General features: G+C 41.7%; 3 protein-coding genes across 8 annotated transcripts; 2 read left to right on the forward strand and 1 right to left on the reverse strand.

Annotated features, from left to right (window-relative positions):
- The first annotated feature begins 5531 nt into the window (after positions 1-5531).
- Positions 5532-12049, forward strand: nr2e1 (nuclear receptor subfamily 2, group E, member 1). Of its 2 annotated transcripts, none has more exons than XM_070925917.1 (9): positions 5532-5592; positions 8392-8537; positions 9197-9284; positions 9679-9914; positions 10386-10532; positions 10908-11004; positions 11141-11290; positions 11506-11611; positions 11887-12049. In XM_070925917.1, the coding sequence occupies exons 1-9, from the start codon at positions 5532-5534 to the stop codon at positions 12047-12049; spliced, it is 1194 nt and encodes a 397-aa protein (XP_070782018.1). The 2 variants fall into 2 exon arrangements, with proteins under 2 accessions (XP_070782018.1, XP_070782019.1); XM_070925918.1 differs by having other exon boundaries at positions 5535-5559.
- A 1976-nt stretch (positions 12050-14025) lies between these two features.
- snx3 (sorting nexin 3) lies at positions 14026-26553 on the reverse strand. Of its 5 annotated transcripts, none has more exons than XM_070925667.1 (4): positions 26451-26553; positions 18685-18780; positions 18188-18312; positions 14026-14927 (listed from the first exon to the last, which is right to left on the reverse strand). In XM_070925667.1, exons 1-4 carry the CDS (start codon positions 26544-26546, stop codon positions 14822-14824), a joined length of 423 nt encoding a protein of 140 aa, XP_070781768.1. In that variant the 5' UTR covers positions 26547-26553; the 3' UTR covers positions 14026-14821. The 5 variants fall into 5 exon arrangements, with proteins under 5 accessions (XP_070781768.1, XP_070781766.1, XP_070781767.1 ...); XM_070925665.1 differs by having other exon boundaries at positions 26397-26553; XM_070925666.1 differs by having other exon boundaries at positions 18685-18753; positions 26385-26553.
- Positions 26554-26679: 126 nt separating this feature from the next.
- On the forward strand, positions 26680-52521 carry afg1lb (AFG1 like ATPase b). The gene is made up of 14 exons (XM_070926338.1): positions 26680-26683; positions 26839-26910; positions 27770-28092; positions 31379-31433; positions 31562-31663; positions 31911-32038; positions 35861-35960; positions 38834-38892; positions 48961-49043; positions 49781-49851; positions 50249-50349; positions 51258-51398; positions 52048-52155; positions 52375-52521. The coding sequence occupies exons 1-14, from the start codon at positions 26680-26682 to the stop codon at positions 52519-52521; spliced, it is 1494 nt and encodes a 497-aa protein (XP_070782439.1).
- The last annotated feature ends 4732 nt before the right edge of the window (positions 52522-57253 follow it).

Below are 57253 nucleotides of genomic sequence, written 5' to 3' on the forward strand. Positions count from 1 at the left end.
GAGTTTGTGAGAAGTGGGAATCAGAAGCGGGACAATGGGACTCCCCACGGTGAGAGGCTGAGAGGAGCCATCTCAAATCAGTCAGCCAGAGGACTGACTAATCCGTCCATTGTCCCTCCCCAGCCACCGGCCGCACATCAACACATTCGCCCCCCATTGTCCCCCACCCTCATGCAGCGGGATTTGCTCTCCCCAACAGCCAGTTTTGTCCACGGCAGTTCGAGCGGAAGTTTCTCACTGACAATTTGCCCCAAATAGATTTGTCAGAGCGTCCAAATGCACCGCACCGACTTGTGGGTTTCTGGGTTTGGGTTCTGAGTCTGTGTTTTTCTGGGGGGACTCCTCCATGTTGAGGCCTTGGCGTGTGTGGAAATGTGTGCACGAGTCTGCATGTGTGCATGCAGAGGTGGAGGAGATGGTGTGGTAGTCCTGAGGGATGCGGGTCTCACTTTAGGAAATCATGTGTGGTGGGTTCACTGTACTGCTCAGAAAACCGGACACTTGTGTTTCTTGATGAGTAAAGTATGGACACACCCACTGGGGCCACTAGCAGAGGTGGAAGAAGTATTCAGATCCTTTATGTAAGTAAAAGTACTAATGTTGCACAGTAAAACTGTACTTACAGCCCCGCATTCAAAATCTTACTTGAGTAAAAGTATGTACAATCATCAGGAAAATGTACTTAAAGTATCAAAAGTAAAATGCAGCAAAATGTCCCCTGTGAGTTTTATATAAATATACTATTATACATTATATCATCAGATTGTTATTACCCGTGTATTAATGTGGTTAATTCACCTGGTTGAGGTGGAGCTGACTTTATTTTCATTATGGATTAATCTACTGATCAGAAAATAGTGAGATGTGTCAATCACAACTACCCAGAGCCCAAAGTGACAACTTCACAATGCTTATTTTGTCCAATCAATAGTCCAAACCTCAAAATTGTTTAAAAAAAAATTAGAATTAAGATAATAAAGGGGAAAAAACAGAAAATCCTCAAATTTGAGAAGCAGGAAGCATGAAATGTTTTAACATTAACTTTTGCATGAAAAATACCCGTTGGGTAGTTTAATTTATAACAAAGCACTATATTTTATAAGCACTTCATATGTGTTGTATGCACAAATCTGTTGAACTTGAAAAGTAACTAAAATACTGCACTAACTCAAGTACTTAGTTACATTCCACCACTGGCCAGCAGTACTAGACTAATATATGTGGGCCATTCATCAAGAGGAGCATGTAATTGCACATGTATGTTATCAGCTGGTCAGTCCGCTTATTATGACCCATAAACAACTCCCTTGGTAGAATACAGATACAGTGTTTGACTCACTGCAGTATAACTAGCACAGGCTGTCTTTGTGTTTGTTACCATGTTGGGTGAAATAAAGAGCAACTTTATTCACTAAAGCCTAAAGATAGAAATAAAAAAACAACAACAACAACAACAACATATGTCCCCTTGTCCTTATCTAACAGGAGGAAGTTGCACAGGACAAAACAGACTCAGTGGCATCATTTTTTTTTATTCATGTCTACTTTAATTCACATATTAATCCAACAAAGGCTGGGGTACCTATAATAATAATATAGAAAATAAAAAAAAATGAGAACACATTAAAAAGTCAGTTCAGTCTGTTGATCAAGTGTCCAGATTTCAATTTCCATTTGAAAGCCTGAAGATTAGTTTTTGTCAAATATTATCATAATTGTCTTGATCTAGCTGTCAAATAAAGGCTCCAGATGTTGAGGGTTTGTCTTAAAGTTTTGACTATTTGATGTTTCGATACAAAGTTAAATGCTTTCCCAGGCCTCGTGGGAGAACAGTCACAATACTGGATCCTGATTGGCTGAATTCACCGGTTTGTCTGATTGTCAGGATCAGAGCAATTACTGGATTAGGGGACTCTGTCTAGATCTGACTGCAGAATAAAGATGGACTCCTTAAAATACAATGACGCCACATTGACATGACTCACTAAAACATGATCAAATGTGAACTTAATCCTTAAAAAAATATCTTTGATTACTTATAAATAAAGAAGTTAGGCCCCTTTAAGTTTAGAACAAGCACGCTGACAGGTGACCTGCATCTCTTTAGTGGCTCCTGTTGTAGAACTGTCCGTGGTGCTGAAATCTGGCTGCATAATTTTCACTTCTTTGGAAGGTTTCATCATATTTAAGACTATGGCGCATTAATACGATGCAGGAGAGTTGCTCTAGCTTTGTTGAGCAAACCTTTCAATCACATTTTTTTCTGACTGTATCTGCCATCAAAACAAAACTGCGGACGGAATGATTCTTCTCTGTTAAGATGATCATCACCCGAGTTGAACAGCAGCAGTGTCTTGCGGGCTAGAAGATGACTGTGATCCTCCCCGGTCAGTTTTAAAGATGCACGGCTGCCTGGGTCTTATTTGGTCGGCTTGAATTCTCCTCATTATTTGCTCTCCGGAGCTTTGTGACTTCTCCCTAAAGCCAATTGGTTCACGCCTGGTCGGTTAGGGGCCTGCACAGTGATAGCAGTGCATAAAAAGATGGTTAACTGGCCTCCAGTCGGTGATTGTTATGTTTTACCATCTTTAAATACTGTATTGAACGAGGGCTGTTGTTATTATAATTCTCACATCATTAAAATGTCATTAAAATGGAAGAAATCAACAGGTGTGTAAACCGAGTATACCTATGACAACATCCTATTTACACCTGACTTGTGTTTTCTCGCCGTTCAAACCCCTCTAAAGCCTCTCTGCATTGTTTAGCAGTGACTTCTGTTGGACTCTCACTCGTTCCTCGTTGTTCAAGTCTATCCTATAGTATGTCAAGTATCCGCATACTGATGCTGAGCCCCCCCCCCAAAAAAAAAACAGATACACAATCCACTGGCCCCCTTTGTTAACGTCATTTCATTGACTGTTGGAGGAGAAGAGAGTCACTAATACAAAAAAAGTGAAAGAAGGCAACCCCGGCAACCATGATGTTGGTTATATTTGTGTAAAGGCTATCAGTGAATGACGAGGATTAGGACGAGTTAAGGAGATTATGTCACACATTCACCATTCACCCGCCCCGGCAGCCACCCACACACACACACACACACACACACACACACACACTTAGAAATAACTGAAAATGTTATTGATCTGTGAGAAATGGCAGCGTGATTTTCAGTGTATTAATTCTAGAAACATGAATTCTGCTTTTGGGGGGGTCTCCTGTTTTAATTTGGCAAATGAATCCAATACGACAAGTGGTCGTTATAAGACAAAGAATATGTAATCCTTTAGGAGAAGTCGAGAAAATAGTCCCCATCATTAAAGTGTATTGCAGCCTTTATTATGTGGACCATTTATAAGTGGTAAATTAAACACAATATGTGGCTATGCGCTTCCCATTGAGAAGCTGAGGCTTTCTATGTGTCCTTGCAGGAAAATCAAAGGAATATTGTAGTGATTTCTCCTCGGGCTTGTTAGTCTCCAGCCTGGGCTGTTCAGCTAAAGGGCAGGTTGAAAGACACAACAATGGCTGATTGCAATTAACTACGCCTCTCCGCCTCGCCCCTGTCCGCTTAAATCGACACTTTGTGAGTCCATATGGCCTTCAGTGTACCGTGGGAATGAACACAATTAAAAACAGAATATGGATTTCTGGAGTTACCCGGCGAAAGCACAGCAAGCTGTCAAGGTCAGGGTGTCAGTGAGCGGGCCCCGCAGCCCCGACCCAGACCCTCCGGACAAGCCGGGCACGGTTTGCACCCCGGTGTCCAAAAACCGATCACTGACTGCAGGGGGCGACGGGAGGTGTGCGACACCAGAGTGGATGTTGATAACCCTTAAACCAGTTTAGCCTCTAGTTAAAGAGAGTTAGTGAATCAATCAGTCAATGAATGAATCTGAAGGCATTGAGGCACAAGAGAGTAAATTAAAGAGCGTATCGAAGTATTACTATCATTGCAGTTTAATTATTTATTGAGTGGAATGTAAATGTACAATTATCTTTATTACAGTGAATGCGGGAGAGAAGTCAAATAAAGAGTGTGACAGTAGTGGAAGAAGTGTAACAACTAAGATTGAAATATTTTATTTTAGATACTTTAATTGGTTTATTTATGTATTTTATTGATCGAGTGCGCGTTTTTATAAGATATTAATGATTAGAATGCAGAAGAGTCATCACTTTCAATTTCCTGTATTGTTTTTATTAACTACACTGATTAAAATTAAAAGTCCACAACTTTTTTTTCCTCCTTTTTATTATGTCACATTCCAGGAGGCTTGTTTTTAGTGCCAATACTCTGTTCACTGCTGCCCAGCTGAGGGGCTCTAACTTCAGATTGACCACATTAATCAATCGATGGCAAATCCTTTGAATGGACACCGGTGAATAACAGCAAAAAAGCACCTGCAGCAAGTCGAAAAACACTGTGATCAATGAAGCTCCAGGCGACTTTAACAAAGGAAAGAGAACGTCATTACGTGCAAGATGTGAGATATTATAACAAATATCCGGTACATCAATAATGCAAAAAAATCAGTCACTGATCCGTGACTTCAGTGACTCACCTTAAAGCCTAAGGACTGCATGTGTAAACAGTCATGGTCATGTGTAAGTTTTCTTCAAGTTTTCTTGTGTTGCATTTTATTTTATTTTGAACATGTGATGTTATATTTTGAAGTGTGTGTCTTCGACAAGGGTTATTGTGGGTTTATTATACGTCTTTTTTAGTTGGTGCACGCAGCCTAAATAAATGAATCTAGACCTAAAACATATTGAAATGTTGCAGAAAACATGCTTTTGTTGTTGCGTTGCCTCTTGATCCATGAGCAAGGCACTTCACATCACTTGCACACACATTCACATTCACACGATCGGCCACACAAACACACACACACTCACACTCACACACACTCACACGCGCGCGCTCCCTCACACGCCAGTGACGTCAGGCTGGAGTTTGGAGTAGAAAGCCAAGTGGATGAAGGAAGTGGAGATCTCCACCCTCCAGCCTCCCCCTGACACTTCTCACAAATATCACCGAGGCTTATTTGAGGAACTCGCACCACAAAGTCACGTCGTGCCCTGGTTTTAACACGCGTTCCCCTGTCAGAATATCCGAACATTGATTTTTCTTTTTTCACCGTCGGATGCGCTTCAGGCAGCGTTTTCCCCAACTCCAACTTTATGCACCGGCTGGAGGGCTGCTGTCGCCGTTAACCGGTCGCTGTCCCGGGGCTGCAGTCCGGTTCTCCGCCCGCACAGGGACCCTGCACATCGGAGGCGGTTGTCTGATACAATGTGCAATCGCCTGTCTTAATTTGGGGGTCCTCGATCGGAGAACTGCTCTCTGTCAAGTTGGGCAACTCGGGACACTGACTCGCCGATCTCATCGCTGCTGGTAAAGATTTCCAGGAAAGTGCTGCGGTTTCCCGAATTGTATTGTATTGGTTTGTTTTTTTTTGTCAGCAAGAATAAGAAGAGAAAGAGGACATTTTTCACTCTGAACTTTACTGTTAAGTCGAGTATCCATGATGAGCAAACCCGCCGGCTCAACAAGTGGCTGTCTGGATATTCTGAATGTCAAATCAAGTAAGTGGCGCTTTTCTCTCCTCTGATGCCTCAGCAGAATGTCGAGCAGCCCGGTGTGTTAGAATAAGAAGTCTGTGACGGGCCTTTCTCTGGCGTGTAAAACAAAAAAACCCCCAAAAAAACAACACGAGAAAGCTGCTGCACCTTGACTGCACGGGTACTTGTGATATGTCTCATGTCGTCGGAGCTTCACAACAGTAATGAAGTCACTTCGGTCCTCGTGGTCTGACAGAAATGTGAGTGGTGATCCGTGGGGAATAGCTGTCGTCCGTGTCTTTTTCATGAGTAGCTACACACACACACACACACACACACACACACACACACACACACACACACAGTTGGCTGCGGAAACTTGTGCCCATGACTGACCCGCAGCCTGACTGGAAAGCCGTCTCTTAAGAAAGATCTATTTTTTGGAAGGCTGAGAGGTAAATGAAGAATAATCGGTGTCCATGCTCCGAATATTCCTCTTCGTCCCACTTGATGCCACTTGTTGCCTGTAATTTCATTTCAAGCGATGTCTTTAAAAGAGTGATAACGCGATAAACAGCGAGATATTTAAATCCCTGATAATGTGATTTTAAAGCTTGATTGTTCTCTGGCTGTACTGCTACTTTGCTCTTCCAGACAAATTAATAAACAGCGCCTGTCTGACTTTATGTGACTGAGTGCGCGCGTTTCTGTACAACTGTAAAAACCTTTCATTTGTGTAATTAATCATGAATGAATTCAGGGGTTCTAAATTAAATTGCGGAGTATTTTCCTCGTGGTACAATACATTTTTCTTGAGCTTTAATGTTTTAAATTAAATTGGAATTGCTGTCTTTTTTTCCTTAAACCTTTGCAATTATGTTAGGCCTCATAATGAATTCAAATTAAATCACACTTAGATTTTAATATCGGCCTAAAGTGGACTACAATTCTGTTTTAAAAGATGGAGGCATTTCTGTTAAATTCACATGTGCCTGTGTGTTTCTTTCAGTATTGTTGGACATTTCCAAACATGCGTTATTCGTGTCCAACTGTTGCTTCTGTTCTCTTTTCTCCTCAGGTGCTCACGTTGTTATAGATGAGCAATATGTTTTAAATTAGAATAAAAACAAGACACACTCCATCTACTGTCATTCAAGTTCATACCCACGGTGTGGGTGGTCAGCGGGGACATTTCCTGAACTCAGCAAAACTTAATTTCCAGTTCTTTTAGCAGGTTTTCGCCTTGATGGTGATTACGTTAATAGAATATGCCATATATCTTCAAGCAATTACTGCGCACAATGGAGACGAATTGGACCCCCACAGCGGGAAGTTAAATACATTTCCCCCCTTCACAACAAAATTTGTTCGCAATTTTATTTAATTGACTCTCAGCAATCTACAGTTTTTATATTTGTTTGAGCTCATCTTGCGCATTTTTCGTTCATCTTTAATTTAAGAACGCTTAAAACTTTTACTTCGGGAGGGCGCAAATGAACTTGACTTGCTGAACTTTGGTTTATTAAATATCTGTTCATCACTAAGCGTCTCCAGTGAGTAGTTAGTAATGTAGTAACATTTTAATTAGTAAAAAAAAACATCTAGATTTCTACCTGGCCTACAGACAACTACGAATGGGGATATAACTTATCAAACAGCAGGTTGAATTTTTAAAATGACTCCCGCGATGAGGAGATGACTTTCAACAGGCCAACGCTTTCTTATGCGGAAACTCTCCCCAGACATAAATGCTACATATAAAAGTTGCTCCTCTCCATCTTATAGCAATTACACGGCTGTGGCCAACAGTTAAATAGCCTCCATGGCCTTCTGATTCTTAATAATCTGGCAATTGAAGCCCTATAACTCTCTCCTGGAGTCATTGTTTTCGCTGCTGAGTGGTTATTCCCATGCTACCCTTTTTGACGGGTCACTGGTGAATCAATGAGCAGGTGGCAAAACGTCAGTGTAATTACATAGACGGCTTTTCCCTCCAGAATAATAAAAAAAAGACTCCCTCATATGCATACAAATATACTTCTATAGATTTGAATACAAAATCTTCACACAAAAAAAAAATCATTTTTTTTCATCTACACCGGGGTCGATTTACATACACTTCATTTGAGTTGGTGAAACGAGTTGGTGCGCATTATTCTCATGGTGCAGTGTCACTCCCTAATCCTGGGGCCTATAGACCTGCGGGATAAAGCAGCTGTCGAGTCCCATTATGAGGGGGAGTTGGCAGCTTGTCGAGATCCAGGCAGTCAGACGAGGTTCAATGGGGGAAAATCATTAAGTTAACACTTTCCCCTAATGTCTCCATTGTGCGCCCTCAGGCTATTGTCTTAGAGAGCTCAGATATGACGCTTCCCACCGGACTTTATTCTTGAAATGTGCGCAGTGAATTCCCATGGTCGGACAAGGTGCGGGTCGGTGTCCAGCGTGTGTGTGTGTGTGTGTGTGTGTGTGTTGTGGGGTTGTCGGACAAAAACAAGTAATTTGTAGGACGATTAGTCCATAGACTCAACAGAGTACATTTTTGGCATTTACTGTATGTCCAAGATGCCAATTCAAGCAGCTAACCTGAAACTCACTTCATCGAAGTACAGAGCTGCAAAACTCCTTAAAAAAAAAAAAAAGCAGTAAAGCAGCGATTTCAAGTTTTGTCTCAACATTCATCTTTTAACTCATGCAGATCTTCAACATTCATGATACGCAATAGTCACAATTTGCCATGACATTTCATTCTTTTAACATTGAGCCGAATGATGCTCGATATTTCAGTGGATGTTATCTAATTGAAATCTGGGCCTTCCTCAGGTCGGATTCTGGACATCCCATGCAAAGTGTGCGGCGACCGCAGCTCAGGGAAACACTATGGTGTCTACGCCTGTGACGGCTGCTCGGGATTCTTCAAGAGGAGCATCCGCAGAAACAGGACCTACGTCTGTAAATCTGGCTCTCAGGTGAGGCCCCCTCCTTATTTCTTATATATTCTCATTTAAGTCCTATAGGCTCGTGTTACCCTCCTTTTTCTACACAGGCCTGAATTGGCTGTGGCAAAGGGGCAACTTCTAGTACATTTTTGCATAGTTTTTGTGGAGAATCAAGCAAATTGGGGAAATGTAATGGGGGTCCGTCACGTTCACGAAATAATATATTATTAGTAAGCTATACTGCATTTGTCCAATAGATCTGTAACAGGATTTAAGTGACAGGACGTCCCTGGTCCTCATCCCAAAACCATTCGTTTACGCACTGAATGCGCATTTTACGCGCAGATTCTGTTTGCTTCTCCCTCCTGGCGCCGTGTTGATGAGCCTAATTGTGTCATGCCTCTACCATTAAGTATTGGGCTAAACACGGCGCTGCTATAATATACCACGTGTAATCCAATCTAATGTGATGAGTCGAAGGCGAGGATTTAGGCAGCAGAGGGCGGGATAGAGTACTTATCCTCCGGGACGAGGCCGCGCCGGAGCCGCCGGGGAGCAGGTCGATGACTACACGATAATAGCCCGATCTTTCACCTGGAGACTGGCCTCCCGGGAGGATAATAGCAGGACCATAGCCGAGAGAAATCCAGCTGAAGGCTCTCTCTCTCTCTCTCTCTCTCTGTGTGCAGGGTGGATGTCCCGTCGACAAAACTCACAGAAACCAGTGCCGAGCGTGCCGCTTGAAAAAGTGTCTGGAAGTGAACATGAATAAAGACGGTAACCGGGCTTAATTGAATTATCACTTTGGCCATATGCACGCCATGTATTGGCGTTTGGGTCCCAGGTGGGCAACTCGGATGGAAAAGTGCATTAAGGCTCAAAATAAGTCCCAGCTTGATAATTACTTACTCTTATTTTAAAGGGCATAATATTTATACTTATTAATAGATTATAGCTCATTATAGCCAATTATTTCTTCTTTCGCACAAACTAAATTTGCACTTTGAGTCCTTAATTTTAGGAACAGTTCCGTTCAATAAAACAAACTGGTGGGCTACCTGCAGTCACTGGAGGGGGGGGGGGGGGGGCAATAAACAAATGAGACAAATACGCCGTTCACTCCTGCAGAGATCATTCCTTTACTTTGTGTCCCCGCTGTCCCGTTTCACAGCTGTTCAGCACGAGAGGGGCCCCCGGACGTCCACCATCCGCAAACAGGTCGCCCTATATTTCCGGGGCCACAAAGAGGTGAACGGGTCGTCGACCCATTTCCCGGGATCCTCTCTGCCCGGCCCTCCCTTCTTCACCACGGTCACGCAACTGGAGCCGCACAACCTGGACATGAGCACAGTAGCCACCACGCCGGAAAGACAAGCCATCGTGGGTCTGGCACAGCCCACCCCGAAGGTATATTTTGGGATGTCTTTTAATTCTTTTTTTTTTTTTTTAATGATTTCTTTACCTCTCAGGATTGAATAGTTTTAAGTTCTATTTGGCTTGTAAGCAGTTTTCCAGTACACTTTCTTTAGAGTTTTTAACAGGCATTTTAAGTCATTTTAAAATCTAGAATTATCAGAAAATACAATTCCTTTAATAGTTTATGACATTCCGTGGATATTTGTATTATGGCCTTCCCAAATGTTATTATAGGATTACAGTTTTTTCAGGGTCAGAAGTTGAAATTCTTGTCCTGATTTAGCAGCTTATAATCTGCCTATTAGATTTCTCACTGTAAATCCACCACAAGCAACACTAATAATTATAAAACCAGGTGCTGGGGCTTGGAATTTGACCTTTGTTGTTCACCATTCTCTGCACTGTGTTTCATTGTAACATAAACTGATTCGTGATGGCGATGATCTCTTTCACTTCCTCCAGTATCCCCATGAAGTCAGCGGCACCCCCATGTACCTCTACGAGGTGGCGACGGAGTCTGTGTGTGAGTCAGCGGCGCGCCTCCTTTTCATGAGCATCAAGTGGGCCAAAAGTGTTCCCGCGTTCTCCACCCTCCCCTTATCTGACCAGGTACTTGGATGGATGGGCTGAGGGAGAAGTTTAGAGGAGAGTTTTCAACAAGGAGTCCAAATATGATCCTGATGGGGCCTTTTCAACCTGAAGAGCAGTCAAGGAAAACTGTCAGGAGACGATTTGGCCTATAACTGACATTAGATATTTTACTATTCAGTTTAAAAGATGATGTTAGAAGCTGGGACTTTCACGAGCTTACCAAATGAACTCCCCAGAGCGCATTATGGAAAAAAAAATCTATCATGTTTTATGCAGGAGTTACTATTGCACTGGTACTTAATAAGATTCAAAAAGGGTTAAAATAGAATAAATCATTGCTGCATTGTGATATAGTTTGTTTAGGTTTAACACTGAAACAATTCCTCTTTGCAGCTGATTCTGTTGGAGGATGCTTGGAGGGAATTGTTTGTTCTGGGCATCGCGCAGTGGGCCATTCCTGTGGACTCCACTACTCTTCTTGCTGTTTCTGGTATGTACAAGGCACGACAGCTTATCTGAACACGGGCCACTGACAGGCCTCATGTAAATGTGTTAGCACAGTCAGTGACTGCACACTGCTGTAGTGTTATCCTGCATAATGACAATTTCTCCATATTTCTTCACAGGAATGAACACCGACAACACAGAGTCTCAGCGGATGAATAAGGTCATGTCTGAGATACAAGCACTTCAAGAGGTGGTCACCAGATTCAGACAGATGCGTCTTGATGCGACAGAGTTTGCCTGTTTGAAATGCATCGTGACATTCAAAGCTGGTGAGTGCTGTTTTCTCAATGAGTGTTTTACAGTATTCTCATTTAACTGAACAAGGGCTCAAAGTCTTTTACTGGAAACCATTATTTGAAGCTTCTCTGCTGCCTAAACCCAATTCTGGACAGGGGGAATAAAAGCAAAATGTTATTTTAGTATGTCATTATTTATGTATTACACCACCCTCATCAATAGTTAAAATCCTGCCTCCGTCTTACAGTTCCTACGCACGGCAGCACTGAGTTAAGAAGTTTCCGCAACGCCAGCGCCATCGCCGCACTACAAGACGAGGCGCAGCTCACTCTCAACAGTTACATACACACCAGGTAAGATTCGGCTAAATCAGTCAGTCAGTCTATCTTAAGCTCACGCATGTTTCACGCCCGTGTTGCATCGTCTCCAGCCACATTCATTATTAAGTTAATGAGGCAATAAGCCACTGTAGTCTCCTGTAATTGTGCACAGGTGCGACGGTTGAACCTCATTGTTCATTAGCAGCTCTTTGTCACAGGTGTGCGTTAATTGGATAGGCTGTGTCAGACAGTCTGCACACAGAGCTGGAGAGAGGGGCTGTTTTTGACCCCCCAGTGATGTGTTTCAGGTACCCGACTCAGCCCTGTCGCTTCGGGAAGCTGCTCCTGCTCCTGCCGGCGCTCCGCTCCGTCAACCCGTCCACCATAGAGGAGGTGTTCTTCAAGAAGACCATCGGCAACGTGCCCATCACCAGGCTCCTCTCCGACATGTACAAGTCTAGCGATATATGAATTCTCGCCATCTGTCCAGGCGCATGGAAAAGACTCGAGCTGAAGGTCCAGAGACCCACCCAGCAGTCGACAGAATGTCAAACCATAGCAGGTGTAACCATGGGTTGAATTTTTGCTGAGCACAAAATCTCTTTAGGCTGTCTTAAAATAGCCTACTTAGGCCTAGGCTCCATTGAAACAAAGACTGCAACACAGCTGGAGTTCACCAAGTAGCCTGTTAACAGTCGCTCTAGTTAAGGATTAGCATGTAACTTTCATTATAGAATTACCTGTATGATACTGAAATACTGCAATCTCTGGTGTGGGCACAGACAGCCTGCCGTGTTTAAATGTCGCCGAAAGACTCTGTAGAGCACCTGCCAAGTATGTCTGACAAAGAAATGTTATATATTTAGAAGTTTTTTCGAGTGTCTGTGAGACCAATGAGCTTGACGACCAATTCAGTCTTTTATTGCTGTGTTCAACCCCAATGGAGGAAACCAAAAAAAAAAAAGATGACACATGCGCAAGGGGGGATGTGCATCGCTGTCCCTCGATCCGGTGCTGAAACCAAACGCACGGGGCGACGAAGAAGAGGTGCCAACTCTATGAAGAATTTGGGGGGTGGGGAAAGACTTTTAAAAGGATATGCTTGCATTGCCTCCTGACTGTAAAACTACATTCATCTGAAGATAGTGTTTGTATTTAAGTGGTTACTGTCCTGTTTGTGTCAGTGTGTCCTGTTTGAGGCGCAGCATTAAAAATGTTTAGGTCGACTTTGTGAAGTTAGACACTAACACTGGATAAAATAATATTCAGCACTTGGAAATGTTTTTGTGGGCTGTGATGTTTTTATTCTGCTGTAAATATTTGGAGTTATGACTATTTAGAGTTGTAACCAAGAGAATAAACAGACACTGAATTAAATGGTTTTCAAATAACCTAGATATAAAACTAGCAGCTGCAGTTTTGAAACTTGTTTATACTACACATCATTGCAAACAATGGTGATGCTCTTCTCAGATCTAATTTTATCTTTGTAAAATACAATTTAAAAAGATTTCAGAGTAACACTTTATAATAAGGGTACAAAACACACGCTTAAGTAATTAATAACTACAGTAAGACTCGTCATTTATGATATGATGATATATCATGAATTCCTGTCATAGGATTGGATCGTTTTATGGGTTATCACTTAATGTTTGCTCAATTAAGATTAGTAGACACATTTATTTATATGCCATCGCATTAGCTGGAATCCAGTTACATTTAAAACATTTAAAAGCTTTAGGGTGCCACACAAGTTTTAAAAGCCATTATAATGGACAGACATGTTTAAGCTAACAGGAGCGTATTTAGATGTTTATCATTACTTCACACATGCGATCATTTCACGTGTCAAGTAAACTCATTTTGTGATTTACAAATGATTAGCTAATGCTAAATATGTATGTATGAGTAAAAAGAAGCACTGTTCTGCTTTCAGAGAGGATGATCAGAGGCATAGATCCGTAACGCCATTTTTTATGTAACTGGATTCAAAGTCATTTAGTGGCATATAAATTAATGCATGTGCCAACTGTGAATTAACAATCATGTATTAATGGTCTATTAAGTGTTAACAAATCACATGAACTTGTGACTTGATCATCACGATATATCCTGCATTAAATGATCAATCATAAATTAGTTATGCATTACTTTTGCGTTTTACGCCCTTATTATAAAGTGCTACTGACTTCCCTTTAGAGGTTCCTTATTCTATTCTAAATAAAGACTCAGGACTGTTTTTAATTGTAATAAACTCTCTGATTAGCCATCGGCCTAAACTTTTTTTGTAATTAAGATGACAGATTATGTATTTATTGAATAATAAATATAACAATAAATGTAGGATATCTGTAATGGTTGTGGCAGCTTGCAGTAGTTGACTATTCAATGTGGAGTGTTAGACAGGTCAAGAGTCCAAATCAACAAATGTAATTATGCGTGGAGACATTTCACCTATTTTATTGGAAAATTTTCAAAATAAACAAAAATGGCACAGCAGTATACAAATCTCAAAATGCATATAGCCAGTAGAAATACTGCAGTTCCCTCTGTGTAAATTACTTCTTTCTTGCTAGAAAATCATTGTGATAACTGGGCAGGTGCTGGTTGACACACACACACGTGCTTCCTTTTGAAGACAGGATCAACTAAGTGTGATTTGTAAGTCAAGGCCCATCAAATATACGTGCGTGTGTGTGTGTGTGCGTGTGTGTGTGTGGGTGCGTGTGTGTGTATGTATAGTTGCTAGTTATGGTGAGCAACATGCCAGTATTGGATATATATATATATATATATATATATATATATATATATATGATGGGAAACGCTGTGGTGCTTTACAAGAGCTTTGCATACATAGAACGCTCATTCAATGTTACTATATAAATGAATATATTCAAGACATAATAGCTAAATGATAAATACATAATATATCCATGTTAGTGGCATTTCCAGACATGAAGAGAAATTACTATAAATTACTTTCAACCACAGTTATGTGTCGAACATTCTTGACTCCAATTAGAAGGTGAAAACAAACACCGATCAGGGTCACTAATTAAACTAAAAGAGGCAGTGAACAATATTACTTTTGGGGGGGGCGCGGAGGAGGGGAGGTTGTCATTGAATGTTTATTGTCTGAGAGAAACCTGGAGTAGTGAAGAGAGCTTTGGGTTGTCGGGGCCAAGCCAGACTGAGCAGGGCCGAGCCAGACCAGGCCAAGCAGAGCCACCTTTTCTTTCAGGCTTGTCTGATTTTGGAGGGGGTGTAGCTCTTGTCCACAGACTCGTCCTGTAGAAACATGTGCAGGCATCGTTCGTTCTGAGCTAGAGGGTGACCTGCCACTCTGAAACACAGAAGAGCAGAACACAAGGCTGGATGACGTGGAGAGAATAGAGGCATGAACGTACCTTCGTTGACACAAGGACACACGTGGACGGACAGAATGGGCAGAGATTGACGGGAGTGTTGGACTAACTTTAAGGTGAGAAGTCAGGGAAAAATTTTGCATGAATGACCAAATCAGAAAAATCAAATTTAGGGCCTTTGTAAAGTGCTGGAAGTAAGGCAAGAGTTCAATTAGCATTTCCAGTGTTTAAAGCAACATCATATAACTATTCTACCTTAATGGCTTCAAAATCATTTAGATGGTACACTGATTTTCACTGCTGAACGCCTGTTCCTGCACTATGAAACTAGGTTGAGCGGGGGAGAAGTGAGAAGTGAGAGTGACCGAGCAAGAGGCCGGACAAGAGTAAATGTCAGGCTGGTTTTTAGTCGTGGGGAGAGCTTCGCAAAAAAGTTGGACTGGTAAGAAATATTAGCTGGCTTGCTATGTCTTGTGTTGTTGCACTTGCTTGATGCTTTGCTGTGTTAGCAAAGTTGTCAACGCGCTAGTTTTTGATCATAAGCCAAGTCAGCCCACCAAATCCAAATCCTTCAGCTTATCAACAAATGCACATGTACAGCAGTCCATGAGGATGAATTGCACTACGAAAACTGTGGGGGCGCCAAGTCGCAAATACCAATTCTTGCATAATGTTGTGAATCTGTTTGAGTTGCCACCTCTGGAAGTGTGTTTAAACACTGGGGATTTGAAAAAAACTCAATAAATGAACATACTTAAGTGTTTTATATTAACAAGGATAGGATACAATACTTGTGTCAATTAACCTGCGACTCCACCCGCCAGTTAATGTTTTTCCAAAGATTTAAGAGTTGTTTGTATTTCCTGAGGTGTTCCTGCTACACCAACATCTACAATTAAGTTTTATTTTTTTCCCCATTTCCTTTGTGCAAAGCATTGTGGGAGAATAGTGTACACTCAAAAATTACAGGGTTTGCGGCATCCTGTTAGGTTAGTGGTCTAAAGTGCCGACCATGACCTGCAACGCCCCCTGTTGGCGTCCAGCTGGGGACCTTTATCGCATGTCATCTGTCTCCTCTCACTTCCTGTCATCTCTCCACTGTCTCTATAATAAAAGGCACGAACTGTTAAATGAAAAATATCTTTTTTTTTTCAGTATGCATACTGATTTGTTTTGAGTATACTTTATTTTGTCACTTTTACAGTGTGACGACACAACAAACTCAAAACCTGCTTGGAGTTAGGGTATAGTATGGGTTTTTAACAATTATCAGTAATCAATATGCCATTAATAAATCTAGTCAATGGTGATAAAGATAAAACTCTGCCTGCATGATGGTCTGTGTCGTGCGTCACTAATGAAGATTATTACTGACATCTTGAAAACTTTGACCACATATACTGACCAGCAGCACAGGGACAATTGTAGATGTCACATACGGCGATCAGCCACATAATTACTGTGCATTTAATATAACTTTTACACACATTGGTTTATGGATGTGGATGCGTGGTTGTGGTCACACCCTCTTATTCTTTTATAGTAGCACTAATAATGATTTCTCTCCTCTCCAAGCCGTAAAAAAGGAAGAAGTGACAATTAAAATTTGTGGAGGGGAAAAGACTCATCAACCCAGACTAAAAGATACAGAAGAGCCTTCTGCAAGAGCTTCAACAACCGATTAGTAAAAGATTTTTGACAACTACTGTGTGAAATCACAGTTAGTGGGAGAAGGTGGGGAAGTTTAAAAGGATATGAGTTATAGTATATGAGGTTTTTCTCTGGGCTTTGGTGAATGTGTTTTCCCCCCAACATCCATCTTTATGTCCTGGTATGATTTACTTAAATGAATCTGTACTTTACATCCCCTTCATCACAGCTGTAGGTTATCACTACATCTAGAAAAGACTGTGTGTTTGGGGCTGTGTTTATCTTCTGTTAAAGCCACATTGACATCAGGCTTCCCTGAATGTCCCTTCACATGACGCAAAAGGAGCTTAACGAGAATGAGCCAGCGCACCTGAGACCCTAAAACATCTCATTTTTCAAACGATAAATTTCTCTGACCAGGTCAACATGATGACATTGGTACGTTTGCATGCATCTTAAACTCTAATGGGAAATATTTTGGACAAATTAAGTCACCGGGGGAGGCATTCAGAGGTCAAATACCAGGGCAATCACTGGAGAGATCAAGCTTACTCTCCCAACAAACCCTGTTTAATAGCTTTTTGGAAATGTTGACATTGAGGACAAGGTTCAGCAGAAGCATGTTAAAATCTCAAGGCCTCGCGTGCTTTTTGAAGTGGGGATGTAAGTCCTTCTTTTTTAGCTGAAGCATGAATGATGTTTGACTAGCCTAATCAAAAAGTGATGGTTACCTCCTTCTCCTCCTTCTCCTCCTTCTCACTTGTTTCACAGCGACAATCATGTTTACCATTCCAAAAGATTTCTTCTTCACAATACTCTCAATCACAGATGAAACAATGCTGCCAGCCACATCGGCCAGTATTAAGTCTGAACAATGATATGATCAACAGCAGTGTTTCATTCATGGGAAGCTAGGGGGGGGGGTCTTAATTACCAACACATTCTCAGCTTCTTTTAAAAAAAAAAAACTTATTTATGGATTTTAATTTTCTCGACTGTCTTTGCGCACTTAATATTCCAACAGGAAACATTGATGCATTTGCACATGAAACAAAGATAATGGCCAAGTCTGCAATCAAAGCAAATAATTACAATCACACTGTAACTTTTATTGTTCCACAGCTGAAAATGGGGACATGCTGGATCAAAAATAAGCAGAGGTGCACACACCATCCCACAGAACCACGCGCTGTAATTTGAGCTGCAATTATCATAAATTACACATCAACAATAAAACAAATGTGGGAAAAATTATGTTGTGGGGGTGCGCACTTGAGTCCTCTTTGGTTGTTCTTGTCCTTTGCGAGGTAATTATAAAAGAGAATTAAGGAGGATAGTGAGAAAAAAAAGACCCGCCTGTCGCTGCGGGTTCAGTTTGTTAACAATATGAAGAGAAGTGAAAAAGTTGAATCTACTTATTGCACAAAGTGTTTCATTGTTCTTAAGAGTTAAAATAATACCTCGCTAAGGCAGAAGCTGCAAAACGACTGCGACTACAAAGAGAAAATTGTAGAGAATAAATTGTTTTAACCTCATGGCAAAGTAACGGAAGAACGGAGAAAGACGGAGAAGGTGTGCAAAGGCTTACTTGTTGAGAAACTGCTCCAGACCCTGCCTCCGCTCCTCAATGAAAGAGTCATCGAATATCCCATCATCCCCTCGAAACGGAAGCTGCCGGATAAAAGCTTTTCCTGGGAGAGGTGGGACGACCACCTGAGAAAAAAAGAAAAACCACAGAAAAATCATACAGCAGCAGTTAAACAGGCATAAATAACTTATTGATGAGGTTTGTAGTAAAAAATTTTTTAAAAAGACAACTCATAAAAGTATGACCCTGTAGTGATTGTATACTGTACAATCTGGTCAGAACAGGCTGAAAACCAGATAGTTTATGGTCCTCCTCTCAATAGAAGGATAAGGAACACACTTACGTGAACTCCTCCTTAACAAATGTAAGAAAGGTTCAAAAAGATCTTTTAACAACTTTCTCTCCCATATAAAAAATATTGCATATGTGGTCAATGGTGTATGCTGATTAGATACGCCAAGTACCCAGGAGCCTCCCAGTTCACCTCAATGGCTCACCTTGCTCTCCCTCTCCAGCTCCGCTCTGAGCCACTCAAAGTCGCTGTACCGCCTCCGTACAGAAGACTCCTTCAGCTTGAAGATGGGTAGGTTGGTCTGTGGACACACACACACACACACACACACAGGAGGTTGTCTTGATTTACTGAGGAACTTTCCTTAAACCTTTGCAGATGTTACACAAATAATAATTTTTCAAGAAATGACTGAGATTGTTTTCTGTGAATCCACGTTTAGCCAGTGCTTTAAATCCCAGTCAGTAACATGAAGTGTGTGTGTGTTCAGGAAATTGTGATGGGTACTATTTCTGGACATTTTTTAGACCAAACGATTAATCAACTGATTGAGAAAACAATCTACAGGTTCATCGATCAGGGGTTGCACTTCCTGTGGGAATGGTATAAATAGCAACAAATGCTCACTGGAAAGTGGTAGGAAGAGATTAGGCCAACTTCAGAAAAGACAGAGTGAAAGGTTTTATTGCATTGGTTTGGGGCTTAGCCTTGTATCTTGTATCTACTCTGACTTTATTAAAAGGAAAATGAGGAGAAAGAACAAAAAAACAAAGACCCCTTCAAATTGAACCGAAATGAATAGAAAAATTGAAACTGGCCTCCACGCAAAAAAGTTCACTTATGTTTTGCTCACCAAGGACTGTCGCACTCTGAATGTTTTGCCATTTTTTTTGTGTGTTCGTGTACGCCAATAAACAGATGTGTGCGTAAGCTGCTGTTGACGAGTGAATTAAAAAGGGGAGATGTTTCGACATTGACGGAGAACATTGAGCAAACAGCACATTATAGCACAATGCCAAACCTCTTCACTAGTCCTGACAGCACATGGCCATCCCATCACAATGTACAAACAAGGGGAATGTGAATGAGCATTTCATTGGTAGGCCACATTCACAGAAGGTCAGAATTCATGGAAGAAGGAATCACAAGAGCAAAGCAATTGAGCAAGTAGGTGCAGCATGAATACAGTGTGAGCAGCAGACTGATCGATGAGCAGACGACTGTGACTGTGTGCAGTAGAGGGGATGGAGAGTTAACTAGAAGGCTGAGTAAATGGCTGAACAAAAGCAAAAGGAGCGAGTGTACGTGGTCATAAAGGAAGAGCAGAAAAACTGGAGAGGTTGGGAGCTTCATCTGGTCTGTGCAGGACTAATTGAGGAGGAGGGAGAGCAGGAGTGGTCTTTTCGCTCTCATGGTCTCTGCCTTTCAGTCTTTTTCCTCTTTATTTCCCCTGCTCTGTGATAACAAGTCAGATTTTCTGCCCTTGAGCCTCCTCTTATGGTGTTTCAATGGGAAAAATGAAGGCATTCGCTTTCTTTCCTCTTTTGCGCTGTCCTCTCCTCCATCTTAAAAATTATGTATCCTGCCCACATTTAGTAGGAGAGGGAAAACTAATTTGATAAAATCTTTCTGATGACAATGAGAACTGCCTGTCGACCAACATGACCGCTGTTTCATATTTGACTATAAAACAAATGTTACCTGGGGAAATCAGAAAAAAAAAAAAATCCTGGTTTATGTCACAAGATACACTCAGCTCAGTTTATTCTAGCTGTAACTGATGCCGTCTAATGCTACAGCCGTGCAATGAATTCATGAAGGTTATAATGTTCAGTTTCTGTGGCCAAACAGCCATATCTTCAACTGCGCAGATAAAGAAAGAGGCAGAGAAAAGTTCAATACACCCATCCATCCTGTGCCTTTCATAACACCTGTGTTGAAAAGTTAGTTTCTTATTTTTCTTTTCTTGTGCTCGTCACTTAACAGCTCATAATTATTTTATGTGCATGACACATTTCAAAAATCTGTAGGTTTTCAAACTCTGAGTTAATTAGGTCCTAACTTCAGTGTTCAGCTGTAACATGAAAGCTGTTTGGCTCTCATCCCACGACACAAGTTTTGTTTCTTCACCACCACTAGCCTCGCAGGCCCTTTTTCCAAACAAACAAACCATTTTATATCCAGTTCTTTTTGTGACTTTTGTGGTGCATGCACAGAATCCAAACACAGACTAGACTTTGCTGTAGACATGCAAAAAATAACTACCACAGCTCTTCAATAAGGTCACGTTTACCTTAACACCAGTGAAACAACCTGGTTAAGATGACAGTTGCAATAATAGCAGTATTTCCTTACTATGGCTATAATCAAATGGGTGCTTGTAAACTCACTGCCACTCCCTCTTTCCCACTGGGTCTTTATGTGACTCACCAGCAGTGAAAACTTCCCTTTCCCACTTACTTCAAGTTCTCTCCAGGTGAAGTCGTCAATGAGCCCCTTACTCCTCCTCTTTCTCAGGTCACAGGAGAAGTGGATTATCTTAGCTTTATCACCCCAGTGCTCTAGCATTAACTCCACTCTCCCCTCACCGCGGTCTGTCCCTGCTGCGTCATGTTACCTCACAGCATGGAGCGCCGCAAAGTTAATCCCCACCACAACAGATCACAGTTACAGGTAATCTGCCACCGCCGTGACTCTAATCCCATCATGTGCACACAGAAAACACTTAACCATGCGCAAGCACACATTGATGTACATGAAGTATGCATGCACAGGTGTTAAGTGGAAAGATTTGACCAGTCACACAGTTAACAATGTAAATATAATAGCCAAAAGCATTCGAGCCTGTTTGTACACAAGCAGTCGAACCCAGACCCACTCATCTCCACACAATGAAGCTAGCAGTGAGAGTGTAAGGAAAGAAAGTCACCTGGCCTTTCAATCCTCTCGCCCTCTCAAACCCTGTGATTAAGAGATTGGCCTTGCAGGACAAGGGGAGGAACGAAAACGACAGAAGTGAAAAATGAGAGGTCTCACTCACTCTTTCTCTCTCTCACACTCATACACACACACAGAAAGAGGCGGTGTGTGAGAGCTCTACGAGTCAAAGATCAGGTTTCCCTGGCCTCTGTTCTCTTCACGGCTGGTTAGAGGTTAGGGCCTGGGTGTCTCAACTTACTGGCCCCTGCAGTGATTGGGACATGGGACCGGCCCACACCCAACCGGGTCTTAGCATTTCATTAATTGTCAAAAAAAAAAAAAAGGCACACTTTGCCTCTCTCACTTTCACTAAGGGACAGAATAAAAGATAAGAGGGGAAGGACGGGAAGGTGAAAGAATCTTAGTTAGCAAAAGGGACAAATCTCCAAACTCACAGAAAGCCAAATAAACACACAAATATGGAATTGATGGTTATATTAAAAACATGTTTAAAAGAGAAAATGGTTTTTCTTTTTAAAAAAAAAAAGAGCATAAAGCTAGATGTACCTCCTTCAAAGTAGACCTCCTAGCTTCACTTTCCATTATGAGCATGCAAGGTGCAATCTATGCTCCATAGGAAAAGCATGTGATTCATAATGTGTGGGACACAATACCTTAGGCTCATTGAAAATGGGTTGAAAAGAGGCAGAACCCTTAAAAACAGCGAGACAGAGAAAGAGAGAGAGAGGGGACAAAGATCACTCATCTCCTGAGAGAATAGTTCAAGGCCACCATGCATTAGCTTTTAGCAGGATGGATTAAGTCAAGTTTGAGAGTGCGCATCCTAAACCTTCCCCATGCCCCCTTCTTACCCCTCCCATACACTCTCCTTTCAGAATAATAGCATAAAAAATAGCAACATAATACCATCTCATTGCATCATATTCCAAAATGGGGGGAAAAAAAGACAAGGAACAAAAGCGTCGGGGGTATAGGTCTTTTGCTCTCGCCTCTCCATGTACTCTCACACTCGTTCTCTCGCTTGCCGGCCCCTGCGGCCTGACAGCCTACCCTCTCTCCGACTCGCCTAGCCGGCAAAAAGCTGCTTTGTTGCCATAGTATCAACTCCCACTTTTGATACTGTCATTTCAAGTAGGATATGGTAGCCTTGATACAATATGTTCCCTATTTCCATTAAAATAGTTGTCGAAGAGGATGCTGTAGACTTTGGATTACACTTGACTGTGCCTGACAAGCGCCCCCCCACACACACACCCACTCCCCATCTCTCCCCATTTTATTAATGACCAAAGGCCCCCGCCCCAATGCCCAAATGGAAAAGAGAAAGAAAGAGAGAGGGAGAAGCTATGTGAGTAGAGAAGAGGAGGGGTAGAAGACTGAGTGAGAGTGAGCGACAGAGCTATAAGAGGCCTTTTATGTACTCCTATCCATAAACAAAGTGAGATCCCAAAGTTCGCTCTCCTGAATGTGCTCTCTGGATGAGATGGGAACCAACTAAGGACAAGAAATTTTTATAATACACCCCCCCCCCCCCCCCACACACACACACACACCCTAACTCCAAGCCCCGTTTGCTGAGGGTCCAAACAAATACACTATGCTGCTTGATGGGGTCCTCTCAAACCAGCAACAACCAGAAAAAATATTAAGGTGATACGATGGGACTCTGCAGAATAACTCCATTAGGAACATGAAAAACATGTGAAAAACATGTGCAGAGGCAGAAAAGAAAAACACCAAACCTACCTGCTCCCCACGGTCTATAAGCCATTTCTGAAACTACACTTAAAACGAAGGGGATTTAGATGAGAACAAAAATCCATTGTTTCAACACGACCCTGGACATTACAAGTCTGCTCAGGCAAAATGAGATATCCGCTCCTTTCAGTATGAACTTAGCTTCCACCTCTTTAAAAAGCTGACTGAAAGAAACAGATTGATCCCATTGATTTTAAGCACAAAATGCAGGCCTGGCTGTCAACAAGTGACTGTTGTAACCTGCCTCACAGCCACTGCAAACAGTGGGCTTCAGAAAATCATAATCCAATCTTTATACAATTTGTTTCGCTACTAACTTCATTGAACATTCGGACTCTGCCACACGACAAATTCATAACCTGACATTAATTTTAACAGAGTCATGGCAAACTTTACAATCTCATAAAAAGAATAAGTCTTTGCTCTGGTGTTTACACTGTACAGTAAACCATGTATAGATATCACAGGGATTTCTATAACCACACTATGAACAAGGCAACTGACTGCACACAGCTGGGAGTGAAATGGGATAAGTGGGCAATGGGGTAAAGGCTAGTGAGGGGGTGGCTTTCTGCCCTCCCATGGGTGGGGGGTAAGGATGGGGAATAAACGCCCCAGCTCCCCCACACTCTTGCCTGTTCCATTCTTCTCTCCTCTCAATGAGGGGATTAGGCAGACTCTCTCAGTGCAGCCACAAGGGCTCTCTCGATTTCGGATGGATAGCAGGCCAGCAGTGAGAACAGGAGACAAGGGAATGAGTTCTAAACAGAGACTGTATAGCATAATAAGATGATAAAATGAAAGTACTTCTAAATATTATAAGGAAGATAGAAACAAAAAGAGCAAAGCACAGGCTATGCATTCCAGGCAGAGGCATTGTGGCTAACGCTCTTAACATGCTGGAGATGGAGTAAAATGCTTCTAAAGAAAGCTGAAGAAAGGAGAAGGAGAGAAGCAAAGCAAAGTTGACACCACGTTTGTTGAGAAGTGAGGGATGCGCCACTTATTCTGTGGTCTTATGCAAAGCAGGGTCACACAGGGCTATGAGGTGCACAATAATGCTGATTACACGCATATGCTAATTATTACACGCTAATCAAGTACAGTAGCCTTATATTCAATGCTAATGCCTGGAGACGGCTTCTCTTCCCTCAACCCATTTCTTTAAGATAAAGGGAAACTACAAATACTTTAAGGTTGCTCACCAATCTAAACACTGCAGGCCACTAACTACAGGGGTGTCAGTCAAATGAAATGACAATTTAAAGATGAGAGATGAGGCAATCAGATGAGCCTAGTGACTGCTTGACAATTGCAGACTCTCAATACAGCCTGCACATTAAAAACGCATGCAGTAGAGCTCTAGATTGTATGTGCTGACAGACATGATGAAAAATGAAAAACGCATATGTCTATGAAAAAAACTTAATCAAATCCTGAAAATGATGTAATTTTAAAGAAAAGTAATGCAACTTTCTCTCATGTTTGTGTCGGCCACATATTGGATAAACACTCTTATAGAGGATCATATTGTATTTGAGCCCTGAAACAATGCCCATTTTTGACCTTAGAAAACAGCAGTTGGTAAAAACAATCTCAGCCCAAGGTCCTCTAAGTCGCTTGCTCTGGAGCTTTCAACCGTATCACACGGTCTTCATCAGCACTCGGAGTTTGCTGAGTTTATAATAAACTACAGATGTTTAAACTTTCCATTGTTCTGAACACCTCTAGGATTACTCGTCCTCGTTAGATGACAACTGAGCAAACCCCATCTGCTGATGACGAACGTGGAATATGTTTGAAAGCTCCAGAACAAGTAAGGTAAGCGGACCTTGAGATTGTTTCTTTTTCAATAATTTAGTATGATCTTTGTCTATGTGTTCATTCTTTATAGTACAGTACTGGCGTTGTTCAAATGTGGCCTAAAATAATCTTTTAAGCTGATTTGACTTGATTTTGAAGTTGTGCGTGTCTGTGACAAAGAAAAATGTAGATGATAAAGGATCTGTGTTTGGCAATAGCTAGGATTGTCTAATCGTTACTCTCCTCACTGATTGCTCAATAATGCCAAATTTCTGGACAGTATATTACACATTAAACGAGCATTTAGATAACAATCGTACATGTTTCACTACACAAGCATATAGTCCAACTACCAACTAGTTTACCAATTGATGACAGGAACATCTTGAGGAAGAAAAGCATTTGTTCTCCTCTACAAGTCTACTTTAGCAGAGTAGGAGGAAGGAAATGTGTTGTGGGGGAGTGGGGGAGCCTGGAGAGGATCAGGCAGCATGCTGCATCCTGTCTACAACTCCAGAGAAGCTGACTTGCTGAGTTATGTTCCCCTTTGGCCCAGTGCTGGAGTATACTACTTTGGATGGCTTTTGATGAATAATCGGTCAAGGAAGGAGAGCTACAAACTAAATAATTCTTAAACCAACCAGCACCCCTCACTAAAGCAACGTTAGTATGATGTGTGCAACATTATGGAAGGAGTGTACAGACCTACCGTCATGTTAGGATGGTCATTAAGTGTGATCAATGCTGTTATCTTTTCTCTGCAGTCAGAAAATGGGGTGTGGTTGGAGTTCAACTGTTCAGGAAGGGTTTAACTTTTGGAGGAGTTATTTGATCATGTTTTATTTAGCTTGCTACAGAGGTTATATAACTCCAATTTATTTAAAGACATATGACTTATGTGAATTGGTAAAACAGCTCCACAGTCACGCCACAGTAGGAAAAACACTTGAGGCTAATGTAAACATACCCTTCTCTGGCAGAGCAGTTAACAGTTATCGTTAAAGCAAACATTAGCGAGTAGGTTCACATTAATTGTTAACACTGTTGTCAAAACCTCTCGGTGACTTAACGATAACTAACGTCTGATCAAATAACGTAAACATCAGTAACTAGCGTTGACTCATTAGTTTAATGTCAAATAGCTAACCAGTGTTAGCTAGTCTTGACGAGTACTAGCCTGCTAGCTAGCGTTGGCTAACTCGTTTCGCAAATAACGCCTTGTTCTTCTTAAATAGTCTTACACACATATAAACATCGACTCTGTGATTGTATGTGCATCTTTTTGACAGTAACAATACTGGTGTCAATGAGTCATAACCTTCTTTGACAACAGGAAAGACGTTTCTTAGATTAGGTAGCTAGCTTAAAAGCTAACGTCATTAGCACTTGATACTGCAGGCTCACCTTCAGTCTGACTTCATACGTGGTAAATCTGCCCCTGCCAACCCCGATGGTCTCAGGGTTGCTTACATCAATCTCTAGAAAATTACTTGGAGGTCCGTAAGCGTCATTTAAGTTCTGAGGCTTAGAGAAGAGCCTTCTTGTATCAGCTATGGTATCAGCCATTTCTCTCCTGTCCTTCTAGCAGCTAGTGATAGTGTTAAGTTAGCCAGAATACAAACATGTACGTTCCTTTGCTGACCTTCAAAATAAAATATTTGGTGAATGTTGTGTCCGCGGAATTAAGAAGATAGTAAACATGGGCGCTACTTTAGGGAAGTTAATTACACTACATATTTATATGCATACTTTTCCACTCGACTTTATCTTTTACACACCTAAAAAGTCTAATTGTAATTTTTATGTTGAAGGCAAATCTCGCGAGTTCCGGTATTGCTCTGCCTCTGACTATCGCTAGCTTCAGAGGCCAGCGCGCTGCACTTCCGATCAGCTGAGGTTCAGCTGACGATGCTCGGGCACCTGCTGCTCGGTTTGTTTACAACCCGCCAGCGGGCACATTGGCCGGAATCACGTCTTTGGACATATTATATATTATACATATTTTTGATGATTTTATTTATATAATCCGGACCAGTCGCACTTCGCAATATAAAGTAATTGCTGCTAAATGTAAAAAAAAATAGGTGATTCGACAGAAGTGTAGTACAGAAGTGCTCAGGATTTCATGCTCAAAATAATATTAATTATTTAAGATTTTATTTACTTAGAAAACGACAAGCGGAATAATTCATTTTATTAATAAACTGATATAATTTAGTTATTTAAACATCTCGGATCTATATAGGACTAAAATGTGCAGCACTTTGTTCCCGTTGTTTACAAGCTTAAATGTAAAGAAATGATTAAGACATTTGTTATTTCTGATTAAATTCATTCAGGACTTGTCACAGTTACAACCCCGTCTATGCCTGTGCAATTTGTATCAAATGAATCTCAACAAAGTTTTCGCGGTTTGAAACATCATGGCGGCTTACACGGTAGCCACAGCTTTTAGAAGCTCAATGAAACGTTTGCTAAAAGACACTGATGTGACCTCAAAGACAATTTGCTGTCTGTCAGCCAGCTGCACTGGTAAAGGTAAGTGTCCTTCCGTCATGTTGTAGTTAATGGTATTCAGGTTGTGCGAGAGTTAATGTGTTACAACCTGTCTTCTGAGGTAACGTTAACACATGGTAACTTTGCTGGCTCCATCACCCATAACCTCTGGATTACACTTGACTGTTGCGATTTCTCTTTCCAATGACGGTGTCATAGCATCTAATAGAATCAATTAATCTTATAAGCGTTGGATAACGATTAACAGATTTCTTTTGCTGTAATGCTTCAAGGTTACACTAGTTGGAGGACATGCAGCTCAACTGCATCATCCTGCTCCTCTGAGTCTTCAGCAGCAGATATTTGTGCCTCCAGTGAAACTATTGCACACTATGATCGTCTCGTTCAGCGTGGCTCCCTGAGGAAAGATGCTCAGCAGAGGGACGTGTTCCAGCAGCTGGCTCAGCTGCAGCACACCCTGAAAAACTACAGTAACAGCATCTACTTGAACACACCGTCACCAAGGCTAAACAAGAATACCAACAATCAGCTTCCTAAAGATAAAGAGCCCCACATTACAACAGCTGAAAACAACGGTGGTGAATCCACTGCTAAGGTAAAGGAGATATTATGTTGACATGATCATATCATAATAATACTGATAATCAAATCTTCAACACATAGAATACCATGTGCTCATACCAATGGATTATGTCCCATCAAATTAAGTCTGTATAGTATTGTTGTGATTATCCTCGTGATTTAGATTATTCCTTATTGACCGATTTTTGGCATGTAACCAGTCTCCAAAAAAATTAAAGACCACACCACAGACCTAACCACAATGGCATAAAGCAACCAATGTCCCGATGAAACATGCACATAAACAAACAAAATAACACAAAATAAAAATAACACTGATTGAACACATCTTCTACAATTCTCCCAAAGCAACAAGCTCTTCCTATTTGCTAGGTGTAGGACTTGTTAAGTTGATATATTGTGCTTCATGTAGGAGAGGCAGTATTTAGATGTTTAATTTGCAGACTACACCAATGAATACCAGATTACCAGGCCTATATAATCAATGGAACAATCCAAACTTTCAACCATATGATATGGTCTTCATCAGTGGGTGGAGTTTGCTCAGTTTTCATGGAGATGCATCTGTTGACATGCACGTTCAGCAGCTGACATTATAGCTACTGAACCATTATGTCAGCAGATCCATCTCAGTGACAACTGAGCAAACTCCACCCACTGATGAAGCTAGTAACTGGACCTTTTTTGAGTGGGGGTTTGTTTTGTGAAGCTACTATTTCCAGTTAAAGAATTAACCTTCATGCTCAAGACTAGTGGGATGTGAAATCACTCCCCAATTCACTCATGCACTATTCTCTCTCTACATAATAAACACTCAGTAGTGAGTAGGCATTTGAGATTTTGGACAATTATCGTCATTCTGCACCAAAACTGACCAGGGTAGTTTTGCATTGTTTGGAATTTAAGCAAAAAGTAATGTAGATGCTGCAGAGACTCGTTTCTTTCTTTTCTTTTTGAGGACTAAAATGGGCATACATTTCAGAGAATTCTGAATAAAATGTTGGAAAGTAAAAAATAGTGCACTAGTTAGAAAATGGTGAGTGATTTTGGACACCGTGGCAGCATGGATTTGTTTAAAGCCTTTTCCAGTGTGGCATCTGGATTCGCGTTCTGTTATAAAGCCCCATTGACGTCTAACATATGGAGGGACTTCACAGAGTCCACTGCACTGTACTCCAGTTGTATCACTGATGGTGGCCATGGGGCTCAGGTCAAAGGGAGGGTAGGGGTCTGGGAAGTGTATTGTGCATGTGAGTTTTGGAACGGCGTAATGTAGGGGGCTGTTGTTGTTTTTAGGTCAGGGGAGCTGACTGTCTAGTATTTGGTGGTGGGAGTTTTTCTGTTGGTTGGCTGGCACAGACACATAGGGTTAGGCAGAGATTTTGGAAGGCAGCAGGGCAGACCTCCCGCTGGGCTCGTCCCGGCACCCCTCTCACTCTCTCACCGTCCCCATGCAGTAATGAGGGGATCCCCATTGTCTGGGCCATTCTTGTCCTTTTTGCTTTTGATTCGGGACTCTGACAAATACTTTGGAGTTAGGCTATCAACACCACCGCCCCCCTCTCCTTTTGCACCTTATTTCTTGCTCCGTCTCTCACACACACACACACACACACACACACACACTGACTCGAGTACTTATGCAATTATTCTGGTTTGAATCAGGTCATACCACTGTCCTTTCGGTGTCTGTTCTCTCTGTGAAAGTGCCGCCATTGTCCTCACTAACTGACCAAGTCTGTGAGGAGAGTACACTTGACTTAATATTGACCCAATGTGGCGTGGTTTTGCGGATGGTCGGCTAACAATGGGCCATTGTTTAGAGAGAGCCACCCTCTTCAAGTCAGACCTGCATCATAGAGTCCTCCTGTACATTGTAGGTCTCTAGCAGGGCAGTTGTACCAGTTCAACATAACTGAGACTCCCACAGTCACTCCATTTACCTTGTTAGTGAGAGACATGCCAGCCCTGGCTGTAAATAAATATGTACAAAAGCATTTTTCCTGAAGTCAAAGCCAAAGTGACCATGTCCTGCATGTGAACTTTCCACTCATATGCCAGTCTATATCCTCCACCGAGAGGTGAGACAAGGCCACAGAGCTCAACTAGACAGGGCTGAGGGACAGCCTTGTCCTTCTCCACTCTGCCGTGGCAGAATGGCTTCCAGCCACCACTGACAATTACCCCACCATGCCAGAGGGCAGCTTGGGAAGTCAGGGAGAAGTCACACACTGTTATGCCAGAGCAGACAGGAAAGGCTTGTTGCTCTTCCAGTATTTCACTCCAGCACAGGACAGGCGGGGATGGAGGGATGAAGGGGGGGGGGGGGCAGAGAGAGAGGATGGGTAACAAACTTGTTTTTTCATTTAGTTTTCAATTGGCTATTGTCTGCATTTACCAGAGTCAATTGCTCTTGTGCGGTGAACACCAAGTGCAGTGGACACTTAGTACCGTCTCCATGAAATAGTTTCTGAATTAAATTTTAAGAGGACAAACCTTTTTCTATTTAGTGCTGAGTTCATTCCAAATCTATTCGGCGTTGCCCGGTTACAGAGCTGGACAATCCTCAACCGCACTGTTGTTAAACCATATATAAAACATCCTCGTATATACAAACAAGCTCCAAGTTATCATTACTTGTCATGATTAAACTGGTGGCATATGCATCTACATGGCTTGGCCCCTCTTTAGAGACATTTGGCTTTACTCGATATTCTCAGCTTGGTCACACAGAAGACGTTTTTTTGAAGCAAAGACCTTTTGATGATAGGAGGCAGGCAGCACAATGACTTCCAGCAGCACCTCAATGCAACAGTACCGTATCACAATTAGCAGCGCTAAACAGGCTGCACAGACAAGTCCACTCCATCTCGTATGGAGCCTCATCCAGTCCTCTCCGTTTTGTCTGACAAATCCCCCCATTGTTCCTCTGATGATGCTTTTCTTTCGTGGGAACCCTGGCTTGTCTTGTTGATTAGATCCCCTTTGTCTTCCTCCCCTGCAGTGGGCTAGTCTGGAGAATGTGAAACCTCACACTGTAGTGGTGGCTTAATGCCTCAGCATACTTTGTTTATTAAATGATGATTCAGTCTTATATGGTAATGAATATAACGAAGTTTATTTAGGTCGCCCGCTGTAGTGTTTTGTGATTTTAATAAGGAATCCATCTAAGCATTCATTTTGAATAACCCTATTGATTTGTTGTGCATTATTGTTTCTGACAAGCAGCTGTTAAGAGATTTAATATAAAACAAACATACTACTGTGATTGCCTCACTTTTCCTCTTTTACCCCCAAAGGAGGAACCCGCTCCACCACCATCACCCAAAGGCTTCTATATCTATGGAGATGTTGGTAAGATCACAGATAGAAAAGGTGTTTTTATCATGGAAATAGATGTCACTATGGCATTTTCTATGGTGCTAAATCTCTGCAAGAATTGAGAATAATTGCCTTTTCTTTAATCCCTCTCTCCCTTTCAGGCACGGGGAAGACCATGCTCATGGATATGTTTTACTCCCGTGTGGAAAACGCTCGTAAAAAGAGAGTCCACTTCAACGGCTTCATGTTGGACATCCACAAAAGTTAGTATTATCCTCCCACTCCCCGGCACTAACTGCTGAAGGTTGGCTTGCGTGACTTCATGGAAGTTTTCTGACTCGTGCGCTTGAGATCCTATATTTATCTCTGTTTGTCCTGAAGCCCTCCTGCTAATTGTCTACCATTATGCATACAGGTGAAATTACCACTTTATTCAGTATTGTCATTGGGTTTGGGGTGCTGATGCAGGTGTGCTTTAAGATGTGCCTGACGTTTGTGTACTGCTTAAAGGGATCCATCGGCGGAAACAAAGCCTGCCAAAACGAAGGCTAGGGAAAATGTTCACCTATGACCCCATATCACCGGTTGCCATGGAGATCAGCAATGAAACCTGCCTCCTGTGTTTTGACGAGTTTCAGGTGAGTGTGTTACAGGCTGTGTGTGTTCAAACTAGCAAACTGGACAGTAAGAAATCTCAATACTGTTGTGTGTTTTAATACTCTATGTACCAACTGCATACATTTGCTTAAAACAGTGGTACTCTGACACTGGTGAATACTTCTACTCCTACTTAGGTAGGTTATTGTAAAGAAAATACCTGTTGGCTGGGAGGATTAAATAAATACCCATGAAGTCCTTAAAATGTGCCAAAGATTCAAAGTAAATGCTTCTTTCAGGGCATATTGTGTATATAGTATAAATAATATTGTATAACCATATATTATTATATATTTTGTACAACCAGGATGTTGTACAGTATTCATGTTTAAAACTTAATATGTCAAATACTGTTCCAGATAAACCACATGTTTACACTCAGTCTGATCTACAGTCAATCTACTGGCAAGACATTTAACAAGAGGTGGTCATGTTTCTGCTGAAGTAATTATTTGTACATTATTTTGACACATGCTGCATAAATATTTTGTGTGTGTAGCTAATGGTATATTCAATATTGAGGGGAAATGGCAGCAGATGTGTTTATATGTTAAAGCCAAAGTCAGTAGAAAGCCACAGGACATGAGATATTGGCACTCCCAGATCAGATATCTTGAAACCTATAAGGAAGCAAAGTGATATTTTACAGTTTTGTTTCTTTTGTGGGTTGTAGTAACTCTGTGTATTCTGACTTTCGTGTGGAGTGTTCAATCTGTGATCACCATTAGTGTTCAGTCACAGCCGGTGTCTTTCCTGTCTGGACAACTGCATGCTTCTGATCTTGATGTCCCTACAAAAACAGGACTGGGGACACCTAGTGGCCTTTTTGAATACAGCGTCATTGTAAAATGACTTCCACGATCAATGAAACATTCAACAAAGTAGTCATTTATTAGTGCAGTCATAGTAAAATTGTGTAATCCCACATCACACGTATCAAGGTATAGCACTTCTTTGTCATTACCTTGAAACTGCAGCAGTCAGATGAGTCAGTGATCTGCTGCTGTTGCTTGTTTATGCACTCACACAGTTAGTTTTATCCCAAACCATTATGACCAAGTCATGTATAGTTGTTTTGCACACTGGATTTACAACTAAAAGGCACCTTGAGCCATTAGTGCTGCAGAACTTCTCATTATTTTACCCTCCCCTCAAAGGAGGGAGCCACTACTGAAGCTCTCTGTTCTCTGTGAGGTAGTTAGTCATTCACTGCAGGAGAGAAAGACGCGTCCTTCTGTCTTTAGCCATCATTAGCCAGCCAAACACATCTGTGAGCCGCTCAATGTTGTTCCTCTTACTGATATCATTACAGTTAATGCCAGCGGGTCAAAGGTCACAGAAGGTGCGCTTGCTCCCTCTAATCACACTCTATGCATCTGCGAGGATCAAGAGCTGCTCCTTTCATCCGCCCGTCTTTCACATTTTAAACTGCGGCGCTGTTTGTGCATTCTCATTGATTTGTTTTGTTTGCTGTCGCCAGCTTTGCTGTTTTTGCTTGTCGACTGTTGCTACCGGTGAATGGAGGGGAAACAAGCAGACATGTGCGCGTTGTTTGTGATGCATAAACAAGAGGTTGTGAGGTTGGGAGAGTTGGGGGTGGGGGGGGTGAAAGGGGGGGGTGGGGGGGGTCTATACCAATCAGCATCCTCCTCCACTCAGCCATGCAAATGAGGCTCTGGGTATCAGTCGCACTCTCCTGCTTCCTTAAGTGAGTGGAGCTAGAAAGCGACTGGCGGCGGCGGGTCAGATGAATCTTATCCTCTTAAATGCTAATGACATTTCTCCATTCTCTTCATTAGCGCCGTGCCATTATCAGTAATTTGTAGCCCCCCTCCCTCCTTTTACCGCCCCCACCCGGCTCCCCTAATGAATACTCTCCATTGAGAGGTCCGAGATGGAAAGATGGGAAGAGAGCGAGAAAGGAGGAAGAAGAAGAGTGAGAAGAAAACGCTTGAGGTTCATTGTCTCAGGGCCTCAGTCACCGTGCAGCCTCTGAAATTGCTCATAGGTTGTGTACATAAAGAGGTGTAACATCAAAAGAGGTTTAATTTGGCACCCGTGTGCCTCGCTGTAAACTGTCAGCCGCTTGAGTAATTGGATGCTCATTTAAATATCAGCATTGGCTGACGGAGATTGCACCATTATTTTTGTGTTCCACAAGTGCTACATCAGTCCCCTCCACCTTTCTCATTCTGTGGGTACCCATTCTCTGTCCCTCTCCCCCTACTCATTCAGCAATCAATATTGCCCCTCATACTATGCCCATGTTGAGGGCACATGAATAAACAAATCCAGGTTGTATAAAAGGTCATTTTTAAATGATTCTTTTGAAATGAAAATAAAATCCTGCGGTCGGAGGAAATGGGGGCCCCTTCAGAGAGACGTAGAGCCTTGGCTTTCTGTTGATTCTCATTACGCGCACACACAATCACTCACACACACACTCTCACTTACACACACACTAATTTGATGCCCCTAGCCACCTCTCCTTAGCGAAATCAAGGCTTTAACACAAATGTTAATCAAGTATTGGCAAGGGCAGTGGGGCTAATATGCAAAAAGCAGAAGACTCTCCAGAGTATGAAAGGAGGCATATGCTGTGGGTATGGCCATTAGAAGTGCCTGTTATATACAGGAAAGTAGGTAAGAGGGAGTAAGAGGAGAGGGCGGAACAGAAGTCGTCCTTTTATTCAAGACATCCTAGTTCTTAAAAAGGTTTCATTCCTAAATGTGACATGTCCTTCCTTTAAAATGATAGCAAAGAAACTTGAAATGTGTCTTTCAATTTACTTAAAATGTGGATGGTGACCTGAGAAATAATGTATTTTCCCCAAAATTGGATTCTTTCTTTACAGCAATAATGTTGCAAGGGAAGGTCACTTTATGTTAGTTGATTTGTGTGTCTTATTGGACGAAAACTTGTAAATTACAATTGGGAGACTGACGACAACAGCAGAAGCCTGAAATAATTGGACTTCTTTTACAATACACCCGTTTGAGTCAGTCCTCATTTAGTCGGGCGTGTTATTTGCATGCTTCTTTGACTACTGTGCATCACAGGGTAACATGATTTCTACCTTCACGGGGAAGGGAATTCAAAAGAACAACAGAGGGAGAGATGAGAGAATAAGAACAAAAGTGAGAGCACTGGATTACTAATAGAAAGGTCAGAGCTCTTCACTTAACGGCCAGCGGCTCGTAAACGTCCTTGCTTCAGTGTTGTCATCGACCTTTGTTTATTGTGGTCTCATGGAAATGATGTAGATGAAAAAAGGCAGTGAACAGTTAAATTGGATTTATGTATTGTAACCTTGTGTTGCCTTGTGTCTAGTTCATACATGTGTGCACCTTTCATATGGCCATCTTGGGTAGAAGTTTTGTCTGCTATTGTGACCCCAGTCTGGATTCACATTGCTCCGTTTTCATTATTCTTTTCTTCCTCTTGTTTTCTCGCCTGCGTTCAGTCATTCTCATGTCTGCTCAGTTGATTAGCTTGGGGCCGCTGCCTTGCCTCAGCTACTTGTCCCCAGCAGAAAGCCGCTTCGTGACCATTTGCAGTCAGTTCAAGTGGTTTAGGTGTGTGTGTGTGTGTATGTGCGTGTGGATGGAGTGTGAATGGCCATGACCAGACACAAAGGATTGAATGAGCACACCTGAATGACACTAATCAACATGGAGTGTTGATGGCATGGTTTGACCTCAGATGCGCACACACACACACACACACACACGGTGTAGCAAGAAAAGCTAAATTATACAGTACATGAATGTGTCTCTCTTCCTCTCTGGTCCTGTTCTGTCAGGTGACCGACATTGCCGATGCCATGATCCTGAAGCAGCTGTTTGAGACGCTGTTTAAGACCGGAGTGGTGGTGGTGGCCACCTCCAACAGACCACCTGATGGTACGATGAGCAGTGTCTGAACACATGCGTATTTTACTTTTTTTTATGTGTTTTTAGCTATTGAGTATATTGTTATTGCTAAACACATAGTTGAGTAAATAGGTAGGATGATTTAGTGCATCCATCAGTAACACTGTAGTAGCAGTCTTTTCTGTTCTCAGAAAAGTAATAAGTCTGAGGCAAATAAAGTTCATTTTAAAGGTTTACTATTAAGTGAAGTTACACATTATCAAGATCCATAGTACAGTCTCTTTCTCCACACACCAATTAACTCAACTTGCACTAACATCATAAACAATAAGTAGTAAAAGCAAAGGAGCATCTCAGTAACAGGAACATTATAACTGCCACAACAGTAATAGCAGCAGCAGCAAATATTCTATTCTACTAATGCTGCAGGAGCATATATAATAATTTAAGATATAACATTTTTCCCTTTTGCTTAGCGTCCATGCTCTGAAGTTAGGCCTATCCACACCTGGACGATATCTAATCCCACAGCCATATTCAGTTCAGTTTTTCATCAGGTTTATCTGAAAATTAAAATGTTCCCGGTTCTGCACTAAAGTAAAACATTTATGAGTTCTGTGCTGAGAACTGTTTTATCTGGTAACCCTTAATCCTTCTCCAAAATACCAGATGTTATTTTCTCTAAATATATTTGAATATCTAACATTTATCAGGGTGGTGTCTGAAGTTGTTTCCAGTTTTTTGATTTACAGTACATCAGTTAATTATGTGACTTCTAAAGCATAGTAATTTGGGGGTATTTGGGGAATTGAGCATGGTATCTTTGAGAAGAGTTTTGCAACATGTTTAATTTTGATGAATATTTACTGAAGCTCACAATGGCCTGTGAGTGCATGGTCAAAATGAATAACTACTAACTGCCAAGAATTTGTAGCTGTTAACACAGTAAACAGTAAAATATTGTCAAACAATGCCTGAGACCTGAAGGTCCATTTAACTGCTTGGCAAACGGCACACCACGTGCCTGCAGCTAAATTGACAAATAATATTCCTGGAACATCAATGTTTGCTTCTCCACCCCTTGAACCAGCAAATGTCTCAGTTACTTTACATACATACGACATTATTCACTTAATACTTTTATCCAGAAGTGTGTGGCTCCTGCAACAATCAGTTGCGCTTTACAAGACCACACCTTTACAGCAATTACCCACATTTGATACAGCTCTCACTGACATGATACAAGCTTTTAAACAGGCTTTGATGTTGCTTTTAGTGCCAGCGGAGAAAGGTTGGAGAAAGAATGAGCAAGGCGGTGATCAAGGTGGAGATAAATGCATGATGTGCTATCTGTCTTTCTTTCTCAGGGGGGAAGATGTTGATGTCTCCAAGTCTCGAGTGGGTACGAAGTGAATGGCAGCAAGATGGCTCTCGTAGACAAAGACGCGCGTCTCTGATATTTACTAGCTATTAAGAACAAAGCGCCAAACCATGCAAACTTGATAGAGAGCCTACTTGGTATTAATGACATGGTTAATGGAACACTGAAAGCCATAAGAGAAAACTGGACATGAAAGGCATACATTTTCCATCTTTATTGATGTGGAGATGCCGGTATCAGAAAGCGCTGGATGTGTTTGGAGGGGGAGTTTAGAAGAAGGTTTTTGCTAGAACGGCTAAAGTAGCGTTTTGTTGTTTTTTTACACTGATGGAGTTCAATGAGATTGAGGAAGGTTAGGGGGATAGATGGTGTCTTTTTGAAGTGGAACACCCTCAATGCAGTGGATCTCGCGTGCAGTTAAAATTAATGGACGTTGTGAGCTTATTTTAATTAACATTTTCAAGTTCAAGTAAAACCTTTCCTTCACAGTGGCATCGGGTACATCTACCTATAGCAATCAACAGTTCAATAACATGGGAAGATAGTCTGAAAAATAGCTGGCTCCTGGTGTGATTTAGCACACTCACAGCATACAAAGGGAATAGTTTGACATTTTGGGAAATATGCTTATTCGTTTTCTTGCTGAGAGTTAGGTGAGCAGATCGATACCACTCTCATATCTTAACGGTAGATATGAAGCTACCGGTATCAGCCGGTTAGCTTAGCTTAGCACAGTGACTGGAAACGGGGTAATAACGTGTTAATTAGTGAATTTTAGAGGTGCTGGTAGGCTTTGTAAGCCAGGCTAGCTATTTTCACCTTTTTCCAGTCTTTGTGTTAAGCTAAGTTAACTGTCTCCTGTTTCCAGCTTCATGTTTACTGTACAGACATCAGAGTGCTATCGAGCTTAAGAAAACTATTCATTTGCTTTAACCTTGGCAATAGTCATGTCTCATACACAGAACTAGTACAGGACAGTATAGGAGTTATGAAGCGAGTGTTATGTGTGTCCGGTCCTACTGTGGTAAGCTTAAGCCCAAACATCAACAACCACCACTTGTTTGCGTTCGCAGCTGGAGAGAGAGCTTAAGCCTAGATGTGTGTCTATGTGTGTGTGTGGGTGTGTGTGTGTGTGTGTGTGTGTGTGTGTCTTTGTCTGTGTTTGTGTGTGAATCCCTATCTGTTTTATCTGTCTATCACGGATGCTACTTCAGATGTAATTTGTTCCAGCCGAGCTAATTGAAACCTCTATTCAGCGAGCTGCTGTGGACATTGTCCGCGCTGAAAAGGCGACAGTCCTTTCTCTCGCCACCATTGTTTGGGAATGTAATGAATTTTATGTTGCTGCCGCTGCCGGTAGAGAAATCCATTTTTCTCTCCTGGTCCCAGTCCTTTTGTCGTGCCTCCCCACCCATCCTTCAGTTCATCAATAGCCACTTTATCTGCCAATCTGCGGCGGGGGAATGACATTATTAGGAGGCTAAACAGCAGCTCTAATACAGACCCTCCCCTCCTCTTTCAGATCTGTACAAAAACGGACTTCAGAGGGACACCTTCCTACCTTTCATCGACGTGCTGAAGGTAGAGACAAAGTCATCCCTCTCTCTTGTCTTGTTAATTTATTCATTTGTTTATCGCACACACACACATAAACACACACACACACGCACTTGCATGTGCGCCTCTGTCCCTCTGTGTCTGTCTTTTTGCAAGTTGCTCTTTAGTGGTTTGATGTTTTCTGCTTCCTGGATGCCACGCACAGTGTCACAAAGCTGTCTTTGATCATACCAGGGCACGGTGAAAGACTCACACAGAGGGAGCGAGAGAAAGGTAGATGGAAAAGAGCGTGAGTGAGTACAGGTAATGTGAATGAGAGATGGGTGGACGAACTGGGTGACTGACCCAGACTGCTTGCATTTCAAAAGTAGAAGGGGGTGGGGGTGAGTGGGGGGGGGGGGGGGGGGGGGAGCAATGGGGTGGTTAGCATTTTCAGCGAAAAATCTACTTTGCAATTTAAGCAGGTAGCACCATTATCCTGCCTGCATCTCAGATGATCATTGATGTGTTTGGAGTGATCATGATCATAAATAATTGCATAATAATTTGTTGTCATGCATTTTGCAACAGAGGAGGGCAGCATTCTTGCATCTTTTATTGGTATTTAGTCTAAATAGTTAAGGCAAGCAATATCCAACTGCAGAGCATTGGGCCACAAATGCTCGGTTTATTGTTCCCTCTTCATAAGAACAAATGAGATCGTAGAGGCAAACAACAGCCAACAGAAACAGGTTTCATCTTACACATAAGACCACTCATTCTGTCCACATCTCAAACATATAAACACACACACAGTCATGATTACGTGGATATGAAATACAATAACCACTAGGTGCTATACTTTACATACTGTTCTATAAACTGTGTGACTTGCATGTATCGGCTGCTTATAACCGAAGTAGATGTGTAACAACGGTAAATTCTGACCTGACATCGTTTGTCAGATAAATGCTCTTGTGTGGCTTAAGTACTGAAAATCACCACTCGTAGTGCTACTTGAATTTTATGGTTTAATGAAGGACACGGTTTTTAAATTCTTATTTATTACAGATAATAGACACATTTAAATATGCCTTACTGACGTGACAGAAAAAAAACACTTTTATTAATCACCTGTATTAACATTGATTTAGCAGAATGATTCGAGCCATGAAGAAAAGAATATTCCAAAAACAAAATATCACTGGTATGTTGGCAATTACATGTACTATAAAGGTGAATATGTTTACAAAGAAATACAGTACACAATGCTGGAAAAAGCACTTAGGGTCATTTGGAAAGCATCATTTTTACAGTTTGTTCAATAAGCAGTGCATAAATTGGCTTAACATCGCATCACATCTAAGCAGATAAGTAACTAAGTAAGTAACTTTATTTATATAGCTACTCTCAAGTGCAGAGCGCCACAAAGTAAACATCTGTTAAGAATAATAGGTTTTAGCTAGCTAGTTTTTCTTATCCCTTACTATATGCTATATATAACATGAGCTGATATCACTATTAGCCTGATGGGCCTTAAAACTCCATTATTGTTAGATTTAGATTAGATTAGCCTTTATCGTCTAAGGAGAAATGTGTCATGGGCATTCGAGGGAACACACTTATCGTCGTAGCGGCACACATGTACAATCAAACTACAGTTAACATGCAGTATCACACAGATCTATAAACACCAGGCATCTTTGTGAAGGATGTGGTTTGGCTCGTCAGTGATTTTAAGGCCCTGCTTTCTCACTGTCTCCTCAAATATCTCCTGGAGAGAAGATGGGGGTAGCATGCCGATTATTTTACAGCCCTTCTAATCAGGTTTTGGAGTTGTGTGATGCCCATAACGAATAATGGATTCAATGGCTGCCCTGTAGAACAATAACATAATGCTTTCATCCTCTCCATGGACCACGAGCCTTCGCAGAAAACGGAAAAGCTGACTGATTCGTGAACAAACCTGCTCCACTTGATGAGCCCATTGTAACTGAGAATCAAAGTGAACACCTAAGTACTTGTACTTTGTAACCTGCTCGACTCTCTCCCCGTTGATTAAAACTGGGCTGTGATCACCAACAGGCCTGGGATTGAAGATGTTCAGGCTCTAGTTATGATAATTGGTATGTTGTTGGGAACTTATTATGATCCCATTACATGTATCTGTTACCTGTTGCATTACACGCCTCCATGTGAGTACCGTTGTGTGACAAAAAAAACTGTAGGAAATTGCTACACAGATGCTACAACAAGAGCAACATGGTTGATCTGCGGGGCCCAGGCCAGGGTCAGGGTCATCAGAGCTCCACTGTATGTTAAAACACACATACAAATGTACACACACTACAACCGGGGAGGTCTTAGAGTCACCCTGCTCCACACCCACTCTCCCAGCAGCACCCTTGCCCTCTCTAATCCACCCTCATCAAGGTCCTGAATGCCTGTTGTCCCTCTCTGCCCCGCACTACCTCCTCTCTTTCAGGGCAGCATGTTCCCCTTTGTGAGACCATCTGGTTTTTGGGGTCTGGTTTTTTTTTTTTTTTGGAGGGGGTGCAAGGCGTTCTCTATAGTGGCCTGTTCTGTAAAGTTAAAGCGTGTTTTAGTGAGGTCACGCTGCTAACTAGCTGACCCTTAATAGATTGAATTAATGCTCGCAGGGACCAGCGTTGCGGGTCGTCCTCCCTGATGCAGCTCGCCCTGGTATGTGTGTGCCTGAGTGTGTTTCTATAGCGATTGAGGGAGTGAATGAGGGTGTTAAAACAGTAAAAATAGCCTCTGACCTCTCCTCCCTATCACCTGAGATGGAGTTGTAGAGGTTAATCCATCTCCTCTGTCCGCCTGGGTTGACGTCTTTATTTAACTATTGACTTCTGATTAGTTGGGGACCCCCTTTTTCCTCAGCCCCCCCCCCCCCAAAAAAAGAATCATCCAGCTTCCTCATCTTAAAAATAAGAAATCATTACATCAAGTAAAGTACAAACTTTTAAGCAGATCGACATACAACTTCACCAAACCTAAAATTCATTCAGTCGGTTCTTGTCTTTTTTAGCATCTCTGTAAACTCCATCAGGGATTCTATTCACTTGTTTAGGCTTTTTTTTTCTTTGTAGCCATGGCAAAGCTCAGAGTTCTGTAAAATACAGGGTTTAAGGGCTTTTTTTTTAAATGGACACTGCCAGTTTTGTAACTAAGACACTTGTTCTCTCTCACAAACTGTCCTCCCTCTCCACTCCACTCTTCATTGCCCATCCTGTCTCTACCCCTCCATCCCCGCTCTTTATTCTATTACTATCCTGTTCTGCTCGCTAGCTTTACTCACCCAAGGTCAGGTCTCTGTATTTTGGTAGCAGAATAGTGACTTTATTTTCCCTCCGCTTGTTCGATTGCAGTTGTGCACAATGCTGCCAAAGGGGGGAAAACATGACTACAACCCTGAGGCAACTTTGAGTGTCTCTGGGTTTCCTGCTGTTTTTAACCCTTCTTTTGATCCGCTCTCCTTCGCTTTTTTTTGTGTGTCTTTGTTAATAATTTGCTGTGTGCTGCGAAGTTGGTGATGAGAGAGAAAAATAGATATATAAATAAAAACAGGATGATAGAGAAAGGAAAAACTGAGGGATGAGAGCGATGTGGCCCTCCAGGGAAGACCTTGGCGAGAAGGATTGCCTGTGAAGAGCCGGCAGCCTGCCAGTTTCAATCAAATGGATGTTGATGTTTGATGACTGTCATTGTCTTGCAGAGCATTTAAAGGCAGGGCAGTGCCACTCACTGTATGCCTCGAGGGCGCATCTCACTTCTTTCATATCAGTGTCTCGCTTCTACAAAACTGAACAATTAAGAAAGGACGAATCGATTTTTCTCCTTTTTGAACATGAGGAATGAATTCTGGCTCTGTATGTTGTTATTTCCTGCTGCCTAACTGATGTTTTCCAGTGTTTTTATTAGAAGTGTGTGCACGTATCAGATGTATTTGATCAAGTATACATGTTTGCGCACAAGTACATTAAACTGTACTGTATGTATTCATTTGTAAAGCACCACCTGCAGTGTGAGGGCAACACTTCATTCAGAGTTGTCGCTCTCATAACTAACATTTACATTTAAAGCCCCTTTTCTATACTTGTTATGCTCTCTGCCTCGCCTCTTGATGTTCTGCCCTGTTTTCACATTTGTAGCATCATGAAGCTGAAAAAACAGCTGGTTTTTAGATTTGATGCTCAGAAAGTCTTTTTTTTATGACGATATGGGTAAAAAAAACTCAGGTAAACAAGTTAGTGACCCCTAACTTGTTTATTAGTTTTTATACTTCTGTGATACATTGTTGATGCTGTTTGTGTTCAAATAGGGCAAGATAGCTTCATACGGGGGAAATTCAAAGAGCCTCACATAACACATCAGGACTCTGTTCGCATGTTGCCAGAGTAAATCGCATTATAAAAACAAGTAAAATGTAAAGAAAAGAAAATAGCATAAGAAGTGAAACTATCAGATTTTTATTGTGGATCTTGAGGCTGTTTTTTGCTGTAATTTAAAAGTAATACATGTTGAAGCACGTCCCAAATTTGGTTCAGGTCTGATGCCAAGTAATACCAGAACCAGTCATGCTTCATGGGTTTAATGCTTCATTAATAGGCTTCTTGATACATTTTCATTATCACTTGGTTATTTGCCAAGAATTAGGCATTACTGTTTACTGTTCTCTGTTTATTACTTAATTACATGTATGTTAAAACACAAGACAGGTTTTTAATACTGAATAACAAAATGTTGGTTGTGTGAATTCTTTCTCAAAACAAGACCTAGTACCATTCTGCTCATCCCTGCAACATATATTAGCTAATAGTAGCTTCCCAATATTTGGATTCAGGCCAGAGCCGACTGATCTTAAAGGGGGATTTTACACATTTTTCTGGGCGAGTACTACTACATATGTGAAAACGATTGAATAAAGCCTTTTGTGGCTATGTGTAGTCTGATAAATTGCCTCAAGTGATGTCACTGGTGTCAGCGTGAGCTGGTGCTGAAGGCTACAAGTTTGAAAATGAAAATAACCTGGACGTGTGAAGTTAGAAAGAAGTGAGCCTCTGTGGTCTGCTCCTCATCTCTGCTTGAGGCCACATTGGCCGCTACTAGCATAAAACAGCCAAACTGTCCGTGGTCGAGGTGCACTGTGGGTAATGTAGGCACCAGGTTTTGACAAGAAGAATGTGTGGAATAAAAGATTTCAATCCTTTATTTTTTTTTAACTGTCCATCGGTGAAGAACTCTTAAAGGTCTGGTGAGCTGACATTATACCAGAGGATCAGAGAGGTATTGGTCCTAAACCACTTGATTGGTGATTTATTAAGTAAAATCTGCTCTCACTGCAGAGCTTTTAATGCTGCAGTGATGTGCTCGGCTGCATTGAGTCCATTTCTTATGTCTATGTTGCTACCAACATGGGGAGCCTCTGTTGGCCAGGTGCAGGTACCACAGACTCCACCGAGTTTTGGAGCTGTTCGGTTGTGGGCCTCAACAGAGCTAGAGAGGGGTTGAGGGTGGGGGGTCCAGTGGGGTCCTGGATCGCAAAAGGTGGGGCCTCTGGCTCAAAAGATGTTTCCCCAAGAGGAGCAGCAGAGGCAGGGGAAGGTTGTGAGAACGACCTCTCGGAACAAACCATCGCTGGCCCAAGGCGGTCACACTTTAAGGGAATAGATCATTAGGTGTAATTAGGGTGTTCACATTGTCATGTACCCCCCCAACTGCCCAAGAATGAATAAAATCACCAGATACACCCCCCCCACTCACACTCACACACTCACACACACTCACACTCACACACACACACACACACACACACACACAGCAGCTCCCCAGTTAGTGAAAACACTTTGATGTCAGAAGAGTCGTCCAGAACTTGCCAGCATAAAGGCAGTGTTTTAAGCTCTCTCTCTTTTCTCCCCCTCTCTCTCGACCCCTCTATCCCTCCCTCCCTCTTTTCTTCTTTCCCTCCACACAAGGCTGTAAGACACACATGGTTGAATGAACGACAACCTTTCCCCTCCTCCCCTCTCTCCCCCTCTCTCCCCCCTTCGTCTCTTTTTCAGCCTTCCCACCCCGCATTTCTTTGAGGCCTGGTCAATTCTCCGGGCCAAACAAAAAAAGCATCAAATGTTTTCTGCTGCTGGGTAATGAGGGAGTGGACCTCATCAGGGCCCAATAGTCAGCTATCCTTGGCTTTTGTTGCAGCTCAATGGCACCGCGCTCTTTGAAAAACTCAAAAGCAACTTTTTGAGGAGTAAAGGATAGAGAAAGATATGGCGTAGAGGGAGCGGGCGCCGAGGGGAGCAGAGGCAGCCACCAGAAAAAAAAGCCACTCTGTTTTTATGCTAAGCGGCTGTCCAGAGAGAGCAGTGGACAGATTGGACAATGACATGATTGGAGCTACATGTGTTTGGATGACTTTCTTCTAAAGAGACTCTGATTCTCATGTCTGTCATCTCTCTCTTTTGTCTCTCCCTCCCCTCTTGTGTCTGTGAGTTCGTGAATGGGTCCGTGCAAGTAGTGAAACTCTTAATTTGCAGCGGCGCTGCCTCCGTGCTGCTATTCTGTGAGTCAGCTGCACATAGGACTAGTCTTTACACCACTTGAACAAAAAGCTAATATTGTGGCATGACTCATAGTGATAATAAAACTAGGGCTGCAACTAATGATTATCTTCCTTATCAATTTAATCTGTAAATTACTTTTTGATGAAGCGTTAAGTCTTTAAAATGTCAGAAAATAATGAAAAATGCCCCTTGCAATTTCCCAGAGCCCAAAGTGACATCCTCAGATTTCTTGTTTTGTCCAATCAACAGTTCGAAACACAAATATATGTTCAATTTACAATCCGATAAAACGGAGAAAAGCAGCAAATTCTCACATTTGAGAAGCTGAAACCAGTGAATTAGCTAGTTTCCACCACACGTCTCTATCAGCCAAGGTCCCATTTCATTGTTTGGCATTTTGACTTCATAAAAGACAATAAGTTGATTATAAAGAATTTTCATAAAAACGTTTCCAATCAATGTTCTGTTAATAGACTCAATGAATCATTTCAAATGAAGTCACAAAGTGAAACCGACAGTCTGTTGGACTTCAGTTCAACTTAATTATTATTGCTCTTGAGCCTTTAGTGAGATAGAAAAATCTTTTCTGAAGGACAAAAGTGAACACAGGTGCAAAGGAAGGACTGAGATATCATGTATTGAAGAAATTGGAATTAGAAATGTGAACATTTTAATATCAAAAGAAATATTATGCAAAGTGATTTTTGCTTCACTAAAATCCCAGTGTTTGGACATTAATCGGCAGCAAGACCCCAAAGTTTATAAATTAATCTCTGACTTAACATCAGTGTACTTCATGAAGAGTATTTGTCCATTAAGCATATATGTAATATATATGTAATGTAGTGTGTAGACGTAGGTATTGTAGAATAAACAGAGACAATAGAGTGACTTTTGCACCAGACTAGGCCTGGCACTAAAGATGATCTTCCTTATTGATTAATCTGTTCCTTAATTTCTTGATTAATTGATCAATCGATTAGCCTATACAGTGTCTTCAAATATTAACTAAAAATCACAGTTTCCCAGAGCCTAAGGTGATGCCTTTGAACTGCTTGTTTTGTCCAACAAACAGTGCAAAACTCAAAGATTTTATTAATTTACAACGATGAAACGCAGCAAATTCTCACAGTTGAGAAGCTGAAACCAGCGAATGTTTGTCATTTCTGCTAAAAACGACTAATCATCATCAGAATTGTCGATCAACTAATCGATTCATCGCCTAACTGTTTCAACAGTGCAGCTGGTAGATGTTTATTAGAGTGTATTATATGGGATTGTTGTGCAACTTTACAGCAAGATATACAGAATAAGCTAAAGGGACAGTTGGCGATGAGTAGACTGACTAGGATTTGAGTCTGTGAGAGGAACGTGGTGGAGGGGGTAGTGTGTAATGTGTAGGCGGATGAAATCTTGGAGGAGTGAGAACTTGACAATCCTCTCAAGATGGATAATCAAGTAATGACCCGCAAGGCCTCAGTCTCATCTGATTATAAATAACCAATGGAATCATCATCACTGATTGTGTTTCCATTCCTCCTTCTCTCCCCTCTCTTATTTGTACCTCGCTCCTCCGTCAAGAAACGCATCAGCCGTCGTAGGTAGAGACGGTTCATAAAGGGAGGGAGTAGAAGATGGCAGGAGAAAAGACAAACTGAGATTCTAATGATGTGGCGGCGATAGTGACAAGTTGTTTTTTTTTTTTCCTCTTTCTTTCTTTCTTTTTTTCCATTTTGGAGGGACTATTTACCCCGTTGGCGGGGTCACAGTAGGTTGATGAAATGACACCTCCCTTTTGTGCGTGGGGGAGGGCGAGTTTGTCAGGTTGTTATTAAGCCTGATTCAGCCAATTGGCTCAGAGTGGGAACCCCGTTTGTGTGAGCGGACATGGAGATAAAAAGTTGACAGCGGAGAAGAATAGAGTATTTCCGTCCCCTTGCTTTGTGATGATTACTAATTATCCTGCAGCTTAAGGAGGCCAGTGGCAGAAATTCACTGATTTCATAATTTACTGGAGCTGTCGTCGAATACTCAGTCAGCCGGTGATGGCTTGGATGGGATGATATGCAATTCCTTTCTTTTCTTTGATAGAATGGTGGAGATGATGATTATAGTTTGTGCTGTACTCCCTGACATGAATCCTGTTGACGTTTTACACTATCTGGAAAAGTTTGAACTTTGCATCACGAGTTCACCCCGGCTGTAACACACTTGAATAGCTGCAGGAACAATAGATCGGCTCAATAAAGAATGAAGAAGTGACACAAAAACCTGAGCGCTGTCAGAGGAGAGTAAGATGTCTCCTGCCTTCTGCGTTGCACATGTTTTCACTTGTTCCTTATTTGCCATTTGTCCATTTTATTATTTATGCTGAGAGGGAAGCAGCGACACAAAGCTCTTATCATCCACTTTCCACACGACAGAAGAGCAGCAGAGAACTGTAAAGCAATAGAAACTGTAGAAACACAAGAATTGAATTCACACCAACAACAAAAAATAGACTCCTCAGCACAAACTCAGAAGATTTCCAGAACACGATCAATCTACACCTAAAAGATAGCATCTAATCTGATAGCTTCCTAAGGTTTATTCCATTTATATGGTGCACATTTTCGGTATTTCTCATCTGTATGTTCAATACTTCTCTGGTAACTTCTATGTGCCACGACCAATATTATATGATATTCTAAAAAATACATTTTAAGATTTTTAAGACACAAGAATCAGATTTAAAGGATAGGTCTGGTGATCTTCTACAATTTTTTTTTATTGCATAGTTTAGCAACGGTATTTCTATACCACGGGTCTACACTTTTTATTAAGTGAGATTACAATGTTTTTAGATGTATTTTTATACAAGAAATAGAACTAAAAGGGAAAAAAATCTAAACTAAACTTGGTGGCTGAAATGAAACCACGTAACAAGAAACCCTAATCCTCGTTATTAGGGGACTCGTTAGCTTTTAGGTTTAGCTCAAAAGCTAAATGATGAGTGACTATGAATGAACAAAAACAAGTCTGGCAGTTTTGCCTAGAAGTCCCAATTTTGCCATACTATTGTGAAATAACAACTTATCCCATGAAAACACCGAAACAAGGAATTGATCCCACTAACAAGTGTTGTTTCTGTAACCGACGCCTGATGTATCTTATCCTGCTGTGCCATAGAACTCCACTGTCGTCCAAAAACCATTAAAAACACATCAGTGAACCAAACCGTTGCTCTGGGTGACGTGTTCCTTCATTACCATGGACACACACTGTCGTTTCAGTCAATCCCACACACACCATCCTGCTGCTGGCCCTAATAAACGCACTATTGACACATGTTTGAGTAATGTTTAGACAAGGTAGGAAAGTCGTGAAGTATTGAGAGACAGACTAACGCATTTGTTTAAAATATGAAAAATATAGTGTAGTGCGAGGAATATGTGGAATAAACCAATTTGCCCTTTTACCGACTTTTCATTTGTCCCTGTGTGTGTGTGTGTGTGTGTGTGTGTGTGTGTGTGCGCGCGCGCAGGAGTACTGCCACACCATCTGCCTGGACTCTGGGATTGACTACAGGAGGCTGGACAAGACTGCAGCAGGGAAACTCTACTACCTGTAAGACACACACACACACACACACACACACTAATATTGGTCCTATTTGCTCCTCTTTTTGCAATCCAACTCAGCTCAGAGGTTGCGCAGAGGTCTGGTAATGACTCGACATTAACCTGCATCCACAACATACACACAAGCATTCACATACACACACACACAGGAAATGTTTGTGCACATTATTGAGTTAGACAGCAAGAGAAGGCAAACAGATGGATAAATGGGGAGAAGCCGAGTTGGAGATTTATAAAGACCTACATTACCTTGAGGGATCCATGAAAAGAGTGAAAGAGGGATCAATAGAATATGAGAAAATGGAAGAGCTTTAAAAGCTAGTTTTCTATTTTCCTCATTACGTGTGTACTGTAAGCAACACACGCAGACAAACAAGGTATGAATGACACTGCTGTTGCTCATCGCTGTACTGGAGCTTTCAAGTGCTTTCGTCTTTTCACTGTATGTAAATAGAGCGCATCACATCCTTTTACCTGGAGTTAGCACACATGCAGACACACACACTTACAATCTCATTTTGACATGCATTCACGGGCTAATGCTTGTGTTTAGAGCCTAACATCCTGTTTTTTACTGATGGAGTGAAAAGCTAAGTACCCCCCCCTCCCATGCACTCCTTGCTGCCACCGTTTGATGTGGCCACTTCACCATTATTAATTTCATATCCTATTTTTTCTTCTCTGTTTTGCTGCGTGTGTGTTCAACGTGTGTGTCTTGTTCAGCACAGGGGAGCCTGGTGCCGAGGCCTTCTTGGACGCGCTGTTTGAGGAGCTGGCCATAAGACAAAAGAGAGGTAAGGAAGTTAAAGGACAACTTGCCCCATTACGATGAGAGACATTAAAACATCTGATGCAGCATGTCAACACTATTATAATACACCTTGTTTTGTTTTTTCTTGTATTAATTTATGTCTAAAAACCCTGTATTTTAATAGATATTTTAATCTGTACACACTGTATGGAAATCTACATTTTTAAACTGTTGATCATGTATGTCACGTTATTTAATATCCTTCACTTCTTGCTTCCTGCTTTGTTAGTTTAAGAAAAGAAGGAGGATTTGATGTCTATGGTCTAAGATTAACTTTCATGCCGTCATAGATTTGTTTTTGATATAAAGATTTAAACTGTAAATGTGATGGTAAAAACAGTATGAGGATCAGTTATATTGTTGGGTGTGTGTTTCCATAGTTACAGGCCCTCGGTTGCTCACAGTGCTGGGCAGAGACGTGACTCTGGAAAAGACCTGTGGCTCCGTCGCTGACTGTACTTTCGATGAGCTCTGTGGCAGAGTGAGTGTTTCATCCTGGCTAGTTTTCTTCCTAAAATCTCTATTTGTTTCATTGCCAGCATTGTGTAATTGTAAAACTACTGTTTCAAGAGTTACTTAATAACACATATTCTTAACAATGATACTTATTGCTGTATTGTTTGAGAGTTTTTGTAGTGTGAAACACTAGGAATGACTTCTGGCCGGACTCAAACCACAGATATCCCAGTTACACAGTATGAACCTCAGACCACCTGAGCACTGGGGCGCTCCCAATCTCTTTTTGACTCTCACACACACACACACACACACACACACACACACACGCACACAAAATCCACTCATCACTAATCAAAACTGCTCAAATTCAAAGCGCTTCTCTTGCCTCTTTATTGCCTCTGCGTTCTGTTTCTTCCCTCCTCTGTGTGCGTATTGTCCCGAGCCTTTGCTCTTAAACTGAATCACCTTCCCTCCATCTCAGTCCTATTTTGTGCTCAATGTCAAAAAGCAAGTCTATTGACATTTTTTGTGAATAGTTGAGCCCGTTGTGCCTCAAATAAAGCGGTGTGGTAGAGTAATCTGCGGTGTGTGTGTGTGTGTAAAGTCTGAAGCCTGATGGACAGCGGCGAGCTTTTGCAGGCATCTGAGCTTCAAGGCTTCTCCTTCCATCGGACACATGTTGACACGTCCACTTTAATTTTGAGAGCAATCATCCTGAATGGCAAAGAACCAAGGACAAAATGACATCAGCCTGAGCCAAACATACAGACTGCAACATTCACAGCGCATGTGTCTGTGTGTGTTTACGAGGCAGCTGTGCGCATGTGCTACACTGGAACTATTTACTCTCTGCCCTGTGATGTGCTGCTGTAGATTAGCAGCTCAAGTCTGACTTTGTTTCGGTATGTAACCTGCTCGGTTGTTTTCTAGCCTCTGGGGGCCAGTGACTACCTGGAAATGGCTCGGCTGTTTGACACAGTATTCATTCGCCGTGTCCCCATGCTGACACTGAGCCTGAAGGACCAGGCCAGGCGCTTCACCACCCTCATAGACAACTTCTACAACTACAAGGTACTCTGACTATTTGACAGACCAGAGTTGGGCTAGGTACTTAAAGATAGGCAAAAAGAAATGCATCATATCACAAGTGCAACATGCTTAAAGGTTTGAAGCTTAAGAAAGCAGTGAAGCAGCAACTTTCTGTGCTGTATTATTCAGTGTGGATGCACAACGCACACAGCAACTGAGAGGATGATGGATCATTTTACAAGTTGAGTCCAAATTCAAGATAATGATGATGACAGAAGTGACTTTTGTTGGCTGAAATATTACCACTCACTTTTTAAACAGTAAATCACCACATTATTCACTACTGCAAAAAGTAATATGTCTGTGGTATATTACCACTGCATTCAGTACTTAAGTTGAGTGCCAACCTCACTTCCTATGAACTGTAATTTGATCAGTCAATTCTTTATAGTGTCAAAGAGGATGTTTGAATCTTTAAATCTTCTCAGAGATGCAATAAAACACCTCATATTGACCAGAAATGTAAGTACTGTCAGTTTAAGGAGGCAATGAATGAATGGTTAACCGCTCTCATTTAATATTGATCACTGGAAACAGGCACTTAATCATTAATGATATTGGACGTAACCTCCATAAATAAACTGGACATTTCTCGTGTCTGATCCCTCTTTACTTCTGGTCCTTGTCCCAGGTGAGAGTGGTGCTGCTGGCGGCGGCTCCTTTAGACCGGCTGTTTGTCCACACTGGAGGGGAAGATGAGAGGGACCGACAACTGCTGGATGACCTGGGCCTCAGCGGGGTAATATATCATATCTGCTCCAACAGAATATGAAGTGAAAACAGCAGGAAATCAATCATCGCCTTTCAGTTGTGAATGGATGCTGTGTGTTCCCAAAATCATGTGTCCCCAAAACTGTTGTTGAACATTGTACAACATTGTTTCTCCAACCCAAATGTTTGGATTTGGATGGATTTGAGTGTATCGGCCGCTAACGCTGCTGTTGGCTCCTTTCCTCAGGAGGCAGCAGAGCACCTGACTCTCTTCACAGCCGAGGAGGAGATCTTTGCCTTCCAGAGGACCGTCTCCAGGCTGATGGAGATGCAAACGGAGTCGTACTGGATGGAGGGAGACCGCAGCCACGGCGAGAAACACATAGACACCTGACATCCACTGCTGACTGCCTGAAAAACGTGCATACCTCCAGACAACACAGTACCTCACTAACCACTGACTCCACTGCAGAAGAGAAGTTCCTATCTAGCAGAAACAGATAAGATCTTTTTTGCGCAACCAAAACAAATTGTGTTTGGGAATGAGCAGTTTACTTTAATATGTCCAATTAAGACCTGATATCCACAGTAAATATATAACTATGCAAAACTAGATACCTGTTTTCTGTGGATGTGACTTTCCTTCATCTTATGCGTGTGTGTTATTCTGTTTTACCTATGGATCCTCCTCTGTGAGGTGTGCTCTCTCCCCCTTGTGGACTATTTATTTTAAAGACTATGGAACCCTGTGTGAACCACAAGGCAAACAGGTGCTCATTTCACAGAGAGAAAAGGAAGCCAAGTGTCCCTCAGAGTAGTTGGCTACCGCCCTCTGGTGGGTGAATGTGAAAAGGCTAAAACATTTTCAGGCTGCTGCTGTTTTTATGAAATGACATCAGTCTCTGTGAGGTTTTTAATGAAACCTTTAAATCTGGTTCAAATTTAAATGTCATGCATGATGTTAATCCATTAATTTAATGAACGCGATTCACATGTAAAATGTTGAGTAGATTAGTTGATTAGATTAGTTGATTTTTGACTTGATGGTTTGATTACATTTGCTATTTCGAACACTTTGTTACTATTGGAAGGGGATCATTTGTCTTGCATTATTACAGGCAATGGCATACACAACTGCAAACTGCAGTAAAACATGTCAATATAATAAAATTGTCATGGCAAAGAATTGTGAAGAGGGTTTGCACTCTTGAATCCACACTTAACAGTCAAATGTAATATTATAAAAAATGCTAAAAGAAAGGCACAAATGGCAAAAGAAACAATACCAGTATGTTGAATACTTGAATGGAGCTCAGATATTGTCCTGATGCAGTCGTTCAACCAGGTTTTCAGGCCACGTCTTTATACTGTACCAGCCTTATGTTACGAGGCTCCAACCTGGAAGAGGTTATGTCGGGTGAAATGTGTCCTAATAATAATACAAATAGTTTGGGGTTGTGTGTGCGTTTGTTTGCTTGTGTGCATGAATGTGCCCTTGTGCAACACTGTTATGGCCCTGAAAGGGGCATCTGGGGTAAAGCTGATTTATCTTGGTGCACAATAAATTGGCCAAATGCCAGAGATACTGCAGCAGGGTATTGAAGGGGACATGTCTGACACTTATTCTGTTCCACGTGACATGGATCAACATGTGTTTGATTAACCTTGTTGAGACAGTTGGGAAAAAAATATATAGTAGCCTAGTTTATATGTGCAGGTGCATATCTGTACCCAGATGAAAAAGCAAATGAAAGTTTTGTGGCTCACACAGAGAAACAAAAACGCACAAATAGTCTATAAGTGTTCAGAAAAACAATGGTGTGTTCAATGGGTGGAGACCGCAGTCACAGCAACAAACACATGAATGCCTACATCACTTGCTATTTCGAACACTTTGTTACTATTGGAAGGGGATAATTTGTCTTCCATTATTACAAGCAATGGCATACACAACTGCAAACTGCAGTCAAACATGTCAGTATAATAATAAAGTTGTCAGAGGGTTTGCACTCTTGAATCAACACTTTTTAAGATGTAGTATTTGTAGCTGAGATCAACAGTCAACCTTTCAGATGCAAAAGAAATCAGTTTATTTTATTTGCAAAAGGTGACAAAAATGTGACATGTTCACTATTTTGTCAGCACTTGGACTGAATTTATTATTTTTGCATGTGAGGAGCCTCTTCTACTTTTTTATTGTCAGTGTGTGGGCTTTTTTTCCACTATGAGACAGGACAAAACATAAAATAAATAAATGCTGGAGCCATGCAAGAATATCTTGTATTGCACAATTTGATGAGGTATATTGATTTCTGTTGCAGTGTGTTTTTATGATTGTCGCTCCAAATTGATATGAAAAACTAACACATTGCCTTCCAAAATGGCCACAACATGAAAGCTGTAATATATTTTAAAGGATGATGGATAATCACATTTTTGGTAGTCAAACTATAAACCCCTTCCTTGATTTTCATCTATATTTTAGTTACAATTAAAGGGCAGATAGATGTTTTTTTCTGTCTGTGGTGTTTTGGAACTTCTTCCTGAGTGCCTGTAGGTGGCAGCAGAGGGCAACCAATCGCTGCAGGGTTTGTTATTGCGTCCATGTAAGGATGAGGTCATGATGGTGCACCACTCCAGCCTGGACCAGCCCACCCTGACAACTACAGTCAGAACAGTGAGCAGCACCTACAGTATCCAACCCAAGAGCGTTATATAAGATACTGTATTTATACCAAGAGTCCAAGCAGCCAGTATTGTGGCACAAGCACAAAAACACCAGAGTAAATGTATAATCTTATTAGATTCAAGTAAGTGGCTCAGTGGCCTGTTTGTCTGTGTGTGTGCAGGTGTGTGGGTGTGTGCACGGATGTATGCACATGACACGTGTCATTCAAAAGAGCAAGGCCCCAAGTCTATCCCACCATAACTCTCAATTAAAGAAAAATCAATCACGCCCTTCGCCGAGGCCCCTAATCCAATCAGAGCATTATGCTGTTTGGGGGAAACATCAGACACAAACAGAGATGGCCGCCGTGCTTTGTGATTTTCTTAATTGGATGATTCACGCTGGCTTAGAGGGGTGGTCATAGTCTCCATCCTCTCTGGACCACATCCTTTATACCCCATGCTGACAAAGGGAAGATGGAAAACAGTTCACCTTTTGTCTCTCATATTTAGAGCGCACAGTTGACAATACCAGTATGTTGAATACTTGAATGGAGCTCAGATATTGTCCTGATGCAGTCGTTCAACCAGGTTTTCAGGCCACGTCTTTATACTGTACCAGCCTTATGTTACGAGGCTCCAACCTGGAAGAGGTTATGTCGGGTTAAATGTGTCCTAATAATAATACAAATAGTTTGGGGTTGTGAGTGCGTTTGTTTGCTTGTGTGCATGAATGTGCCCTTGTGCAACACTGTTATGGCCCTGAAAGGGGCATCTGAGGTAAAGCTGATTTATCTTGGTGCACAGTAAATTGGCCAAATGCCAGAGATACTGCAGCAGGGTATTGAAGGGGACATGTCTGACACTTATTCTGTTCCACGTGACATGGATCAACACGTGTTTGATTAACCTTGTTAAGACAGTTGGAAAAAATATATATTGTAGCCTAGTTTATATGTGCAGGTGCATATCTGTACCCAGATGAAAAATCAAATGAAAGACAGTTTTGTGGTTCACATAGAGAAACCAAAACACACAAATAGTCTATAAGTGTTCCCAGTCGAAGAATTTACTCAATTACAATATTCTAAAGAATCAGAATGATGTAAAGCAATTTAAAGAGAGCAATATCTCTGATACAGTATTCCTGCATACAAACACCAACACATACTCAGACACCCTAACCTCTCCCTGTACATCTAGTGAGCAGTTAACTCTATAGTTCTCTGCAGGAGCCAAACTGCTGCATCAGGTATTCTCTTTGATGTGAAGGGAACAAAAACCATCACACAATGTGTGTATGTGCAGACCGACTATCTCCTGTAATCCCGTACAGTACAGACTCCAGACTGCTGCTGTAAATGAGCTGTGTGTGTGTGTGTGTGTGTGTGTGTGTGCGCTGTACAAATGTGCCTGGTTCAATGTGAGTCAATGAGCACGGCTAAACAATAATGTCCAACCTCTTTAGAGAGCATGTCTGTCAGCCATAAAACACAGGCACAAAGGTAATGTATTGTTCATTTAGAGTTATGATTTTAGCAGTAAATAGACAACAATGCAAGAAATATACTCACCCATGCCCAAAACAAACAATACACGATATAATATCCTACAATAATTATATATTATATGTTATATGTCAAATCAAAAATAAAATATACATTGAAGTACCACAGAGACACCATAAATCCATGCAGTAATACTGAAGTGATATCTTGTTATGGTCAGCTGTGAACGCGCATTCCTGCACAGAAAGCCGCGAGCACACTCAGCTGGACGCGCAGCTTGCATGGCAGGCAGCCCTGAAACAAAGAAGATGTGGACGAGGCTGTTTTGATCCAGTCAAGGTGGAGGAGGAGGTGGAGGTGGAGGAGGAGGAGGTGGTGGTGGAGGAGGAGGAGGGGGGAGGTCTAGAGCATCACTTACAGGATGGAGAAACCATCTAGGATTTTTTTTCCTCCTTTATCTCTGTGGCTAATAAACGGTATGACGTCACCCTGAACGAGATGGAACGGGCTCCAGAAAGGGGGCGTGGCCTGAGCGCCGTGACAGACGTGATTGACAACCCTGATTCGCTGATTAAAGGCACAATCAGCCATTGCAATGAAGCAACAAGAGAGTGATGTGAATATATATACGGATGTTAAATGAAATCCGAGTATTATGTTTCATTTGTTTTGTGAAGCACCATCATGTCAGTAACATGTAACTACGACATATAATAAAATCTTATTTGTTAGTATGTTTATATTGATATCATGTTTCATCTCTTGTGGAAAGACTGTCATATTTATAATATTTCTACAGATAATTGTTATTTGCAGCCCTAAACAGCTTTTTTTCAGTATCAAAATGAATGGATTGTAAGAAAGTAGAAACCTGTAGCTCACCTGTGGTGCCAAGATATCCTGCAAACTAAAGGAGGACATGTGAACATCCCTTTTACCAGACAGTAAAAA

Source organism: Enoplosus armatus, chromosome 19 (genome assembly GCF_043641665.1).
Source record: "Enoplosus armatus isolate fEnoArm2 chromosome 19, fEnoArm2.hap1, whole genome shotgun sequence".
NCBI lineage: Eukaryota > Metazoa > Chordata > Actinopteri > Centrarchiformes > Enoplosidae > Enoplosus > Enoplosus armatus.

Bases quoted from the DNA above. Each gene is read 5' to 3' on its own strand.
- snx3 (XM_070925663.1), bottom strand. From the start codon at position 26,546: ATGGCTGATACCATAGCTGATACAAGAAGGCTCTTCTCTAAGCCTCAG. The intron at 18,781-26,384 runs GTGAGCCTGCAG...GTGTGTCCACAG, and splicing joins CGTATGAAGTCAGACTGAAG to ACCAACCTACCCATCTTCAA. The intron at 14,928-18,187 runs GTAAGCCTTTGC...TCTGTGTTTCAG, and splicing joins CTGGAGCAGTTTCTCAACAA to AGTGGCAGGTCACCCTCTAG.
- afg1lb (XM_070926338.1), top strand. The intron at 49,852-50,248 runs GTAAGGAAGTTA...GTGTTTCCATAG, and splicing joins GGCCATAAGACAAAAGAGAG to TTACAGGCCCTCGGTTGCTC. The intron at 52,156-52,374 runs GTAATATATCAT...TCCTTTCCTCAG, and splicing joins ATGACCTGGGCCTCAGCGGG to GAGGCAGCAGAGCACCTGAC.
- nr2e1 (XM_070925917.1), top strand. From the start codon at position 5,532: ATGATGAGCAAACCCGCCGGCTCAACAAGTGGCTGTCTGGATATTCTG. The intron at 5,593-8,391 runs GTAAGTGGCGCT...GGCCTTCCTCAG, and splicing joins TATTCTGAATGTCAAATCAA to GTCGGATTCTGGACATCCCA. The intron at 11,612-11,886 runs GTAAGATTCGGC...GATGTGTTTCAG, and splicing joins AACAGTTACATACACACCAG to GTACCCGACTCAGCCCTGTC.